This window comes from Fundulus heteroclitus, chromosome 20 (genome assembly GCF_011125445.2).
Source record: "Fundulus heteroclitus isolate FHET01 chromosome 20, MU-UCD_Fhet_4.1, whole genome shotgun sequence".
Classification (NCBI taxonomy): Eukaryota; Metazoa; Chordata; class Actinopteri; order Cyprinodontiformes; family Fundulidae; genus Fundulus; species Fundulus heteroclitus.
In genome coordinates, this window is record NC_046380.1 from 14,196,850 (window position 1) to 14,268,938 (window position 72,089).

The window sequence follows — 72,089 nt, forward strand, 5'->3', positions numbered from 1 at the left end:
AGCTTTATTCTACAAAAAGCAAAACACACAGCTGTGGTTTCATTTCATCCTGGGCATTTGGGTTGAAAATCACAATAATAAGCCACAGTATATACAGTGATAGCAGATTAATTAAATAGCTTGGAGTTTGAAAACCCTTCATTCTCATTTTTTGGGGTGTGGGAAAAAAGGTAAATTCAATGTCCTTCTGACATTTGGACGAGTCTTTTCCATAATTAGGCTCAAGAATGCTGTGGCTTATAAATCTTGTGGACCAGAAGCTGTAAAGCATGGAATGCTTCAAAAATGAAATAAAATAATAAAAATGAAATTAAAATAAAATGTTTATAAAATTACAAACCTGCTTTTTTTTTTTTTAAGAATCCGTAATCAAACCAGACAATCTGTGAGGATCAGAGCTGATTAAACGGAGTTCTTCTTAAAAACGGTGCAGTGCGCCTTTAACGAAGAGCGACGCTGGAGCTCCAACCTGACACCAACTTCAGCCCCGTCCCCATGTGCCCGGACCCCGGGCAGCTAGGGCAGCGCTAATCACCACACTTCTACAGCCGCTAGCTGGGGGCCCCTAAACCTCATGTTAGGCAAAAAAATAACTAAAAACACCGACAAGCCCGAGGAAGAACAGCCATATCCACCAGCTCCTCTTCCAACTCCTCCTGACATGGCCTAACGTTAGCTAGAGGAGTCGGTCCAGCTACCGCTCCGGGTGTTAGCTTAGAAGCCCTGAATAAACCAGCCGCCAGCAGTAATAAAATAAGTTTAAACGCAGAAGGAAGGGATGGATGTCGGTGACCCGCCGGTGTAGTTTGTAGCCCGGCCGCCTCTCACCTTCTGTCACCTCCAGCACTTTGATCTGCTCCTCGGCGGCGGCGCGCACTTCTTGCACCGGAGACAGGATGGCGGTGAGCGTCTCGATCAGAGCCTCCTTCAGTCCTTGCTGCACGGGTCCGAGAGCCGAGGCGGCCCGAGCGTCACCCGCCGCGCTCATGCCTGCTTTGTCTGCGCTCGCTGCCGGCTACGGAGGGTTCAGATACCCGGGGAGGAGCGGAGCCGCGGAGCGCGCCAATGCATGGAAAAATCGGAGGCGGGGCTATGTCGAAGGAAGCGTACTTCTTCTTCTTCTGCTGCTGCTTTTTGGAATTTTTGGCGGGTGGCATCAAACGCTAAGACGAACTGTCGCCACCTACTGGGCTGGAGTGCGAGTTACAGTATCTGGTTGATCGAAAATGAAGGGGATTGACATTTAGCAACAAAAAAGCTGTTAAACTAATCTAAAGTTAGTTCTAAATCTACACAATCTACAGAATTAGCATGAATATATATATATATATATATATATATATATATATATATATATATATATATATATATATATATATATATATATATATATATATATATATACATACATTTTCAAACGCACTTTATCCCATATGGGGCCGTGAGGGGTGTTGGTACCTATCTCTAGCTGTCAATGGGCGAGAGGCGAGTCACCAGTCTCCAGTCTATTCATTGTTATATATATATATATATATATATATATATATATATATATATATATATTTAAGTAGAGGGAAAGAGATTTATTTGACAGGGACAGTGTACATTCATTAGCATTGCTGCAAATGCACCACCATTATCCAAAAGGCCATTTTTTATTCATTGTCTCTGGACATATCTTACAATTGTATACCTAAAAAAAAAAACAACACCAATAAGAAGTTTACAGTACCACAATACAAATATAGAAAGCAGCAAAACAGATCTAACTTTTAATTCAAATCCTGTTGATAAATACAGTGTACAGGTTTGCTATAATACATACATTCTTGTATCCTGTTTCAATAGACAATTTAATAAATGCTTTATCTTTTCATGTTTAACCAATACCTTGTTCATCTTTGATGTCTCCATCCCATTTTTCCTTAATCTTTGTTTTAATTTTTCTCAACTCACTCTACTGTTTCCAAGTCCATACCACACTCACATTAACCTGTCAGATGGTTACCCATCAAATGGAAAGCTTTATTTAATCCTGTATGTCCTAATTGGAACCTTGTTATAACTGCTTCTTCTTTTCGATTTTCTCTAGTTATTTTCATTTTCCCTTGTATTTGAAACAAGTAGCAACTTTAGACTCCTCCTGCCAAAGCCGCTGCCATTCAGATCTTACTTAATAGTAGATTTTACTGCAGATTTGCTGATTGCAATTATTGTCGTTCTATTTTGTTTTAGACCGTTTAGCTAGACTATCTGCACATGATCCTTCCCCTCTATTTCCTTAAAATCAGGCACCCACCTACATTTCTTACACCTGGTCTGGCATTCTGTTAGCTGTGACATCATCCAGGGAAGACAGATCACCCGCTATATAACGTAGAACAGATTCCTAGATCAATGTGTGCTTCTGTGCTTGTTTGTCTCTCTTGTTGTGTCTCTGCTCTGTCTTCTCTAACCCCCAGTCGGTTGAGGCAGATGACCGTTCATACTGAGCCTGGTTCTGCTGGAGGTTTTTCCTTCCCGTTAAAGGGGAGTTTTTCTTTCCACTGTTGCTTCATGCTTGCTCAGTATGAGGGATTGCTGCAAAGCCATGGACAATGCAGGAGGAGTGAATGCTGCTTGTCAAGGCTTGATGCAATCAACTGGGTTTGCTTAGATAGAACGTTTTTTTTTGTCGACCAATCTGTATAATCTGATTGAATTCGACTTTGGAAAGTGCCTTGTCATGACATGTTTCATGAATTGGCGCTATATAAATAAAACTGAACTGAATTACACCAACTCAAGGGAAGGCAAAGTTATTTGTATAACACTTTTCAATATAAAGACAACACAAAGTGCTTTACATGATTAAAACGTAGGAAAATAAAAGCAGAATGAAAGCTAGACGGCTTCCCCCCGGATGAGAGAACCAAAACATGCAATGAAGCTGAACGTATTCTCTTCCTGTATTTTATTCTACCCACTTAACACCTTCAGCATTTCCACTGTATACATAGCTACAGCTAAATGAGCAGACATTCTTTGCTTCATTGTTATGTTAAGCTCAGGAATGACTTAAACAAATCCTGTTTACCTAAATCTGAATCCTTAGAGCCCTCTGTAAACATAACAAGAAAGTATCTATATGCATTTATTCCGTTGTTTGTAAAATATGACCCTGTTCCTGTCACATTTATTAACCTGCACTTCTTTATGAACATCTAGAATCTAGATCTGCACTAATTGGTGTAGGTATAGATTAGGAAACAGCAAAAAGAGGTTATTGAATAGGGCATTGCAGAATTATATCTTCTTATGTTTTCCGATTTCCCCCTAGCACATTTATTTCCTTCCTAAACAAAGCAATCTACTTTAGCCTTTCCACTTTCTTAACTCCATTGCAGAATGGAGAGGGAACTCTCCCGTTTCCACCTGGAAACTCTAACTTTGGAGAGCTCTGTAAGATGTTTTGTGCTTCTTGGATACAGCGCCCTCTAGCGGAGAGGCTGACGGAGACTGGGTGAAATGCGGAGCTTTAGCGGCATCATGTGGATTCTTCGTTAATAAAATGCTGGCAAAGTATAACTTACCCGCATGCAGATGCTTTTGCCAAAAACATAAGAATATGTTGGTCGTCAAGGTTTTAGTGCATTTAACTGCATAAAAGGCTATATATTTTTTTTAAATAAAGTATTACATGGGGTTTTGATATATCTTTTTTTCACTGTCAATGCTTAACTAAGAAAGGTATTGGCTTAGCAAAGGATGACCAATCCGGGATTTGGTAGTGGCAAATAGCTGTAAATCTGGGAAGCTGTTATGTTGTATAGCATTTAAATCAAATTATTATTATTTTATTTATTTGGCCATTTGTGTCCTTGTGGGCTAAAATCAGTTGGCTGAATCAGCAGCAATGGACTCTACTGAACACAGTGATAAATCCGTTTATGATGATATGCGCTGCCACAGAAACCATAGCTGATTGGCCCTATGGAGTAATTTGCTTTTTCTTTTTTTACCTCTACAGTTTTACTTTGGGAACAATTATTTAAAATTAAGGTGTTGGACTTTTAGCTTCAGACGTACTGAGATGGGATCAGTTTTCATCTGCAAGATCAGGGATCTGCATCATACAGTTCCTGAAAAAAATTTCAGGTGACTCTACGGTCGTCTCCATCGCTCTTCTTACCAATTTACGCTCGGCCATCCCAAGAGATACTGTACTTCCATAAAGGATTACCATATATCATATTCCGAATAGAAAGAGTTGCCAGATCTGCTCTGCTTCAAAGTGTAAAGAAAAGTGTTTTCCCCAGTAAGGTAGATCGTGTTGGACCCACCTGCTCTGAGAACTTTTGGCTGAAACTCTTGACTGTAGTCGTTTGATTAACAGGAGGCCGTGATGTCCAGTGTTTCCCATTTTTGCTCTGACAGTTTACAAACAGCAACAGCGTACGGCTCACAGACGAGCCTCGTTGGATATTGGCTGAGAATGATCGGATTCGCCTAATGACTTTTTTAAGGCAAACATCTGTCCCCCTTCTAATATTGCCTTAATTTTACTAATTGAACCTAAAGTCAACTCTCACACCAGCCAAAGTACAGATGTTTTGTGTTAACTTTAAGCTGAATATAGCATAACGAGTCTTTACATTACAGTAGGCGATATATTGTTCAGACTCACTGGATGAATCTGATCTCTAAGCTTCAATCACTTTGTGGCCAGAAGAGGCCTGAACTGAATTGTTACAGTGGCTTAAACTCTCACATTTAGACTTGGACTGCTTCATCGTTGCCTTTTATAGAGCAGCAACTCACCAGCTTCCACACCGTCATCGTGGAGGTAGCAATGGAAAGAGTTACCACTGAAGGATGAGCTACCAGCTTCACCCGCTTTTTATATCCTTGATCTTGAGTCCATGGGGTCCATTCTCCTTCGCCGTCTAGATAAACAGAACTTCTTGCCATGGTCTGGGTGCTACTAGCAATGAGTCTGTTGTAGCGTAATACATTCATTTCACCAACCAGTTTACCATTTGCGTCAAACATACTGAGGTAGGGCTGTAATTAGAGCTAATATAAGCAGAAAGAAATATCTGTGAACAGAGAAAACACTTCACAGGATAAATCTGAATTTTTGTTGCTAAGCTAAAATTAAACTCATTTACTGTTGCTGCTTGTGAGGCATTATGCATAAACTTTCTAGGGTTCTTTGTATTTCTAATTGTAAAATACTGAAGTTTATTGTGAATTTACAGCAGATATTTCTAAAGGTGGCCAGAATTTAGAAAGGACACAAGAAAAAAAAAAGGAAGAATGAGAGTGTGTGGAAGAAGGAAACAGAGGTAGGACACAGGGAAGGAAGGATGGAAATGTGGATGGAAGGATGGGGGAAAAGCATAGAAGAAAGGAAAGAAAGAAGAAAGGAAGAAGAAATAAAGGACAAGGCAGAAGGGAGGTACAGCACAAGGATGGAAGGACACAAGAAGGGAGAAAGGATGCACAATCAGGAGTACAAGCACTGCAAAAAGGGAACTAAAAGTAAGTAAAATTTTCTTGAAATTTTAGAATTTTTCCTTTATTTGAGCAGCTAAATAAGACTATTCGCCAATGGGATGAGTATATTTACCCCTAAAATAAGATAATTAGATATCCTGCACTTGAAATAAGATGATGGAGATACATTTTTCTTACATTTTCCTATTCCATTGGCAAATAGTCTTATTTACCTGCTCAAATCAAGGAAAAATACAAAACTTTCAAGAACATTTTACTTATTTTGAGTTCCCTTTTTGCAGTGAGGAAAGAAGAAAGGACAAAACCTTTAGACAATGGGTCAGAGAATAAAGTCTGGAAATAGAAATAAACTTCCACCCTTCTATTTTCTTTCCCCAATCTTATCCAGATCTGGAAAATACTGAAGGTCCCCTCCAGACTTTTCCACGGCCCATAGAAACTCTGGACATAAAGGAATAAAAGCAGGACTGGGCCACAGACGTTAGCCTGATGGTTCAACAAGGCGTTTCTGATCAAAACAAGCCAAAAGCTAATAATAAAGCAGCATAATGTTCTGCGGGGACCAAGCAGAGCCTCGAATGCAACACTGACAGCTCGACTATGAGCTCCTCTACAGATCAGCAGCAGTTCACGGCCAGCTTTCATGCCCACAGCAATTCTTTACGATCTCTGCTAAGTGAGCTTGTTTTGGGCAGAATACGACTAAAACCCGACTGATGGCTTGTTGAAAAGTTTCGTCTCTGTTCATCACATTCAGGTAGCTAAAACCTCTGCAGTATAACATCGGCCTCAGAAGAAAGCGTAATAAAATCTTAATTTCATTCAGCTTTCCAGGACGGATTATACTGAAAAGTGAGACACATTGCAAAAAGCATCATCGATCGTTGTTTTTGCAACAAGGTTGATTAATTTTTCTCTTTTTACTTTGTCTTTACATCTGAGGTTTATTTTTCTAAGTGACGGGGTAATCATGATTTTATTTTGTCTTGTTTATTTAGATTTAGTGATATAGCGTGTTTATTTTAAGGATGGTTTGAAAATCAGTGGGATTCGCTTTCTGTTTCCTGTGTTTGAACACCAAAATGAACATGTAAAGGTCGTCGGTCACTATTGTGCAACTGTATAAGTGAGATACTACTCATAATAAGTAGTTTATACCCGAAACATTTACTATATTGTGCAGCAGCCATAACGGTATCAGGAGTTTGGGTCGCTGAGTTCAGTGGACGTTCTTTCTGTACTCCTGACTGGGGACGCAGAAAAACCCAACCTGAATGTAAAAATACAGGGCTCCTACAGTTTTTTTTATAATAAAATGTGATTTTTTCAGTAATTTCACCTGCAAAAAACCACAAACTGTAAGAAGATGGATGAAAGGCTGGCTAGATGGACAGACAGATAGATGGATGTAGTGACAGCTGGATGAATAAATTAAAGATTAGTTGGGTGAGAGGAAGGCACCTTTGGACTAAAACGTGTGATACAAAGATTTTTTTTCCCCATACTCACGTTCTTCTTTCATATTTAGCCATGCGTAGAAAAAAAAAAAACTAAATCAGATCTCAAAACGGTCCAGACTGAGTAGGAACCCTGCAACTAGAACGCAGCATCACCTCCAAAAAGTTCTGCTTTGCTGCAGCACTGTTGACTTAGACTGTTTGTGTGAGGGAACCGATACGTCTGTGAAGGTAATATGTACCGAACCAAACACTAAAATAACGGTTTTTGAGGCAAAGCACAATTAGTTTTATGTAAAAAAAACAAAACAAAAAAAAAAAAAACAAATCAAAATACTTTTCCCACTTGATATGTCCCTTTCCTTCAAAAGAGTTAGAGCTAAGAACAATAATTACCCACCTGGGCACCAGCTCACAAGGTGTACCGCATATATATATATATATATATATATATATATATATATATATATATATATATATATATATATATATATATATATATATATATATATATATATATATATAGTTATTAAATTGTGTTAGGATTCAATATCGTCACTATACAGCATTAAGGTGGCATGTCTGATTTCTCTTCCCCCACTTATTGAAATTCCTATTATATAAACCAGAGAGGAGTCCCAGCAAAACAAAAATAATCAACGAACGAAACACAAATGTGAAAAAACAATGTAAATAACCAACAGACGAACGGCCTCCTCCCCGACCGCACGCTCCTCCCCCTTCGCTTCTCAGCTGGCGATGGCCGCGGGGGGGCTTTGGGGGGGGTTCAGGACGGTCGGGTGAGCTGGTCCAGACGTGGCGACACCGACCCGGTCCAGATGTACAGCGCAGGGAAACGTAACTTACATGTTTAGCTCATTTTTCGCACGTACAGTCGTGATCAAGGCACAGGGATCTTCTACAAGTTAGTTTCTTTTCTTCCATAAAGTTGTACAAAATAATACATTTTACAGTCTGTACAGGAGAATAATAGTCCAGCAGGAAACGAAAAGACAGACGCGCTTAAAGCCGGGGCGGGGAGGAGGGAGGTGAGGGAACGAGACGAGAGGAAAGGAAGGTGGGAACTGATGAGGAGCTGGAGCATGTTGGCGTGTATCAGTGTGTGTGTGTGTGTGTGTGTGTGCTCCCAGTTATAAAATGTTGCAGCCAGTCTCTACCTTCATGCTTCCCTCTTGCTGTTTATCCTCAGTAAGTCAAACCTCTTCTTTATTTTTCACACGTTGAATAGTTGTCATATAGCAGCAGGGGTAAATTAGGACAAGGGTGCAGAGTAAGATGGTTGTGTGTGAGTGTGTGTGTGTCATGGTGGTGGTGGTGGGGGGGGTCATATGGTGCAGCTCTCACACACTGTGAACACCAACAAACAACATGGGGTAAAAACTAACAAAAACTTAAAACTTGAATTGTGTTATTACAGGAATATATAATATTTATATGTATTTATATATATATATATACATATTTATATACACACATATATAAATATCTATATATATAGCTTGGATTTTCTTTTTGCACAGCATTAAGTTCACTTGTAAGCATGATTCTTATGCATTGTAAGATATTTTTTTGTTTTGATTGTTTCTTTGTTTTCTGTCCGTTTTCTTCGACTGGGTTCCTGAAGAGCAGATCATGAGAACCGCGTGGCTTCATCTCCGAGTCACGCTCACGTCCCCAGACAGCCATTAATCGATTAAGTCTGTCCGTGCTGGGCACAGGGGGGAAAAAAAAACAAAACAAACAAAAAAAAAAAAGCAAACAGCTGACAGCCCGCTCCTCCGTTTCAGCTCGCCACCATCCCATCCCGTCTCTCCTCTCCGGCACGCGGTGAACAAACCCCTGCATCTCAGGAAAGTTTGAGCGGACCTCCCCCCCCGCTGACTGTTAGCGCAGGAGACCAGGGTGGCCAACGGCTGTGTGGTATTTCAATAGTCTGGATGTCTTATTCTGTAGTGCATGTGTACCTGTGAGCGGGTGGTCGTGTAAATGAGAGAGAGGAAAAAAAAACACAAAAAAAAAACGTCCAAACTGAGGGAGTGCAGTCCAGGACGAAAAGTTTTCTCACTTTTCCGGGGGGGTATGGAGTCGTATTACCAGAAGGATCCGGTGGAGGGGCGGTCAGACAGGATTGGTTGTCGGGTGAAAACCGCGGAGAGGAGACCGGCTAACTGGTCACGGTGAGGAGGGCGCCTGCTGGGTAAGTGGGGGGGGGGGGGGGGATCACAAGAGCTCGTACTGCCGTAGGTGCATCCTCTGTATGATGTCCCGACAGTCACTGAAGACGCGGCGGATGTTTTCTGTGTCGACGGCGCAGGTGAAGTGTGGGTAGCAGTAATGGCGACCGTCCCCGCTGGCTGTGCTGATCCTCTGAAAACACACAAAGGAGAAGGCGGGTCAGCGAGTCGCCCCCCCCATCACCGCACCGCTGTGTTACGCACGCTCAGGTGTGCGATAAAACGCCGGATCGGTCTACTGTCTGGAAAGATAACGCCTGGAGATGTACAAGCTCTGCATTTTGGCTATTTTAACACTTTCAGCAAGCACTGCTTCAAGTTAAACGTGTGGTATTTAATTGATGCATGTAGGAAACGCTGACGCACAAGCTTCAAAACACGCCTTCCACTAAAACCTGAAATGCATTAAAGTTTCAGGCGTTTACTGAACAAAAGTGAAGCAATAAACGCTACAAACAAGAATTAAAGTTGATTTAATCCATCAAAGGTCATTTTCCTATTAGGACTTTAGTTGGATGGAGTTATGACAATTATAGCTATTTATTTATTTTGGTACTCAGGACATAATCTAAGTTTATACTTCTTCTTTAAAAAAAACTAATAATTTTTATTGTCAAGTTTTACCTTATTTTGTTTTTGCAAAGTACTTCAAACAGATACAAATCCATCGATTTAATTTTATTTAGTTTTGTACTTAAGAGAAAATGCAAATACATTTATTTTGTATTGCTTAAATTATTTAAAAATTCTTTTATGTTTTTTATTTTGTATCGCTCAAGAAAAGTGACAATGAAGAAATCAGTTTTATTTCATCTTTTACTAAAAGAAATATACAGTTAGTGTTTTTGTTTCATTTTATACTAGTCAAGAAGGTAATTATTGTTGCAAAGTTTTTTTTTTTTAATCTTGTTTTATTCTACGTTATAAAATGACAACATAAGAAAAAATATGCCAACATCTATCTAAGATCTTTAACAGAAGGGACAGTTCAACTTTAAAACTGGTATAAAAGCCATAATTATACTTAGGTGGGCATTTGTATTATAAATCCAAATTTATATTGGATGATATGTATAAATATTTAGTTAAAAGTTAAGAACCTCTAAATTTGAGCACAAGGGAGGATAAAATGAGATTTTCTATGTACAGTAAACTGGAGCACATACAGCAGCTTTATGTGTCAGAACCAAACTAAAAATATAGAATTTATTCTAGTAAATAAATTAAAAACTGGTTGTGCAAAACCCTAAAACTGTTTTTCATTAACCAGGAAAACAAGCTGTGTACGGACCAAAAACTCATCCCGTATGAAGTACTTTGCTCTGGTCACTCTGGGATCTTCCCCTGGTTCTGGTATTGCTGTTGAAAAGGAAGAACTCTGGTCAGCTTTTTACAGAAGGATTAAAAGCATTGGTTTTATGTCAGAGAAGATGTTTTATATAAAAAAAAGTAAAGCTATTAACATTTAGCGTGTATTATAAACATCGGATCACAGCTGAACATGCACAGACCAACATACAACATGCACTGAAACACATATTTAACAAACCCGTCCTATTGTTCTGACAGATGTTTCATTTGTCAGCTGAAAAAGTTTTTATAAAACAAAGTCTAAAAAAAATCAGTTCAGCTGCTTTCAGCCTAAAAAGCTTGAATCAGACCAGATGACACCAAACCTCCAGATTTGGTAACTTACCATCATCAGGCGTGGTGTAGCGAGCAAACTCTGGGAAATACTCCTCGATTTTAGACTTTCCTGCCAAAACCTTCTCGGCTAGAAGATCCTGCTTGTTCAGGAAAAGGATTACCGAAATGGTCCGTAGCCACCTGTGGAAAGAAAGGACAAATTCAGGTGTGGGAGTGAGCAAATTTTGTGTTTAGAAGAATAATAATAAGTAATTGCTTCCACAAGAAGTCTTCTTTCTATATAGAAAAAAGCTGTAAAGCAACACATTACAGGGAGATATTTAGCTTAAAAACGTCTCTTCCTGTCTTTTAATACATTCATTAAAGCTAGACAGGAAGAAAAAAAAATGCTGCACCTGTTGTTCCAAATGTTTTTGAACAGATTGAGGGCTTCCTGTAGTCGGTTGGTCTGATTGTCTTCTCTGATCACCATGTTGTAGCTGCTACTCGCCACCACAAAAATGATGGCCGTCACATCTGTAACACACGCACAAGTCATCGCAAAAGTTAAAAAATAAATAAAAAAACAAAACAGAAACAAGAAAAAAAAACGTTCCTCTTCTCAACTATGAATTCCACTGTACGTTTTTGTTACAAATTCAGATATGAGAGCCTGCATAAATTAAACTGTAAATTCAACGAGATCTATCTATCTATCTATATATATTCATGCTAATTATATATAAAGACATATTTATTTTATTTAAAGCAGCAAAGAGAACGTCCAACCATTAAAACACTGGATCCATTTTCGGCGTTCGTCCCTCTGACCTCCAACGTCGAACATACTGTAACACACAGGAAGTTAAAGTTTAATTTAATGCAACAAAAAACTAAATGAATAAAAGGCATAACAACAACAAACTTTTATACTGGAAAAAAAAACCACACAGGCAAATAATAAGGGTACATTTTATTCTTAACTTAAACGTTACTCAAGTACTTTTATTTTGTGACAATAACTTTAACTTACTGAAAATTAACTTTGTCAATTTGAAACTTTGTTTCAAAGATCCCAGATGTCAGAACTCTGCATCTCAAGAGGTCCTGAAAGAAAGGGGGAAAACGAGGAAGTGGGAATGAGTGTAGAGCAAACAGGAGACGCAATAAAACGTCGTCGTCATTCTGGATACACGGACATATGGGAAAAAAACCTTCCACAACAACGCGTCTCTGCTTTGAAGCAAAACAGGACCTGAGGCTGAGCAGCTCGATTCAATGGAAGAATTTAAATGAGTAAAGCCTCACTGTATGGTTTTTCCTCCTTTAAATGTTATTTATGTTTTGTTGTGATGCTCTACATCAGGGGTCACCAATCTTTTTGAAACTGAGAGCTACTTCATTGGTACTAAGTCACACGCAGGGCTACCTGTGCTGACATTTGAACTAGAAGAGTCCACGCTCATCTTAACTTTACGTAATATAAATATGTTTTTAATGCTTTTGTCATTTTTAAATCTATGTAAATACAAGTGTGATTAAAAAGGAAACGCAACTGAATAAAACAGCATTTTAAATGGTTGCGATATTTATTTAAACAGGCTTGAAATGATAATAAAAAAGGGGTTAAAAATCCCAAAGTGGACAAAGACAACTTAAGAACAACAACTTCTTATTCATATCAGGGTAAAAAAATGGGGACAATAATTAAAGGTTTCTCCAATCCTCTAGGACTGCAGCTTTTATGTGTGTCCACGGATCAACACGCCTAAATCAAACGGCTGCTGAGTTTGTTTTTCTCTAATTTAGCGGAAACTCCTACTGTAAAATAATTATTTAGCCCTTTGGTAAAAGGTAGCATTTACAGGCGTCCCGGAGATAAAGGAAGAAAACATCTCCTGATCATGAAGGTACACAGCCACTGTAGTGTCCAGTAGAAAGGATGCAGACTGACTGATAAATAGCTGTATCCGTATTCAAAAGAACCACAGTGCACCAGCGGTAGGGCTGAATTAGGCTTTATAAGTTTAATAAAGTGTGTTTTAATTTAATTCATATAGAAATGGTGCTGTAATTCCATAACACATTTATTTAGACTTTCTTTTTCTGTCAGACATTAATGTTTCAGATCAGGTAACAAATTAAACAAACACAGAAACCACTTCCTAAAGATGGTTCTTTAATATAAAATAGCTGTCCAAACCAAGCTGGCACCATGGGAAAAACTACTTTCCCCTTTCATCTGATGGGTGGTTTTGCCACAGTTGCCTTCAAGCATTTGCAATAATCGGCAACAAAAGTCTTTGAACAGCTGTTTTAATCCACCTAAATTTGAGGGATTTATAGCGTGAAAGGCCCGTTTAAGGTCCGGGAACAGCATCCCAAACAGAATTAGGCCCGGACTTTGACTAGACCACTCAAAAAGCTTATTTTCAGCCATTTAGATGTGGACTTGTAGGTGTGCTTTGGTTCACAGTCCTGCTACAAAACCCATATAGACCCACGCCTGAGGTCATAAACTGAAGGCTGGATATTTTCTGCTAGACAACAGAATTCATCGTTCTACCAATTAAAGCAAGTTATCCAAGTCTTCAAGGAGCATAGCTGACCCGAATGGGCAAACGTGACACATGCCTTTTAGGTTGTTTATCGGTCAACATTGATCTTCAGTTTGGAAACTCTCCCATGGACGCTATTGTTGCCTCTTTCTTATCGCTGAATAAGGTGGCAATGACTTTGCTTCTCATCTGTTCTCAAATTTGTTTAGATCAGGGGATGATGTGTTGTCTTTTGACATATTTTAGCCTTTCCCCCCTAACAAATTAATGAATCACTGCATTTTGTGTATTTTCATTTCACCTTTTGTGTTTCATTTGTTTAATATTGAAATTTGTTTAAAGGCCTGAAACATTTAAGTGTGACAAAGAAATTGAACCCAGATATAGGCGGGAATACGCCTTCTCACCACACTGGATAATAAACAAAGCAGCCAACAGTGAGGGGAAGTGAAATTGTTTGCTGGTGGAGCAAGTAACCAGAAAATAAAGCTTTTCAAACTAATTCTCCCTGAAATGACTTTATTTTAATTAGCTAACTTTTAGGGCTGGGCGATAAATCGATTTATTCGAATTTACAATTCTTTAAGATTTTATTTTTGGAAAATCTGGATTTTATTTTGCCAATACACTCATTGGGTTTCCATGAAGAGAACAGCATGTGATACTGAATATATGTTTTGGCAAATGTATTGTCAAAATATTGTTAAGTAGAAACTTTTTTTTTACCATAATACAAGGTACTTCATTTACTTATTTACTTTTTTTTAACTTAGTTTAAAGTTCACAAGTGCAGTGAATCCTGTTCTTAGCTCAATGTGTAATACCACTAGCAGCAAATGTTTTGTTATATTTTCATTGTTTAGAATGGCACGGCTGCCATCTTTTTTTACAAGCTTGTTTCACAGCTTGTTTTTAGTTGCACTTTGAATTCAGGTCAACTCCCTGATGAAATGCTTGACATAAGAGCAAGGTTTTAAAATTATTTCTTTAATTTCTTTTTATGAAACAAAAAGGAGGGGAAAAAAAAATCGATTAATCGGATTTGGTATGATAAAATGGGAGATTTATTTTTTAATCCATATCGCCCAGCCCTACTAACTTTTCCCATCGTTGAGTTCTGTGAACAAGGCGCCTAAATCATGTTTGTGTTAAATCTGTTGATCTCCTGCGGTGGATGTTACCTGATCAGTGGGCGTGTAGTCGTTCTGCCTCACCACGTCGATCCTGTCTAAGAAGCTGCAAACAACAAGAGAAGAAGAAAAACCCTTTTAGCGCCAAGCTTTTTACGCACACACGTCCACACAGAGAGCCAGCTGCGCGTGTTTTTATGGTTACAGTTCCCCCACACGTCCCGTTTAACGCACCAGCAACACCTACAGAGTCTGTGCACAGTCAACGGTGAGAGGATGAGGAAGGGGAGAGCAGGTGTGACTAAAGCGCCACAAGGGGGCGCTGCGTCTGAACTTGCTGTGAGACCAGAGGCAGCCGGTCTGAGTCACCAGGAGCCTCGTCAATGGAGCTGCTGTAGTAGTACAGGAGTACAGCAGGAGGAGTGTGGATCTGTGTGTGTGTGTGTGTGTGTGTGTGTGTGGGTGGGTATGCAGGGCCGCAGTGCACTCAGACTCGCAGACTGCCCACCCGTGGGTACGTTAATTGTTTCGCTGCACTGAGTGACGGAGCTCTGCTGCGTTTCAAGGTGTGCAAGTTGCTCTGGTGCTTTCAGGACGAGCGAGCCGTGGTCAGCTGCTCCGAGGTGTTTGCTCCATCGAGTCAGGGCCTAAAGAGGGAGGTCAGTCCAGATACGCTTAGAGGAAATCTTTAAAACTACTGTGGCAACGACCCCCCCCCCCCTTTAGAAAAATCTGAGTGCTGAGAATCAAATCAACACAAAAAAAAGTTTTCTTCAGGGTGACCAAGCTGCCCGTGTGGGTTTTAGACGGATCATTTACAGGCAAAGCGCCGCAAACAGAATCCTCTGCAGGACAGTGCAGACTGTGTATCTGTCACATATTTAAGGTTAAAAGGAAAGGAGCCTCCTCAGTCTTTATCTTATGTGCTGCTTAGCAAACACGATCTATACAAGAAAAAAAAAAAAGGTCAATGGACTGAGTTAAATTCAGCAACAATCATTTCAGGCACAATGGCGCTGAGATATGCGCACGCTTACGTGTTTAAATTCGCTGTAATTCACACTGAGGTCCCTCCGTAATGCCACATTTCTCCACAATTAAATACTTTTTTGTGCCTTTGTGCACAAAAAAGTTTTTTTGTGCATAATTCAACACATCCTAAAGAGAAAAATTAGACTAATGCTGTTTTTAAGGCTCTTCCTAAAATCCAGGATTGTTAAATTTGATGAAGAGGGTTTAGAGACACATGATAGCAACAAAAATAAATCCTGCAGCAATATAAAGTAGAAAAAATTTCTAATGCAAAATCATTAAAAATATAGCAGACCTCCAAGAAAAACTACAGCTCTATTAATAAGTCTATGATGAGCATTGCCGCACTGTTTAATCAACCTGTAGTAAAATATGTCCTTTGATCATATTGGATTTCAGCACCAAAAGCTGAAAAATCTGACTTTAGTAAAAGTTAGAGGCCAAAAACTTTGATGCAAAAATGGAGGTTAAGACATAATTCCTTTTTTTTTGTTGGTGATATAGTTGTCATTGTGCTACACGCTTCAACAGCTGAACTAAAATGAAACTCTCCAAATTATGTTTGTGTAAATTAAAGTCATTTTAAAACTAAATTAGAAACAGAAAAAAGGAAAGAAAAAAAGGTTATTAGCAGGTTGGAAAGAGAACTGGAATTCAGTATCAGACATTAAATCTCTCTATAATAGAGAGACACTATCCCAATCAGGTAAGAGTTTGTTTAAAATGTCTGTGCTGCTTTCTAAATTACAGAAATATATATGTTCTGTTTCACACTTAAAAGCAAGGTAGATGCACCCAGGAGGTATCAATTATATTATATAATATTTTTTGGAAATGGCTTCTGCAGTACAACGTAGCTCATTAGAAACAAAACACCTACAAGACCTACTGCACTGCAAAAACTAAACTAAAAGTAAGTCGAATTTTCTTAAACTGAGTGTATTTGTCCTTGATTTGAGCACGCAAATAAGATAATTTGTCAATGGAATACGATTTTCGCACTTAAAATAGGAACAACTCATCTCCATCATCTTATTTCAAGTGCAGGATGTCTAATTATCTTATTTTAGGGATCAAAATACTCATTCCACTGGCAGATAATCTTATTTACCTGCTCAAATCAAGGACCAATGCACTAAGTTCAAGAAAATGTGACTTATTTTTAGTTCTGTTTTTGCAGTGATACGGAAGTAAGGATGGAATATTTCATTTCTCTGTATAAAACGAAGCGCCGACACAGGCAGGTGTTCTGATTTCCCTCCATGTTTCACTCTCGACCTGCTCGATTTGTCCCCGCGCAGAACGGCAGGAAGGCTGTTTGTAGCCGGAGGACAGGTATGCGAGCTCCCTTCAGAGAGAAGCAGGAATGTGGCAGTCAGGGGTGAAATGTGACATTAGGGCTGCAGGTAACCCACCGAGCAGAGCGGAGCGGGACGGGGCGGGGCGGGGGTGGGAATGCGGAAGCCGAAAAACACTGGGCGGGTTACTGGACCAACGATGAGACGGTGAGTTCAGGAAGGGGGACGCAGGGGTGAGACAGAGGAGGGCAAGCAGAGAACAAATGTGCTACAACAAGCTTAGATTGAAGCCAGAGGGACTTTCGCTCAGTCTTCTCTGACTACGACACCTCTCCGGGAGTCTTTGTCGACTCTGTGTGCCGTTTCTAAACACATGCTGACCACAGCTTCCTAGGAGCCCTCTGGGTCTGACACAGACTCCTGGATCGGCGTAAAAAACAAAACAAAAAAACAAACGTATTGAGAAAAACAGAGCAAGAAATCTGGTTGCCTTCGACTGAAGCATGCCGTGACTTGGATGACTGAGAACCTGCGCAGGCAGAACAAGTGTGCGCTGCAGACAGGAGCTGCGTATCAGGCGGGGCGTTCAGGTACCATCGGCTCGCTGCGGAAACAAGAGGCTCAGCTGTTCCCACAGACCTGAAGCGGAGAGAGAGGCGTTTGGAGCCGGGGCCGCCTCACATCCACTGCCTAATCCTCTGCAATCATCCAACTCTGCCTTTTCCCCCCCCGAACAGTCCCCCCACAGAGCTCCCAGCTACATAAATAAGCTGGATGTGACAGAACCTGAACGCTGCAGCTCTAATCGGGACGGAGTTAACATGGCCGCCCGAGCCAAACTCCGTGTTTGTACGCGGCTCCGGTCTGAGGCGTCGGCACGCCCCAGCACAAACACGCCGCTCGCTTTTTTAGCAGCTCTCCCTATTAATAGGAGAAGTGCCAATAATAACCGCGTCTAGTAAGTCGAGCTGAGTAAAAGCGGCTGCCCCGGTAACAGAGAGGTCTGCGGTGTTATGTATAACCTGCCAGGGTTATTCTGGGGGAGCAGACAGGCCGACTTAAACTGTGGAAATACACACAGGGCGCTCGTCTGGAGAGAGAAAATAGCACAGTGTTTACACCAAGAGATAAAGTGGATTTTTTTTTTTTTTGGTCATTTTTGTTGTTGGTTTGAAGGCGAAACAGCTGTAAAGGGGCGATTTCATAGAAAGCTAAATTTAAATGGAGTGTTCGCCTATTTTTAAATGTTCCAAGTGTCCCTTTTTCTCTATCGGAGATCCGTTTGGCTGCAATAAGACTTCAGGCAAAAGTTTGAATGATTACAAGAGAAAAATATTTCATTTGCCTCTTTGCGTTTCTCTCCCGTTTTCGTTATCTTATATAAGAAACGAGCAGGAACGGAGTGCTGGGAAAACGTGTCCAGCGCTGTTACTGCCGCCACTGTATCCACTTCGCATTTCCAAGTTCTGTTGAATTTTTTTTTTACTTCCACATTTGACCCAAACCGCACAGAAATGGTTACGTGCTGAAGAGCACCCCGGCAGCAGCTGCATTGTGCCGTCTCAACAAAGCTGGTAACTCTCCCACAAAGCATTTAACTGATTAAAAGCGGAAGAATTAGGACCCAGGGTTACTTAGATTACAACCTTATCCTGACCATCAGGTCTAGATGGGATTTAGGTGCTTCACACAAAAACTGTAAGGAAGAAAAACCCTTAATATAATAAAATAATATATACAAAATATTTTAAAATCAAAATAAGAAATTTTGCAAAGCCCAGTTACCAGTTGGAGAAAAGTGTAATATTTTTTGATGTCATTATGTCTAAAGGATGATATTAGAAGAAAATAATAAAAAGCATTTAGGAAAAAAAAAAAAAACGTTTTAAATACATTTACAAATATATTTTATTGGAATGTTATAAAGCATTAAAATAGTTTCTCAGAGCGTAGGATTCGGTGTGAGACGGACGCAGAACATCTGGAAAACGTTGCCCTGGATGCGAGCTGCAGCGCGGTTCGGCTGTGTGAGGAACAGGCGGACAGACCGAGTCCCTAAAAAGCTCCTCGTCCACATCTGCCCTGAACCGCTTACAGCGTCTGGCTTTTTAAAAGCTTAAATATCAGCAGCATTTCCATCAGAAAAACAAAAGCTTTAAGTTTTGTTTTACTTTTATCACCAAGACGGAGCTAATTGATCTTATTTTTTTTGTCGCATTTATCTCAGTTAAATTGTTCTGTAACTGTTTGATGTTTCCCGACATAATCATTGTGTGCCTAGATGATCCGTTTTGCACTAAAAACTAAGATGAAATGGTTTTAAAAACAACAAAAGTCAGTATGTTCACATCTTTTTTTACCCCGCAAAAAGCATAAAACGGGACTTTTTTGTCCAGAACATATCACATGGACAATTGCATCTAAAAGCTCACGTGTAAAGAAAACTAATTTATTTAGGAGTAAAACGGAAAACGTCTTTCTGTGTCAAGCAAAAATGCAACAATGGTTCTAAATCGAAACAAAAATTAAACTGGGTCGTTTCATTTCTAAGCCGTTAAACGTAATGTCATTAAAATGTTTCCTTTTTAGTAATGCTCGGAACATTAATGGTATAGTTGTTAAACAAAGTAAGGGATTTATATTGTTAAAAACTCAAATCAAAGTCCAGATTCCAGGAAACTAAAAGATAACAGCAACATTTTTCAACTCTGGTTGCTTATATATATATATATATATATATATATATATATATATATATATATATATATATAATAAAAGCTAAAAGAAGGTCTCCAGAGCTTTAAATCCAGTCAGAAAATGGTGTTGAGGGGAGAGAAAAAGCTGCACGGCCCGCTGCAGGCAGAGATTCCAGGGGCTTCACGGCCTCTTTGTACATTAACGCCTCGACCTGCGAGGCCACGCTACCAAAGGCTTCACCAGCCGAGCCTTATTCTCTCACACACACCATATCCTGTGAGAGGGAGAGCGGGAGAAAGACGAGGAAAGAAAGGAGAGAGAGAGAGAGAGAGAGAGAGGGAAGGCTGTGTCTGACATTACAGCGCTGCTCCAAAAATAGCTCCCTGGCGCCCTGGCCTCCAGCTTGGTCGTCATGGTGACAGAACCACAGGCGCTAAAAATAGCAAAACGGCTCCAAATCCTGAGAGAGAGGGAGAGGGGGGGGGAGAGACTGAAAGAAAGACAAGAAGAAGAAGAAGGGAAAGGCCGAGCTACAGGAGAGAGAAAGAGAGAGAGGAGAAGAAGAACGAACGAACGAGGAGAAAAGAAAAGCAAGAAGCGGCGGCAGGAGAGAGGGGAGGAAATACGGCGAGAGACAAAAGAGATACAGAGAGAGCCATGCCTGGAATGGAGTGGGTTAGAGAGAGAGAGAGAGAGAGAGCAGAGAAAAAGGAGAATGAGACGCATAAGGGAGAAAATACAACAACAAAAAGATTTGACGTTTAACTGAAAATTAAGGAAAGACGGCCAGGAGGAACTGAGAGCGAAAAGAAACCAAGAAAAATAACGTAAATAAGATATGAAGCGTGAAGACAAATCCAAATGTCCAAAAAAAGAGCTCAAACATTGTAAGTAAAAGTTTAGAAAACAGCATCAAAAAGCAGCTAAAACTAGGAAAAACCAAGAATGCTGAAATCTGTGGACAAACAAGAATAATGTTAAGAAGCTAAGTGAGCGGTAGGGCTAAGTGTTAAAAATAAAAGCTAAAGTGGATGGACGGAAAGCCAAAGAAAAACTACCGAAGCAGCAATTCCAGCTAAACTACGGCAGAAAAGCTTCGCCTCGGACGTCTAAACATTTAGCCCTACGTGTGCCGCAGGCTGCTGATTAGTAATAATAGTAATAGTAATAGTAATTAGTCCTGCTTTGCTTCAAAACGTCTGTCTGCATCCATCAGGATAAACAATATCCACACATCTTTAATAAAAACAACAAATGTTGAGGTTTAAGGCTGGTTGTTTTTAACTATACTGTTATAAACAGGATCAAAAACTAAATAAAAGATGACTATTTTTTTGTTGTCAACTTTTCTGTAAATTTCATAGCTAGAAAGTTTTTTTTTAGTCAAAATAATAATAAAAAAAAATCATAAAAAAAAGAATTCATGAAACTTTAAGGCTTAAGAGAACTGGTTTCAACCCATGATCAATCACCATGATTTTTCTAAACGACCTCTCAAAATAAGTAACTATATTCATGCTTAAAAAAATTTCTCCCTTTGTTGTTTTACAGACTCGTTATTTTAGTGGGATTAGACTTAGACAACTTTATTTGTCATTTTGTATGCACAGAATGCGTACAGAACGAAATTTCGTTGCATACAGCTTGTAAATTGCAGTAAAAATTAAATTACAGTATAAGGTGCAGCAGTGATTTAAAAGTAAAACAATTTAAATGTAGACAATGCATTGTGTGTGGTCGTTCAAAACAAACTGGTGCATATCTGTAGGATGGAAACCAAGTTGATTTTTTTATTTTTTTTACAAATAGAAATCAGTAATGCTTATTTTATGTGTGTGTTCAGGAGCGTGCCCTGATGCAGCGTCGTATGAAACAGCTTTCATCCGCGCCGTCGTACCTCTGGCTGTGTGTTTAGGGTTATGCTCCAGCTGGAAGGCGAACCTATGGAGCCGTCTCGGTTCTTTTGGAGTCAAACAGCTTTCCTGCCATGATTCACCTATACTCAGCTGTAGGAGTTTAACCTTCACATCGCGTCACATCGGAGCAGCTTCCCCTTCCCTGCTGAAGAGAAACATCCCCACAGCACGGCGCTGCCACGGCCATATTTGGCCAGGGGCGCGGTGTGTTCAGGGCGTTATTTTTCCGTTACACTCTGCGTTTTGAACGTAGGTGGACGGCCACGTCTCGGTGGGTTTGGCTGTGCCAGACTGTTTAACTGAACAAAGTTCTGTTAGCTGCTCAAAGCTTAGGATTTTTGTTTTAGAACATAACTTCTGCATTAAACTAGGGCTGGGCGATAAATCGATTTAATCGATTAATTCGAATTTACAATTCTTTAAGATTTCATTTTTGGAAAATCTGGATTTCATTTTGCCAATACACTCATTGGGTTTCCATGAAGAGAACAGCATGTGATGCTGAATATATGTTTAGGCAAATGTATTGTCAAAATATTGTTAAGTGGAAACTTTTTTTACCATAATACGAGGTACTTCATTTACTTATTTACTTTTTTTTAAACTTAGTTTGAAGTTCACAAGTGCAGTGAAGCCTGTTCTCAGCTCAATGTGTAATACCACTAGCAGCAAATGTTTTGTTATATTTTCATTGTTTATAATGGCACTGCTGCCATCTTGTTTTACAAGCATGTTTCACAGCTTGTTTTTAGTTGCACTTTGAATTCAGGTCAACTCCCTGACGAAATACTTGACATAAAAAGCAAGGTTTTAAAATAATTTCTTTAATTTCTTTTTATGAAACAAAAAGGAGGAAAAAAAAAATCGATTAATCGGATTTGGTATGATAAAATCGGAGATTTATTTTTTTAATCCATATCACCCAGCCCTGCATTAAACTTCTCCACAACTTTATCTTTGATCCTTGATCTGTGGAGGCCGTTCGTTCTAAAGCGCTCTGAGGCATTCACAGATCAGCTACATTTATATTATATTACCGACGCGCAGACTCCACTTATTAAGACTTTGGAAGGCAATCGGCTGCACTGCATTTTATTTAAGGGGATCAGAGTAAAGCTTACAAATGAACGTCACACTTCTTTCTTAGATTTTTTAATTTTTTTGGCAAAAATATTTAAAAACTATGCATCATTTCTTTCCACTTTATGATTAAGGGTCAACTTTAATTTGTCTATAACCGACAATATAAAATCACTATAAAACGCATATAGAGGAAAAAGGGGTGTGAATACTTCGGCAAATCGCTGCTTTTGTTACTTGACTTAAAAAAGGTTCCTCTGAGCCAAAACTGCACCACCTCAAAACCCATCTGGTAAATATAGTAAAGTTCTCCAAGTAAAGTATAAAATAGCTAAATCCTTGTGCAGCTTCTTCTGCCGCTTCCAAATATATCTTCGTCTGCGGCTGGTCAGCAGTATCTCATGATGCGCCTGCTTTTCAAAAGCTCCTCCAGGGCCCATGTGCTAGCGTTTATTTCCTTTGTTTGCGTCTCACTCAAGCCACAAATGCCCCCCCCCCCCCCTTTCCTCACTCTCCCTGCATTTGAAAAACACAGCTCAGAATTTGGCTATAAAAGAGCTCGACAGAAACGGACGAGAAAGATTGATGACATCGCGCAAAAGAGACGCGCAGTCAGGTTTGACTGGAAACAGAGGCGGCACGTCTGGCACCGTCTCAAGTTAACTAAATCCGCCAGCCAGCGGATCGCGCTCACGAGGTGAAACATCATTATGACTGCAGGTTTTGTTCTTAAAAGCTAAGAAAAACCTCATTTTCACTTTTTGATGAGGAATACTCCTTTTTATAAACGCCACAAGCACCATTTTCTAAAAGAATTACTGATACAAAGGTTACTATACAGCCTCACTTGTAGTCTCTGAATTTAATTGTAATTTTCACACAAAGAAAGGAATATTGAAGACATGAACTTTACTGAGCGAATGCACAAAGCCCGTTTAGGGCCATGCGTGCGCCGTAGATGAATGAGAACGTCTACCAACCAACCGGGCCTTGTTTCTCAGATAAAACAAACACATGCCTCAGTCTTGTCACGCTCTTTGGACCTTGGATGTGAACTGCCTACAGTGACAGCGACTGAACTCAACACATCCTCGTGAAATCAAGGGCAACACCATCCTCGCAACAACACGTGTCCGTATAAAAGAAGCCTTGCTAAAAAAAAAAAAAAAACACAACGAGATCACACAGGAGGATGACTGAGCAAAAAAAAAAAAAAAAAAAGCAGCCAGGGAAGCTTCAGTGACTTCCTCTTCATCACAGACATGAAAAAGCATCACAGCCCATTCAACTTCTTCTTCCTTTTTTTCATTTTTTTTTATTATACTATGAGGTGGGCGATGTAATTCACCTTTATTAAACAAAAAAAAAAAAAAAAAAAAGGGAAGGTGGGGGATGACTTTGTCCGGTGCTGATTCAGGGTTGACATTTCCATTTAATGCTAACAACCTTCATCAATAATGCTGAAGTTGTCTCCCTCCTAACACACTCGCTCATTCTTTCTCCTTCTGCAGCCTGCCTGGGTTAAAAATAGCTCTTCCCTCTCTTTTTCTCCGCTTCTCCGTTTACATAAGCACACGGCGGGGGGAGGGGAGCACTTCCGGTCTGGCCACCCAGCCCAGCATCTGATCCATAAAGAGGAGAGGAGAGGCTTCTGTCTTGAGTTCAATCGTTGCCTCCTTTTGAGTCCTCGGCTTCTCCTAAACTTCCTCTGCCATCACATCTCTGATGGACGGTTTTCCTGACAGTCAGGCTTACTGCACGGATAAAGCAACAGGCACCTGTGGCCAAGCATGCAACATGTCAGTGACACACGAATAAAAACACAACCACACGCATGTCGGAGGTCATGTACTCCCAAGCTCAAGTCAAGTCTCGAGTCTCTGATGACTGAAACAAACCCTCATCAAATCAAAGTCTAGTGTCACATTTTCAAAGGCAGCATTGTTTAATGAGAGAATAAAACGGAGCAACTTTGCTGCCCGCCGTTATCTACTGAAAGTCTATCTTTTTCACTTTATTGGAGTCCTAATAAATACAACTATGCCTTGTCATGCAGTATAAAAAATGCTTTCCTTTTACATAGCTTCTATGTCCCTCTGGCTCCTTTAGCTTTAATTTATACAAACCAAACTGACACATAAACAGCTAACTTTCCGTGTCCCACATTCAGCAAAGGCGTCCGCACCGAGGGAGGTGTTGTTAGTGCCAGCAGGTAACGCTTAGCTTGCCGTGGTAAAAGTCAGAACTTTTCCCATCTTTGGTCCTAATCCCAAAAAGGTATCGTTCCTTTTTGCGGTTTTAACTAAAGATGATCAAAAGTAGTCTAGATTCATCTAGTTTACTGCCGAAAGAAGCTCCACGGCCGGTGCTAACTCTAGCCTTGTTTGCAGCTAGTGCTTAGCCAGTCGCGGTTTTCTCACACGGCCTAATAATGTATCTTCTCTCTGCATATCAAATCCAGATTAGTAAAATTAACAGGACAGCTCAATAACTACTTCCTTTCTTACTTTGAAATAAGAGTCTTAAAGATGGAACAAGCCGTCGAGTTCAAAGCCACACCGCCTGCTGTGTATTTCTGTGATAGTGACGAAATTTCTTAAAAAAACCTTTTGACCAATGTCTCAGTATGACTTGATTGAATAGACTTTTAAAGTGCCTTAAGAGGATGGGTTGTGAATTTACGGCATATAAATAAATAAATAGACAATTGAATCTTCATATCCAGGGCTCATAATAAAAACAAAAAACTTAATTCATCAAAATCACAAGCTGAATACTGAGCTGCATCGTAAATGCTAGCGGCTTTCAGGTGTCTGAAATATTTACACTCTTTAGGTTTGCATCTATGGACTTTACAAGGTTAACTACGACATCAACGTGTCCGAATATAGCTAAAACTAGCCCTGAATCTTCTCAGTGTCGAAGTAAAATCTACTGAAGATCTACATTAGTGTTAGGGCTCCACAACCTAAGGAAATTAATTAATTTATTGCTAAAAACTGTGACGATGAGATCGATTAGATATAGTAAAGTCTGTTCCTCAGTGTTTTAAGTTTTTTCTGGAGTCTTCACCTCACCAGCTTTATTTCTTTACCATTAATTACACAAAGGCCCCCACTACTCTAGGTGAGCTTTGGCATCTCAACCCCTGAAGATATACATCTGGTGTTTACAGCAAAGGGAAATATAGCTTATCCAACTGGTTAAACATGTAACTAATATGTGGCGCAGGAATTTTTAACGCTTGAAATATAATATCCTAGCTAGTATCAAACCCCAAGCAGTATTGTACATGTAGATATTGTGATGACGATTCAACATGCTTTACAGCTCCAATTAGCATCAGATCCAAGTGATTCCTTGGCAATTCACTCAGCATCACTCAAATTACTTTTAACATTGAGGTCCTTTTATGAGCACATGTAAAGCAGAAAGCTGACTGACATCTCAGTTTTATAAATATATAGCAGGAGGGAAAAGACATAAAATGCCAAAAATTTTCACTTCTGTGAACATTTTTGTTTTGGAGAACTTTTTGAAATGAGTGGACATCTCCCTGGTATCAGCCTTGAAAAAAAGTTACCAGCAACATCCATTCTTCCATCCCTCCGCTTCTAAAGTAATAATAAAAACTCAAGGCGGAAGGAAGAAAAATATTTAAAATGGTGTTGATTTTAGAGAGAAGCACAAACTGACTAAATTCAATATTGAAAGGCTAAAGTTTCCCAAAAACAAGATATCTGAATTTGGTCATTAAGCGCTGATTGGTGCAACCCTAGTTTTAGTAACAATTTTCAAATTCAACATTTTCCTTTACGGAGCAAATCATAAAACAAATCTTTTAATACTTAGAAAAATATGTCCTTTAAGGACCACATAAACAATCAGCCACAGTACTTTTTGAATCAGAAAAAAAGTACCAACTAATATTCACCATAGATCTATAAGTGAATAATTTAATTTGAAGTCAAGTTAAAGTGAGTTGCATCATTTAGCAGAAAGGGAGCCATTTCACTGTCAAAAATCTGATATTTATATTGTTTCAATATTACTGAAATAAATGCTAAATTAACTCAAATAAAGAATCGTAAAATCACTATGTCTTACTTAAAGAAGCATGCCAATTTATTGCATAAAAACACACAGACGCTTTAGTGTAAAACAGTGATAAGGCTTTTCAAACTCTGCACACACACTCATATGCTTTAGCATTTCAAAGTTAACGTTCAGGTTATACAACGCTCTCATACTGCGCCGGTCTTTCTGTCAACAACCAGAAACCTTGCAGGAGGAACTCGTCAGCTACATGATAGAAAAATGTAACTCGTTTGCCAGCAAAGAAGTGCAAGCTAACCCAGTACACAGCAGCAAAAATGTTCAAGATCCTCCAGGAACACAAACACACACACACACACACACACACACACACACACACACACACACACACAGAAACATACCGTAATCAAACAATATTTCACCTTTAATTGTTTTCATACAGCTCCATTGTTCACACTAGCTGTCGGCTCTAGATCAGTTCACCCGTGCGCCAATACGTACCCACAGTTCCATTTTCAATATCTTAATAACATGCATTTACGTATTTTTCTTCATAGTTAGGTATTATAATAGATTAAACAAATGTGTAGTGATACAAAATTCCCCAATTTCACATCAAATTCAATCTAATTGTATGGAAATTGCAAGGATATTTATTTTTTCAGATGGCATTTTCATTTAGAATGATTTTTATGCCTGTTTGGGCAACTTGACTCCTATGAAACATGACAGACATCTTTTAAACCAAACTAACACCCGGAGACCTCCTCTGCTGAAAGATATTGTTTACTGGGCTCAAAATAACATCCCTTTAAAACACAGATTATGCGTAAATCACAGAAAATTACGACAAATCCCGCGTTGTCAAAGCGTTTACCTACGAAACGTCTCCCTAAAGGGTACGAATTGAAGCCTGGTTGGTTTGAAACATCCTGCGGCACCCGACTCCATCTCGTATGACCAAAGGTACAAAACTAAAACACACCTAAGCGGAAAAATGCTTTTTGAAACTAAACTATGACAAACTACACGATTTTAGAAAACAAATGTATCAGATAAGATACTGAACTGAGGAGAGTTTGAGCCAAATATATCCATAGTTAAGGCTACTCAAACAGTACAAATCTGTGAAAATTGATAATAATACATCTGAGGGTCGGCTACTTCAGCCGGTTCCAGAGGACGTGGATCAACAAGAACATTTATGATGATTTAGTAAAAATCCAATGAAAAGTATAGCACCACGGTTCTGATCGAATGGGATCAGCCACCAGTCTTTGTTGTTTTGCTACATTCAATTGGGCCATGCCAATTGAATGTAGCATATGGCTAATCTGTGAATTACCGCAGACATACAACGGCAAAGCCATTTGCAGATTTGCCAGAAATAATCTGCCACCGGCAATGTGCAAGGACAGCATGTAGAAAAACAACAGCAACACAACGAAAAGCCAATGCAGTAGAGTTCCAGTTTAAAGGAGGGGAAACGAGAATAAACAGCAACACGCTTCGGTCATGGTAGCTTCAATGCTCCATTCAATGTCACTGCGGAATAAAACGCTGCCTTTAATGTCATTAGGCAACCATTTCCGTTTGGTGTTAGAAAACAGGGTCTAATTACATGTTCATCTAAGTGTTTCTTTTTTTACGTCACATAATCCGATTTTAACTAAGGAAATGCGATTACAGGAAACGTGTAATGGCTGGGTAAAGAAAAAATTCTTTGGTTTCAGTACAAAAATAATGTTTTATATTATACTTTATAGAATTACTGTGTTTCTCTAAGAATTTTTTTGAATTAGAAAGTTTATAAAACGATACTTATCTAACTTTTCCCTCCATGTTAAAAATGACCAAAGGCTGCTCCTTATTCAACTTAGCAGGGAAAGTCAAGAAATTTGGGTAAAAAATCCATTTATGACATTAGAAAGGTTGTTTGCCCTCCCCTTAATTAGTGGCACATTTGTAAGGAAAATGGATGTGTGGGCCAAGTAGCACAGTTGAGTGTACGGGTTGCCCCCCTTGTATAAATTCTCAAATCCTCCCTCTTCTTAGCTTACTCTGCTACTGACTCTTTTTCAGTGTTGTTTATTTGAAATGGATGACAGAACGTCTGAAGAAGTTCAGCAAGCGTAGAGCCCCCAGTCACGTTGTCTCCGCTTCTTTAACCAACGGCTTTTCTTTTTGTTATGTTTTTTTTCTCTGTTAAAATCAGTCCGCAGACTATCACCGTTATTCTTCCTGGTCGTCCATGTTTATTTACTCTGAACTCACGTTTGATCCTGACAGGATTCGCCAGATTTCCCGTCTGACATCTGAACGATCTTAAGTGAAATCTGTTCATGTGTAGCGTGTTGAGCTCGCCGTCTGACGGGACAACACACACTGTATGACCAAACCTGTATTATTATTATTATTATAAGATTTTTTATCGTTATGTGTGGTGTCCCTCAGGCTTTGAAAATCGGCCGACTATTTTTAAACCCTGCCGTGTGAGACCAGCCTCAAGCTGAATCTTTTGTCAGCTATGATCAGTTGACAGGACCGTTAATAACATAAATTTTAGGTTTGGTATAAGTTGGGTATTTAAACTTGGGATTTAAAGTCGATTTGTCCATGGTTACCTCGAAATAGGTTCACTGAGTTGATGTACAACTCGTTTTTCTCAGCATTTTTTCCCTCTTTGCCTTAATGTTGGTGGATAAGGCAAACATGCATCTGGTAACGATGGTTCCTGTGCTGGTCTGTCGTTCCGCTGCTTCTCTGGATGCATTCCCACAGCGGATCGTTGCAAAGTGCAGCCAAAGGGTTTGTTCGTCAAGCTAATAGCAGCTAGCGCTCGCTTATGTTGTTCAGGAGGTTCATAGCTGCGCCGATGCACGTTCAACAGCTTTACTGACTTTTCTAGGTTTCTCTGAAATATCCGTGCGTGTCGTACTGACCGTTATGTTCGTCAACGAGCCCAATTTCAGTGTAACTTTGACAACTTTCGGCGCAACGATCCATTACGCTGGAATGCGCTGGCGAGAACCCTGATGTTACACTAGAAAAACCGCAAAGCAAGACCGCAACAAGCAATGTTTACAAAAACGTTTTACTGAGAGGTGGAAGCTCCGTCAACCAAAAATACAATACTGGACTTTAATCTATGAAAACCCCCCATTGAAGAGAAAGTAGATTTTAGCAAGAGAGTAAAAGACTGCGCGGCGTTGTGGACTGTCTGCGGTCTGTATAGTCAAGCCTACCAATTTCCTACATTTCTTGTGGCAAATTCATACGTTTCCCAACTTCCTGCAAAAATTGACGAAGCAGAGGAATGGATAGTAGCAAGTGGTAGTTGAGCGCCTAGCGCCGCTCAGTCTTCACCGGACAGACACTACAGACCTGTCAGTGTGGCGCAGAGAGCGGCTGTGACGCTGGGCGTCCTCCTGACTGCCTGCTTGGAGCAGCGCAGTGTATCAGCTCGCTGTTACATATTAAACAGTTCGATATGCCGAGAAAAATTTAGCTTTGTGCATACGTGTTCGCTGGACATCAAGTACGCGCGAGTAGGTGGGAGGCTTTAAATAGTAGTCGGCAGAAATCACTTCTGGAGTCATTCCAGACACAAAGTAAACTTGGACCAGACAACGTGACAGTTATGGGGTTACCATCCATGTTTACATATTTATATCTGATGGTGAAAAATCTTGATTTGTTGCTGAGCCAGTATACTTAATTTGTGCTGATCACATGAAGCTACACTTTGTATCTTATTTGGAGAGGACTAGTGTTAGAGAATAATAATAATAATAATAATAAACTTTACATTGGTATATACAGTATATCTCAGATTTCTACAGTTTAGAGTGTATAAAAAAACAAAAAGTAGAATTAAGTAAGAGGAAAATTAGAAGTGATTACAATAAAGTTAGTTTAAAAAACTTTTGAAGGACAGTGAAGTTTAGTCTTTATGGATATCTGTCTTAGATTTAACAAATAGTCAATTTGCAACCCTTACAGTTGCACATTTGTCTCAAGTTGTCTTTTGGTTTACTCGTGTTTACATTCGTACACGTTATACTTTATGGTAGAGAGGAGTTTATTACAGCCTCTTAAAAAGAAAATCACCAATATGATGATAATAACATTAAAGCAAGCAGAGCTCTGGAACCGGAACAGTATCGGTAGATATCCAAATTACGGCAGCGGGACTGGAAGTGAAAAACTGTGGATCGCTTAAACACAAAGAACACAAGTGAAGTGATCCCACTTCACTGGGGTTGAGGTCAGGACTGCAGGCAGGCCACTCCACCCGCTACATTCCCAAATCCTAGCAGTAATCCCTGATAAACCTGCTCTTTGGGGGCGAGCATTGGCATCTTGGATGATGACGTTAGGGTTGGGGTTGCAATCCCATATTTCCCTAATAGTAGAGATGTGGGATTTCAACTGGTTGCAGAAGCTCCGCCCAATATTTCTTGCATTTCAATTTGCCGTACATGTGATCATTCCCTAGGTATTCTGTAATGAATGGAGATTTAGCATTTGCAGCATTTCAATCTTAAAGGTATAGTGGACAATCTTCTTTCAGATACGAGTTCCGGTGGAATCACCTTATCTATTGGTTGTCCCACACGCCAATGTTTATGACTGGCTCACCTTACCCAAGTGTGCGTGCACCTTCCTTCTTAGTTTCCTCTAGCTAGCTGCACATGCACACTTCTAGCGTTTATGTATCAAGTGAACTTTGGTTTCAGCCGTTCATTGTAGCTCTGCTGCTCTCACCGTATACTTTAAAAATGGCTGACAGTCAAGAAGCAAACTGTTCTAAAAAGTTTATGAGAAGAAGAGAAAGAAATAAGACCAGAGTGGATTTGGGGGATTCCTTCACACGATGGCGGAAGAGCAGGTAGGACGGTCGGTCTTGCTTGTGTGCAGTTATTCAAAAAAGGGACTTGGGTGTTTCTTACCTACATTTCTGGAACAAATCATCCACTATATCTTTAACTGGTTCAGATCAGTATCAGAGACATCTACAATAAACTTAAGGTGTTAGCCGACACTTTCTAAAATAAAAGAAGCTCAGTTTGAGGAACATGTATAATCTCGTTTCCTAAATGCATTTTGTATCACCTCATAAATCACCGAAACATCCCAATTTATATCCAAATGTATGGAAATCCTCAAAAAAATACACAATAAGCGAAGGAGATATATTTCAGCTGAGACCAGTGGTGTTGTATCCTTGAAGGTGCAGATTTGTGCTTCAATAATAGCAAAGCTTTGCACAAGGAGGGAGAAAAAAAAAATGGAAAATAGGACTTACTACTGGGCACAGTCGATGAGCTGATATTCGTTGGATCTTTCCCAGCATGCTCGCACACCTTCATCATTCCAGAGCGTCTTGGTGTGGTCGTAAAACTCCTGAAAGGACAAAAGAGGAGGTCTGAATCAGCATCAAAACCGACCAAGAAGAGACTTTTGCCTTGGCAACACAAATGTGCAGTATGTGAGTAAATGTAGGTTCTCAGCAGGCAGCGCAACTGAACCAGGAGAGGCGACAACCTGAAATTACATATCATAAAATTCAGAAGAACGTTACTCAGCAGCTACAACCCAAAAGAAAATGATGATATTGCAATAATTTGACCGAAAAACTAAGAAGTACCAACAGAAGACACTAGTTGTTGCTTTATATAGATACACGACAATTTTGGGTTTAAGTAGGAAAAACCACATTAATCTATGAGGGTAATGGCCAACAGTAAACCCCAGCTGAGAAAATAAGTGCACGGCGTACAATAAAACGCCGTTTCACAGAGCCGGGTTTATGTCGTTTATGAGTCCCATGCTTATAACTGTATTTCTCATCCGCTCCTTTATAGGTGAAGGAGTTTATGGACAGATGGCGGGAGCGAGATATACTCCCTGGCTAAGTTTGGAGTTTAAGGTCGGCGCGGAGAGGAGCAGCAGATGAGCGGGCTCTGGCAGCAGCAGGAAAGAGAACGGTTCACCGGGTTCATGAAGAAACGGGGGAGCTTTGTACTGACAAAAAGGCTTGGCTGTCACTACAGAGGCCTATCTGCACAATCTGCTGTTGGTCAGTCGAGCAAAAACAAGCCATTATGAGCCATACAGTTAATCAGCATACTCCGCTTAGCAACCCAGAATAAACTATTTCAATTTGGGTGGTGAGATGCTAAGTTTAAAACAATACATTTGACAACCAAATAAAGAGTTTAAATGGAAGTGTGTCAAGTTTTATTCGTTTCCCCTAAACATTATAGGTGTGTGATAAAAATGGCAATAAGCAGTAGAAGCAGTGAAGGGGGAAAAAAAAAAATAGAAAACAGATCTGCACTTTGACAAGTGACCTTCCCGATCAGCTCAACATTTAAATAATGTTAAACTTTCCGTGTTTTGATCAGTTCAGGCAGCAAATTGTGGACCTCGCCAAGTTCGGCTCATCCTTTAGGTGCCAAAAGTCTCTACACCACGGAAATGTCCGACTGTCACATTGCTCGGGACGGAGAAAGGTTGCGTGTCCCAGAGGTGTACGGGCTTTGGAGTAAAACGTGGGATTCAACGTTAGAACAAAACGAGAAAGGCCACTCATTAAAACGTCAGATTACAGTTTGGAAATGCACTCGGGCTTTAGCTTCTGGGGAAGCGTCCTGTAAGCTAATGAAACTGAATGGAAAAAAGGTGGAAATTTGCAAGCCTGAGCACGTCATCGCAGCTGTGGTGGTTCTAGTGTCATGCGTGAGTGTTTTGACTGGAACCACATAAAGTTAATTTAGGCAATTTTATGCAATATTAAAGGAAATGCGATTAAACTTCTGTATTTGCTGCAGTTATAAAAGACATCTCTTAAAAGTACGTCTCTGATTCTGGCTTTTCGCAAATAGAAACCATTTCTGTAACCCTACCTGACACAAAGCAGGGATGGCTCACTTTGGTTTATTGTTGGACTGTACAGTGCATGTAAATATCTGGCGTCAGCTGCAGATATCAATGTGAAATTTATACACAGCTGCGGCATGAGTAATCTGTTTTGGTCCCATTCATGGTTCGGTGTTGAGGCTCGTAAAATGCGCCGTCTTAAGATCCAGACACGGTGTTTACATGGACCGCGGCTCAGCCATGGGTGGCATCTGACGTTATTAGAGGATCTTATCTTCTGTCTGGCTTTTTTTTTTTTGTTTCTTCTGTCACCAAAGTTAAAATAGAGGCACAGATTACAGTCACTGACAGAAATCTACCTCACACTGGAAACATGTTGATAGTGGGTTGTAAGGGGAAAAAAATCCTTTTGTGATGGTCTGAACGTCATTGTGATTATTACTTCTTTACCGAGTTACGTCCAGCTGTTCAAACAGTGGCAGACAAAGCAGCAATTTTTTTTTTAAATAATTCCTAATGGGAATGACATTTTACTTTGTATGCCTTTTTTTACTATGCATCCTCACTGCTACTCAGCGCATAGTGTTCACCTTAATATGAAATTTTACATCCACATTCATCTGCCCGTGTAAAGACGCATGTATGCATACGGTATGTTTTCAGCTGTGTCTGTTGTTCATGTTTTATTCTTTATTTCTGTACTCCCCTAGTAATGAGAAAACCAGGGAAAATGTTTTTCTTCTTGCAGGGAAATGGAAGGAGTTTAATGCTTTTGAGCACGAAGAAAAAAGGTAAACAAGAGTGCTAACTGTTGCTAAAAAGGTAGGCAGTTGCTTGGACTGTTCCTCCTTAAAGGTTAGTGATTTATTAAAGACAATGAAGAGGTAGGGGTGAATGGACAAATCAGATTAGGAAAATTTTAAATGACTGGAGAGTGTGTAAAGTGTAAGCTTAAATTTCAATAATCAAATTAATCAAATATTTGTGCTTTTTTAAGGGTTTTTTTGTTCATTAGACTGTAGAGTGTAATTTGCATATGTTTACACAGTATTTTTTAAAGTAATTTATTTTATTCAATACAGCAAGCTAAAAATATTTTTTCTATAATATTCTGTGAAACATTTACATATCCTAAGTGATAAAAGATGAAAACATATTTTGTTTAAAATCAGAAAAAAAAGACTAAAAATCACCACAAGATCAACTATTTCTGAACAAACTCCTTATGATGCCACAACGTCATTTTGGAAGAAAGGTGTTCAAACATTTTACTCATGTCTCTATATTTGTGTCACATTTATGGTGGTATAGTTTTATGGGTGTGCTTTTTATCATAAACGAACTGCTTAAAAATGAGAATATTTATTACAGGCTTTACATGCACTTAAATAAATGTATATGACAAGGCAAAGCAGAGAAAGTCTGACATCATTGGGCTAAACATAAATGATATGATGCAACTAAATGCTCTTTTTCCCCATCCCAGTTGATTTATTTTTTTTTAAATCAGTGACCAATATAGCCAGAGTTCTTTTAAACAGCAGGCACATGGCTTCCGTTCATGGAGTCTGCTGAAGATCAACTTTCCCCCCCCCCCAGAGACCACAGTGTCCAAGCCAGCGTTCAGACAGGTGGACTGTTTAACCTTCATCATAACGCTGCCGTTTAAGAAGAGCCCACAAGCTCTCAATAGGGTTTAGTTCAGGTGAAGTAGGGCGCTGTGGTTTTATTTTTTCCATCCTTAACACTCGCTGGTGTTGTTAGTGTCAGTGTTTCTAAAAGATGCAGACTTTTCCTTGCCACTGATGGAAGAAAATATCTTCTGATCGAAGACGGTAGGTTTGGAAAGTGGATTTTGGGTCCATGATCAACAGGAAGAGGTCGGTCCAGCCCACCTTTAATAAAGCCAGCCCAACCAGTAGCCGCCGTCCACCCCTTCATGGCATCACAATTTCAGTAGAGCTCTGTGTCCAGTACTGATCCGGCCACGGGCCCATCCATCTGGCCGTCAAGAGTCAAGCTTATCTCACCAGTCCAATCGCCATCTTGACAGTCTTGTTTTGAGGTTACACCCTTCCTTTCCGTTGGCCACGTCCCTGTTCGCTCAATGCCTCGTACTTCCGGACTCTGCAGGTATGTTACGGTTTTGGAATACGACCACACGGGAGGAGAACGGCCTCCTGGTAGCTTCCCGTTGGATTTGTCTCACATCGTTGGAGGTTAATTTAAATTTAAATTTCTCAACACATATCTGGAGATGCTGTTGACTATTTGCAATAAAACGTTTGATGGTTCTGTGATCACACCCCAATATGTAGGCAATTTCAAGACAGCTACGACCGTCTGAAAGACGCGTCGAGTTATTTAATTTTCGGGGTCAGTAAAACTTCCACTTTTTCCATCCTATTTGCTTGAGGAATAGAAAGTACCTAAAAATCACAGGGCAGTGGTGGCCAAGAGGTTAGAGCAGGGTGCTTGTGTCTTGGGTAGGCTGTAAGTTAACTGGTTTGAATCCCACAGGCTATCAGTTTGGATCCCTGAGCAAGACCCTTAACCCCAGTTAAAGTTGCAATGATAAATAAAGATGATATTAAATCAAGATGATTATGTTTATAGAACTTGGAGTTGGAAAATATCAATTCAAATTATGGAAATCTTTTAGTCAAAATGCTCTCTTGCCAAATAATGTGGTAGACATGACAATGTGCGTGCTTAAGAACTGAGTGGCTTTAAAGTGTTATAAAATTACCAACAAGGTGGCCCATATTACAGTGATTGTTTCCCATTCCTTCACATACCATGTTGCGGATGCTGCAGTTCCATTAAACAGCAAAAGATATTTTGTCCCAACATGTTTTTTTTTTTTTTTTTTTTTTTACAGGATATCCATATTTTTCTAAGCATACGATCCACACAGGAAGCTTTGGCCTTCACTAAACTCGCATAATGGTCCTGTTGGCAATATGTTTTTATTGTAAAATTAGGAACAGTTTGCTGAAGTGCTAGGATAATCCTAGCATGTTTAATGGCTGTTTTGATATGACTTGTTCATCATTTAGTGAGGTTCTAAAAGTTCATAGAATTGGAGCTTTGCTTTGACCATAATACACTTTGATGAACGGTGTTTCCGCTGCTCTCTGTGCAGCGCTCCAAGTCAGAAGGTGTCTGGGAGAACAGCAGGTCCCCTAACACAAAGGAAACGCCAGCAGTGAATGAAGTCTCGCTTTTACTGTGAACATCTTCGTAACGGATGAAAACACTTAGTTTGAAGAAAATCCCAGATTCATAAACTGAACAAAATAATGTACAGCTTTACGATTCGTGCAGGTAGAAAAAGTGCAATAAACATATAATAAAAAAATTGTCAGAGACTCCGATACATGATCAGGACCCCGGTCCAATGGTTGAGAACAGATTGAGACATCTTTACTTTTTACATCCTCTTTAAAAGAAAACGTTCCTGTTCTTCTGGACACACTTTGCTCCGATTATCTTTTTTCAAGAAACGCTGTTTTTAAAATGCTCCTCTGTCGTTCTTATAACACACTGATTGTTTGTAGACTTTGCTGCTGAACAAAATGTAGAACGTCACCCAGGTTTGACTGAACATGCTCATGCAATCCCTGTCCGTGCCGTCTCCTTTTGTAACAACTTCCACAAGTCTTTTAAAACTCAAGCTGCGTTGTTTTGTATGAGGCGGGCAAAGATCTAGAGCCAGGATGAAGAATCTGAACAAAAATAACGACAAGACCGCAGGCATCCTCAGACAAGAGTTAATGAACGCATTGGCACGGGACTTTGAAAAAGCACCTAAACCATCAAGGTTATTGATGTAACGTAAAGTTTCCAAGGAAACTTAAGGGAGGACTACAAATATTCAAAACAGCCAGAGTGCTGAAGGCCTCCCTCTCTTCCTCCCCTGCTGAAGGCAGAGCCAACCAGTTCGACTGGTTTCCAGTACGCCCTAAGGCCAGGCAACGGGGAGCGGGAAGAGGAGTAGACAGATGAGAAGCCGTTTTCTGATTCACTCTCTGCCCTCAACAACCACAAAGCCACGGTTTTTTCCCTCATTAACCCCACCGACGGTGGCGTTAGTATGGCGACCATATACCTGCTGTGGTCGCCATACTATCTGCTGGTCTTCCTTCCAACCATCACCCTGCAGGTCCGCCGGCAGAACCTGCTGACCGAACGGCAGAAGGGAAGAGACGAAGAAAATTTGCCATGACGCAACAGAGGCAACATCAGGAAACTTCCTTGTGCTTCCAAATTATTCTGCGGCCCAAACGGCGAGAAGGTCTGCCTGGCATGGCAGCAGGAGCTCAGCGCTCCCCAGCCGGAGCCCCTTTAGAGTTCTTGTGTTTCTGTTACCGCCCGTCCCTCGGGACGTGATTTAAGTTTATTAGAGATAATCAACGGCTCGGCTCTCTCAGGTGAGAGGCTCGTTGGGCTGAAAGCCTCCCATGTGGAAGCGCACCGGCTAATTACCGAAGCACAACCGAAGCACGACCAGCATAAACACCTGCGAGAACTCAGCGCGTAGACGTGATGCTGTACATTTTGTGTCTGCGGGTCGATGAGACGGCGTTTGGCAGTCTTTGACTGTCAAACGGCGCTCAGACTGATGACTTGCAAGTCTTCCTTCATGCTGGTTCTAACTACAAAGTCAAATTTGGTCAGGCTGTCCCAGGTCCAAGAGCAACGTGCGTGTAAGGAGATCCCACCAAACATGCGGCCTAAGGTTTGGCGGGAGCTATGGTAGTAAAAAATTTACTGCAAAATACGGTGTTCCCGACTGGACCCAAAGACTGGTGGAGTTGTTCTGCAAGGATCTGGGGTCTTGAATATCCTAAACCTGTATTAGTGACCAGATCACAGCTTAAGGAAAATAAGTGAATAATGTTACAGTAACATTATAAAATCAAATTGTCTTCATAAATCAACTTTTATTAGAAAAAGTAATTTAATTTTGGTATTTTACCCCCCTTGGCAAGATGCTAACTTTTCACCGGTACGCCCTTATCCACGGATCAGTGTTTTTGACGAGGTATTCCTACATTCACATCATCTACATGGATCTAACACTCCACAATTCCCAGTCAGCTCGTCTTCTGCTCTTTTTTTCCGCCCCATCATGTGTCGCACATCAGCAGCACAATTTCAACAGTAACGTGCTAACTTTTTCAGGTTCTAGTTTCAGTTGTTCCGCCCCTTCTCTTTAGCCTCTGATGGCTGCCACGGTTGTCACGAAAGGTTGTGAGGGTAAAAAAAACAAAACAAAAAAAAAAAACAAGCAAAAACATGTCTATTTAAAAAGGTTTGGTTCGGCTAATTTACAAATATCCTTTCATTAAACACATTATGTAATTCAACAGGCTTCTAAATGATCAAGAAAATGCTAAACGTGCATTTGGTTACGGACAGAACAAGTGCTGCCAGTTTATTCTTTCAGACGCACAGCCATGCTGCCTCAGGTCCATCTCCTCAACTGTAGCTACAGATAAAGAGAAAATAATACCACTAAGCAGCTTCTATGGCTTTATAAAAATTATATTGATACCTAGGGTAGGGTTGGCTTGGACAGCTACTTTCCTTTCTAAAAGGCCGGCGTCGGAGAGCGGACCTATTCAGAAAGTTTAACCGTGCAACTTACTGAAGGAAAATCAAAGTCCTTCCGGTTCACTAGGCTCAGGACGTAATTGACCCGCGACTGGTTTGCAGGACACGCCAACTGGCACGGAGGCGTGAGCGTGTTCATGGCGGCCACGATGGTCTGGGTGGAGAGAGCAGATAAAAAGGCAGTAGGTGAGGGCTGCTACACACACACACACACGTTACAGATGATCCGTGTGAATCTCCCGCTGCAAAGAATCGTTTCTTACCTCTATAGCTTCTTTTATGTTGTTTTTGATGTCTTGAATTTTCTGTTTTTTCTCCCTGTGAAGAACAAGGAACGCATTTGTGCTTTTAGTTAGGAGTCACACGTAAAGAACTCAGCCTCTTCAGAAGGTTTAGCAGTTAATTACAAGAATTGCTCACTTTTATTACATGGTAATAAAACTTGATCACATCAAAAAAGTGCCAAATACGGAAATTAAAGTGCTACACAATCTCTCTCCCCCCCCCCCCCCCCCCCCGCCCCCCCAAAAAAAGAAGCAGCTTGAAGGGAAAAATTGTCCCAATCCATGTGTAAAATTATGTTTTGTTTCTTTTGAATTAGTGCCGGTGGGAGTGGGTGTGAATGTGCTGCATGATATAAAGTTCTCCTGGATCCCTCCACCAGCCTGGAGGTAAATAAACCTGCCATCAGTGTTATGGCCGCCCCAGATGCACAGACACACTCATTTCGCTGAACAAAAGCAACCCCTGAATTTTGCGTTTGCTCGCACAAAATGAGAACAGCAGAACTTGGCCCTAATTTTGACAACCACATTTATTAAAAACACAAAAACAGGCCGAGCGCAGGGGGATATTACAGAAAAAACATTACCACATCTTCAAAGGGAGTTTTTAAACTATTTTTTTAAAATTATAAGCGCCACATGGAACTTAGGAGCCAGATCTATGTTTTGCTACACAAAAAGTGCAACAACAATGGTCCAATTTCTGAATTCAGCCTGAAATGTCGTCCATGTAGAAATCTTCAAAACAGTATCCTAGAACAAGGGAATGAGTGTAGATCCATTGTTGTTAAAGGTGTTCAATCTAAAGGGTTATTAAAGGGTTTTTAAATTACTCTATATTGTTAGAATTAGGTAAAAAGGCAGGTAGCAATGAATAAAGCCACTTAATAATCTGTTTCTGGCTGTTTTCTCCAGGCTAGACCGCTTCAAAGCAAGAAATTACAGTCAAAATAGTTTTCGTGAAACTTATTCTGATCTAGAGCTGGGCAATATATCAAGATTCAAAAAGTATCGAGATTTTATTAATAAGAGACATAAGATGAGACTATATTGTTTGTATCGAGATGGTCTATGTTGCGTTAGAATTATACTTTTGTGTTTTCCAGTAAGTTACTTTTTAGCAGTCTCTCATATTTATCTACAGCTGTTTGTGCCTGTGAGACATTTGAGATAAAGCGTAGATTCAGAGATGCCTTATGAAAAGAAAAACATATTGAAATAAATATTGTTTATCTGCTATTCAGCCTAAAAATATATCAGGATATTATTTTTCCATATCGCCCAGCCTTACTCTGATCTGATCTCCCCACACAGAGAAAAAATCTGATTCTTCTGGGGGTTTTTTCCTCCACCCCATTAATAAACACATAAAAGACAACACCCAACAATAACCATTGTACATTTTAAGAGTTTCAATAAACACTTAAAGTAAATCTTTAGTTTACTGGGTAAACCTTTAGTGTGTTGGGATCCCCGATGATGCCGCATACTTTTCAAGAATCACGCTGGCCCGCTTCTGCTTCAGTTTAGAGACTAAACTAGTTTAAGGAAGACTGTGGGCACGTTTTCTGTATCCAGGGTCAAGTAGATATTTGAAAGAAAATTTATATTTGGATCAACATAAATAAGTCTGACTTAACAAAAATGGATGAATTAAAAATACTCTAAACTAATAACAGCGTTTTTGGATTTTGTAAAACATAAAAAAACTTGGAAATAAATCAGGTAAAATAATGCAGAGTTTGCCATACTTAAATTTGCAACATCTATTGATAAAGTTTTAAAAACAACTATTTTAAATGTTTCTTCATTTTCTGTATCTTACATCTTATGGTTATAATTTCAGACAAAACAAGCAAATCCACTTGGACCTTCTCACAAAATATGTCTTTTAGAGGTACAATTAAAATGAAGAAGGATTAAAAAAGTAAATAGAAAATTTTGCTTCACCTTTTAGCAACAACTTATGTCTAGGTTTCCCAATTACAACTAAACGACATTACTTCAAAATGGGTTTCTTTAATGTTTAAAAGAAGTTACTGTTCTTCAAATTCAAACTCTACTCAGATTTTTGCAATTGAATTACCTTTTTATTGTCTTTACATTACATGATGAGAGTTCCAGTGTAACTTTATCAAACTTTTTAAGTTTATTTGCTATAAAAAAGGTCTTCAATAAGGCAGTGAGTCTATTCAGTCTGTTTATGTTGCTTTTTTTTAAATCATCAGAGCGTTCTTGTTTGCTAAAAGTCTGGGACCGCTGCACATGACATCAGTTAGGTTTAGCCGTGCGTGTGAATTACGTGTTTTAATTGTCTTTTTAAATCATGCCACACAGTAAAGGAAAAGGTTCCCTGTTAATACTGCCATCACTGCAACACAAGATGTGTTATTTTACGTTGAGTCTTACGTGCTTCCTGATAATTCTGTCCAACTTCATTCCAGACCACTAAAACAGTCTGTAGAGTTTTTAACGTTTGTTTATATATATATTCTTAAATAAATTACTTTTGCTTGTCTGTTTCTGTTATTCCCTTGATTGTAAGTTATTGCTTGCAAATACTAAATACATCCTCTTTGACAAAGACACTTTTCTTACACACAAAAACCTTCGTAATACATAAAAACTAACCCCTAATGTTTTGCATCCTCCCCCCCTCCCAAAAAAAACTCTTTCGAGGAAACAGATCAAGCATCAAAAGCACAAAATATACAGACATAAATCAAAATATGGCTATATATATTTGGTTTCCATTGCATCAATTAGGGAGCGAGGTCTAGGAAATTCACACGACAAGGGTGGCTGCCAGCACCCAGAGGGGAAACCCATCTATGAAAACATAGTGCGCGCTAAATAAACGTTTTATCCATAAAGTTAACGCTGATCACATCAGCCTTCCTGAAAACCCTTAAAAAAAATGCTTTCATTCCAACTTTTTGTAAATAAAATAAAAAAAAAAAGTGTCCAGAAAACCCAAGAAACTACAGCTCAAAACGAGGCAACAGATTGTTTTTACGAACCTTATATTCTGGTTTTATTTCGTTTTAAGCTCTATAATATACTTTTGTTACCCTCTCTGCTGTGAATGGCCATCAATTATTATCATTAACAGCATCACACGGTGTGAGAGAGACAGCACAGTCCCTGTAAAACAGTTTAATTATCTTAAACCAAGGACTAACTCGTTACAGAGTTTAAAACATTTTAAGCTGTTTTCAGCATGCTAAAATACTATTAGCATGGACAACACATCTTTTGTTACTAAAACAGCCTCGGTGTGTGCTCCCTGGGGTTAGTAGACCTTAGATTTCCAACAGGCTGCCAATGTTTCCAAACGCAGCACGTCGCCTGACAGACAGATAGTGAAAATTCAAAAAGGGTAACGCGGCGCAACTTTGCTGTCATACATTCAGCCTTCCTGTTACCTGCTAAAAGCGTCGCTCACTCGCAGCCAAAAATAATTACAGACATGTCTCTACAGGTGTTACACAATACAGTTTCCTTTTAACTTTTCCCCGGAGTTCATTAAATAAATTCCTCCCTGACACGGAAAGGAGCAAACATTCAGTACTGGTTCCACACCAAAGAATTGGCTCTTACCATGACCTATTGGCATGCAGTTATGGTGCGTTCACTGATCAGAAAAAGGGTGGAGTTTTTGAGCTTCCCCCCCGGCTCGTCAGCAGTCACAATCGCTCAAGATACAAAACGAATCAGTCTCTCTGTGCATTTACAGCTTGTGATGATACATAGGGCTGGACGGTAATTTAATAACAATACATATCGATCGATAGACGTATATCAATGATAGAAAAAAAAGGTCAATAAAAAGTTCAATAGAATAACAGATTCCTTCCTTTTGCATTCTAGCCATGTTAGTTAATACTACAGTCATTACATCCTCCCAACCAATCACATATGCAGACACCAAGCCCCGCCCCCTTCAAAGAGTTCAGAGAGCATGCGTTCTTTTTTTAAAAACTTGCAGTTTTGGTAAAAAAAAGTAACAAACAAAAACACACAAACACTGAGTTTGAATTCAGTGTGTGTGTGTTCTGTCTCTAAAAATAAGGCTGCACTTAAAATATATGTTTTGAATTTTTGGATAATTATCGATAAATGTGATTTTTATTTTATCGATATCCTTTTTTTCTATATACCGTCCAGCCCTAATGATACAAACTGTTAATAAAACACGAGTAGTCAAAGCTCTACACTCATGTAGGAGCAACATATGTTGAGGACTGGTGCTCTTATTAGAAGTGGATACTATTGCATCAACAGTGATTTGTCTAGAAAATAAAAGAGCGGTCAGAAGTGTTCTGGGTCAAACAGAGCCAAAACACATGGAAATCTGGTTGATTTTCACATAAACTTAATTACATTAAAAACCAACACATCTGAGAGGCAAATGATCATACTTTCAGGCTAATTATTGTATTTTTTTTTTAACTTGACTAGTTGACATTTTATCCTTAAAATTAAGAACCTTAAATAATATCTTACATCCTGCAACTAAAACAGTTTTTAAATGCTTGTATTCTGTGTGAAGAACGTTTCTGCTCATTTGTTTTTACTGTTTCTAGATTGAAAATTAACCCACGCCAACAACCTTGTCAAAACCTTTGACTCAATGATCTCCAAAGGTCCCGAGCGGGGCAAAAGCGGAGAGAAAAAGGAGCAACACTTACTCTGCATGGAAGCCGTTGACGTGCAATATTCGCATCTGCTTGACTATTGTACTTTTCCCAGATTCTCCGGCCCCTGAGAGTGAAGGCAAAACAGAGTTAGAAAGGATGAAGAAAAGAAAGAAAGAAAAAAAAAGCACAGAACTTTGCAACAAAAAGACAACAACTAACAAACCCACCATGCAACGACAAAAAGGGCTCTGGTGATTAAAAACTGATGCTTAAGATTTTGCTTTCTAATCACCTGAACTTCAGGGTTTTGTTTCTCTAAGCTGACCCTAAACGTCTGCCCCCCCCCCTCGTCTACGCAGCTGTACTGCATGATGGGCGCAAGCAGGGACGAAAAACTCGACACAAACACAAGAAGAACTGAAGCTACATCACTTCTAAAGAAAGCACAGTGAGCCCGTATTATTAAAAGAAGAAGTTCTTCCTGCTTCTTCCTGGGACCTCCGATAAAGGAAATCCTCCCAGTCCAGCTAATTTATCAAAGGAACCACGGACAAAAACAAAAATCTAAACTACTACAAAGACACGAGTTAAACATATCAACTTTTTTTTTCTTTGAAACCGCCTCATGGCTCCTGAAGTAGGCGTTAGGACCCACTCTGGTCCTACCTTGGAGAAACCCTACTCCAGCGTCGGCTCAGACTCTAACCTCAACCACATTCAACCCCACTTTAAAGCTCCTCTGCAGATTCGTCAGTGAAAAGAAAAAAAAAATCTATAACACTCACTGTGATTAAAGTCTAACAGCCAGATTTTTGTTTTGTCTGCTATTCACTAGTTAACGCAAAAACTCTACCCTCTCAAAAACAAGCTTTAGCGTCGCCTTCCTCTGGTGACATCACACGGGGCCAAAGGCAGCCGATCAGAACCGTTCTAGTACCAACATTTTTTTTGTCTCTGTCCCTTTTTTAGCTCTTTAACAGCTTCCATTTGATCTGAACCTTCATTCAGTGCCAGCTGATCAAGGGGGGGGGGCCTGCAAGACAACCCGGAGGAAAGGAAAAACCTTCAACCCTGAGTTCCGGCTGTGTTCGTTACATGGAGGCTCGGCGTGCGACTACAAGGCCAGAGAGACTCGCACCAGCGTGCGCAGACAGCCTCAGCATCTCACCCAGGACGCCGACCGTGGATCTGGCGTTAGCCCCGTAGCCCTGTGCGTCTCCTAGACAGCCGAGAAGATCTCCGAAGTGGCATTTAGAGGTGTGATGTGTGTGTGTGTGCGCAAATCTGGGATCAGTCACAGATTAAAACGAGCCCGACAGGCGTTCAAGGGAAGCTACTAATCCTAATGGTAATCCTAATTTCCACTCCGAGGTTTAACAGGATACTAGTCTTCAACATGCACGAAGCATCACGAGGCCCAAAAGTCAAAAGCCATAAAGAGCAAAGCTCTCTATGGCTTCCCTTTTTCTCTACCCCCCCCCCCCCCCCCCCCCCCCATTTTGGGAGCACTTCATCTGACGAAAGCGAACCAGAGCAGGAGTCGGAGGCGACCAGGACCCTGACTGTAAACACCAACACGGCAGATCACGAGCGGCGTTCTGGGAGAAGGGAGCGCGTAAGAAAGCTGCGTGCTGCCTGAGCGTGCTGCCTCCACACAGATGGCGGTGTCTGGTCTGATGTCTCTCACATGCTCAGCAATCAGGCTCCATAATGACCCCCAGAATGCAGGCCAGACTCATTTCTCTCCCCCCCCCCCCTTTCTCTCCCTGCAACAGCTCCGTGTCAAAACACTAAACTGGTGGCGTTACAAGCTCGTGTCAAATGCATCTTTTATCCTTTTATTTGACGCCTTGCAGAATTGATCCTGGAGCGACATTCGTTAAAGCACACACAAAAAAACTGTCAATTATTGATAGATTTAAAGAAAAAAATAGAAGAATAAGAATTACCTACCTAACAGAAGAAGTCGGTGAGTGGCCCGGTATATCTGTTTGTCTTTTTGCAGCTGCCTGTCGATCTTTTTGTTCGCCTCTCTCTGAGACTTCTCCTCATTTCGCTGGTCTTCAGTCTTATTATTCCCAAGACAGCCCATCTCCCACCCACCCCCCCACCCCGCCCCCCAAAAAATGTATTAAAAAAAAGTTAAACAAAAAAAACACCACAAATGTAAAAAAAAAAAATCCAGTGACAGGCTCAAATAATAAAAAAAAAGGGGAGGGCGGATGGCTTAGATGGGCCTTTGAATCCTAAATTCCTGAACTGGACGCCTGGCTCAGAACTGGTGACATCTATGTATGCACCCCACCTCCAGGATGAAGCAGGCGTCAGGTAAGTGGGCTTTCACCAGGCGTTTCCTGTGGACGTGGGCACTCAGAGGTGAACCATCAGCACGGGAGCAAACGATCCCGCCCTGCCAAGCGCTTGATTCCCGTGTTTTTCACTGTAAATCCGCAATGAAGTCATCAACGCTGGTCGTGGAGTGGAATTTCCAGCTTTCTGGCTGCTCATGAATGAACCCCGGCGCCCCTGGTTCCTTGGAGGCGTAGGAACACCGGACTTTGCTTCTCTCTCTCTCTTTGTCTCTCTCTGCTAGTTATTTTTATAATATGAATCTTTTTAAATGTTCCACGGCGAGTATCCTCTCAGGAGCCCATCTTCGGCTTGATAACTCCCACTGCCATTCAATCCATTTCAACCAGACTGCTGTTTTCTTCAACCTCCCCTATTTATTTATTTATTTATCTAATCTATCTATTTATTTCTCTCCTCCTTTTACAGAATATATATATATATTCGCGGCTTTCTCAATCGAACCGATCGGAAATCCAGTTCCAGGCGAACCGAATCCACGCCAGAGGTGGACTAGAGATGGAGAGGAAATAAATAACGAGGATAAAATAGACGTCCTCCTAAAACGACGGCATGTGATTCATCAGGCTTCATCCAAAAAAAAAAAAAAGCCTCACATTTTAGTTGATTCGGGAAGGTTCTCGGTAACCTTATTGATGATATGTGTCGAGAATTCAATCCTCTCTTTGGTCAATAGATGCTGGTGTCTGCTTCTTTTTTTTTTTTTTTTTTTACAAAAAGGGTTTGACAGGAACAAAAAAAAAAAAAATAGAAAAAAGGGGGGTGGAAAAAAGGCCCCTAGTCCGTCCGTTTTTTTTTTTTATTTCTGTCAGTAGAGTTAATTTGTGTTACTGCTCACATCGGAAACCTTCTCCGGTCGAGCACAGGCGGCTCTCGGCAGCAGGCTGTCCGTCTCCGCGTCCGAATGTCCGGCCGATATTCGTGGAAATCCTCCGCTGTGTCCCCCCGTTTTGGCGCAAGCAGCCGCAGCAGCAGCACGGTCCGCTGTCAACTCTCTCGGCTTTTTGTATTCCCTTTGAATCCGTACGGCAGATTATGGTTACATGTGCATGATACATGAACATACCGCGGTGTTTTTTTTTTTCTCGTGTTTTTTTTTTTTTTTTTTTTTGTCACTCACTTCATCCAAACGGAGAGAGACAGTTGCTGTCGGCGCCGACGGTCCGCGGCCGCTCCGCTCCTGAACCGGTCTGGTAGGTGAGAGTCGCTCCGTTCGCGGCGTTTCTCTGAATTATTTTTGCCCCCGTTTTTTCTCTCACAGAATCGTACATTGAGATAGATAGCGCTGAAGAGGTGGGGTGGGGCAAACGGCTCTCACGGAACCCTGGGAATGAACAACCGCTGTCAAGTTTACCATGGCGACCGACTTCATTTCCGGTTCAACGGTTCAGAATAAAAGCACAACCAAACCCCCGAAATGCGTCGTTTTTAAAGGACCAGGTTATAAAATATGACTGCAAAGTGAAAAGAATATAGTTTTTTTGGTGTCTTTTTTTTTTTTTTGGCATGTCTGTCCTGGTCTACACTCCTTACTGGTTAGTGGCGGTAATGCACCACATTGTTTTTTGCCAGCCGCCATTAAAATTAAGAAGAAGAAGAAGAAGAAGAAGAAGACTAGGACAGGCCAAGACTGGAGTCTTAAAGGATTATTGGGAAATGAAGGAAATATAAAGTATATTTATAGATTAAGAAAAGCATTATTTATTTATCTTCAGAATACAAAATAAAAAAATAGAATTTAATAGATGTGAAGTAATGTTGCTACACACTCATGTACAGTAGGTGGCTGTATGCACTTTAAAGTTGCTTGCAATCCTGCCATAATAGAAAAGAAGAAGAAGAACATTCAAGTGATTGTTTCCTGGAGGCAACAGACATTGCAAGTACACAATGAAATGTGACTAGTGATACTTTAGGCAAGGCAAATTTATTTGTATAGCACATTTCAGTACAAGGAGAGCGCATAGTGCTTTTACGTGATTAAAACATGGGGAAATAAAAGCAAGTTGGGATAAAATGTAGAAAAACTGAAACAAAAATAAACGGGAAAATGGAAACTAAAAGCAAACATTAAAACAGTTGGACTACAATCTTATTCGTCCATGAACAGGTTAACTAGAACGGTCAAAGGCAATCCTAAACAAATGTGTTTTTAATCTTGATTTAAAGGAACTCAGGCTCTCAGCACTTTTACAGTTTTCTGGAAGTTTGTTCCAGATAAGTGGAATATATATAGAAACTAAATGCTGCTTCTCCATGTTTGGTTCTGGTTCTGGGTATGCAGAGTAGACTGGACCCAGAAGACCTTAGTGAGGGTTGATACACTGATAACAAGTCTGTGATGTGTTTAGGTGCTAAGCCATTCAGTGATTTATAGACAAACAGTAGTATTTTAAAGTATATTCTCTGGGTAGGGAGGGAGGCAGAGAAAGGACTTTAGAACTGTTATATTTATAACGTTACCTTTACTGCTTCGTCTGTCCATTTGACAGAAAACAAACTCTAAAATTGCCTAAGGAACAGAGGTGGGTAGAGTAGCTAGACATTTTACTTAAGTAAAAGTAGCACTACTTCAACAATTTTTACTCAAGTCAAGGTAAAAAGTGCCCAACCAAGAAATTCCTTAAGTGACAGTAAGACAGTATTTGGTAAGAAGGCTACTCAAGTACTGAATGAATATTTCTAACAACTGTTTTTATATTTAAAAATGATGTAAATGGTCAGGCAAAAATATTAAATGATGTAGAAATTCTGGTATTTTAACAATTAACATAAAACCTTTACAAACAACAAATTCAGGCAGAAGAACCCCATTTCTAAACAATGTTTTTCAACATAAAACGTGTGAAACCAAGCTGTTAATGTATATACAGTAAGCTAGGACAGTGCAAAGTACTTCCAATAACAATATCTACTGTTTACTGTGATTACTTGACCTGTAAATGGCTCAGTGAGGTCAGCAGATGGAAAATACTATTAAAACAACAAAACTTGTGTATAAACAAAAAGTCTCACCTTAATAGAAACTGTAGCTGTGTGTCTATCTGGTGCATTTTTGGTTTAAACAACTTTGTTCTTTATTCAGTAAAGTTACAGTGTAGAGAGTAGCCAGACATATTACTTAAGTAAGAGTAGCAATACTTCTTCATAATATTTACTCAAGTAAAACTAAGAAGTACAGTGTAGTAAAACTACTCCCAGAAGTATATTTTGTTCAAAAATGTTCTCACGTAAATGTAACTGGCTACTTCCCACCTCTGCTGAGGAATATCTATCGACATCCATCCATTCAGGAAAGAGGGAACCGCAACATCCCTCTCTCCAGCGACATATTCCGGCTCATTCTGGGGGATAATCTTTGATGTGTCGATAAGTAAAACTCAATCTCGGTCCCCTTTTTTATAAATTGGTACCCTGATCCAAGTCTGCCACTCCAACTGCACTGTCCCAGTTTTCCGTGCAACACTGAAGAATTGTGTCAACCATGACAGCCCCACAATGTCCAGAGCCTCCAGAAATTCACGCTGAATCCCCTCCACACCTCTCAACACCTCATATACCAACACTGGTTTAAATGTTTCATTCTTAATTAATTAACTTCAATTCTCTCCATACAAACAGAGGTGGGTAGAGTAGCCAGACATCATATATATATATATATATATATATATATATATATATATATATATATATATATATATATATATATATATATAGCATTTAAGGTGTTTAGAAATTCAGAAATGTCATATATATATATATATATATATATATATATATATATATATATATATATATATACATGACATTTCTGAATTTCTAACACCTTAAATGCTAGTTTTTTTCAAGAGAGAGAGAGAGACAGACAGAGAGAGAGAAAGAGAGAGAGAGAGAAATCAGCAGCAGCCTTGTTTCTACTCAGTTTTTATTTTTTGCACAGTCACTAAAAAGTCATCACAAAGTTGGTGCTTTTTGCATGTCGACTGGCATATGGTAATTTGTAATACTTTAAAATATCTTCACTAAGTTAAAAACAATTACTTTTGAGGATTTCAATGGCAGTATATTAAAAGTATTTGTGCATTGTGAATGATAGAATAAAATCGACAATTACAAATTTCTTATCGCGTTTCTCTCTGTGACTTCAAATTCACACATACTTAATTCAATAATACCTCCATACAAAACAAATAAAAACTAGCTACACAATATTACATGTAAAACATGTAAAATGTTACATCAGACAGAATTAAAAACACTGACAATTTAAAGAAATAATATCTAAGAACATAAGTCCAGTTTTAAAATCGATCAGGGAGATCAAGCTCTTAAGCGGCAAGACATTTTGCAGAGTATTCCATGTTGTATTATATTCTTAATCTTAACAGTATTCTATTTTTGCCTAGGGGCTTTGTGCTTTTAATTTGAAGGGCAAATCAGAGTGATGCTGATTTCCCCCTTGACGCCGCTTGACTCTGGTCTTTAAAGCAGGGTCGGTCTTTGGTCGGATCACATGATTGCCCTGAGCGTCAAGAAGCAGAGGTACAGAAGGGGAGAGGCGCCCTCTTTGAGGCAAAAATGATTATCAACCTACCCAGCCTCCATGAATAACTCTGAAAGATTATTGATTAGGTTATAAGAAGTACTCCAGACACACTAATAGCTGTAACTTTTAAATAACTGCCGCATATGGAAGCAATGTTCAAAAGCAATGTTTTGAATTAGAAAATTTACTCAAGACATCATGCTACTCAAGACATCATGCTACTAATATGAAAGTATAATATATAACAGTTAACAATCCTGGAAAACCTGGAAAACTATTAATTAAAAAAAGTTTTTAAGGCAATGCCTTACCCCACTCTGACTGTATCCAATACTAACCAAACTTAATTACTCTGATGTTACGTAGCCCATGATAGGTGAACACACCATTACCACGAGTGACACATGGTGATGATAGCATCATGCTGTGGGGATACGTCTCTTCACCAGAGACAGTGAAACCTGCCAGAGATTATGGGAAAATGTATGGAAATACAAAGGAATCCTGGAAGAAAACCTGTGAGAAGGTGCAAAGGGTTGACAATGGGGTGGAGGTTCACCTTCCAGCAGGACAACAACTCCAAACATACAACCAGAGCTGGAGTCTGGATTAAGACAGATTCAATACTTAGAATTGTTCAATCAAAGCCTACACCTAAGTCCAATTGATATTTTGCTCTGCGACACTGCTGTTTCCACTCACTCATGGCTGAGCCTGGGCCGTTTTGCATAGAAGAACGGACAAAGATTTCAGGCTCTACATGTGCAAAGCTAGTGGAGACATACCTTGAAAGGCTTGCAGGTGTAACTGCCTTGAAGAAGCGGACTCAAGGAAGCTCAATAAAAATGCACACCTCACTTTTCTATTAAAAATATTGAAACTATACAGTGTCTGTCAGGGTTCTTGATGTATTGTGTTTGTGTCAAGTTTCTATCCAACAGAGCTGCAGGTTTTCCCCGGAGGGTGGATCTGACCAGCTCATCTTCTGAAGCTGAAGAGGGGCTAGCTTCCTGTCATTCAATGCCTGAGTCTCAACCTATGAGTTACCTCTAGCCCTTCGTGAAATTCTCTAGTTGTTTTCCTTGTGTTTCCTGGCTTATGCTAACCCAGCCCTCTCAACCTTCTTCCAAAGTTTCCTCCCAAGGTCTCCCCTGGATGTGATTTCTCTGTGACGGTTCTTCCAAAACCTTCAGCATCACCTATCTGCACTCCAACCCTTTACCATCACCAACTCGATATTGGAATACTGCTCGCCACATGGATCTACACTCCTGGACTCTGCTCACTCCTCCCTGGCACCAAACAACCAACCTCATACCAGTAAGATCAACTCTTTAATTTGTGCACATTCACTCCGCTCATCTCTTACCCTTTCCCTCACAATTCCACCATAACGTGATCAAGAAACCCCCAAAGATCCCAAACCTGTTATCCACGTTCCCCAGTATTGCAATAAGACTGTTCAACTTTTATTCTTGTCTCCTGATAGTTTTCCTGCATGTGGGTCAGAAGCTTGCCACAAACCACGACAGAATACTCGGGCCAGTCTGACATAGGGGAAACTCTCAGGAGCACACTCACAGAACAAAACAGTTTAATCACCACACACAAAGCTGTTCTCAGATTCCTAAGTGAATAATAAAATGCAACCAATCAGTGCCTTGATCAACTCACCTCAGTTCTACAGTTGCTCCAATAGTCTCTCCCCAGTACTTCCGCTTCCTCCGGTGTTCTTTGACGTCAGTTCACCTAATCCAGAGTTTTTCACCAGAGAGGTTGATCAATACGAAGGAGTTTTCCTGCAATGCACATTGGCCATTCAAATGGATAACAGTCTGAGGGAAGGAAATAAAAAGAGACTATAGACAAGTTATGCATCCACTGTGGCACTCCTGGATGACTTTGCACCCTCCTGTCTCCTGCCCCATGTGGACAAAAGGGAGGGTTCATTAGTAACTTCTGGGTAACTGATGGACCAATCTACTAAAGGTGAAACCCCCCGACTAAGATAAAAAAAATCTTTATTGTTATTGTGCCACCCTACAACATGTAATTGTACAACGAAATGGGTCCACTGATCCCTGTAAGCCCATGTTCCTGGACCTTTTTCACTATAACCATGGTGTTTGAGCTCCATTGGATGTCTGCATCCATGTACAGACCCAGGAACTTAAAGCTGACCATCCTCTCCACACATATCCCACGTATGGTGATAGGCTGCGCGCCAGACTTCCTACTGCTGAAGACTTACACTCCCTGCAACTGTAATTTTCATTAACTATTAATTTAAACATCTGTTCTTACATAGATTTTGTTTGTGAACCAATCATCCTTGATTCATCTTTAGTCCCCCAGCATGATGTTGAAATGATCCCTCTTCCCCATGAAGGTCAACGCTTTAAATGGCAAATCTCTCCCACAAGCACTTCACCAGACAATTCCACTTGAGTTAGTCATATCAGAACACTACTGTGAACTTACCTCCTTCATCACATTTCCCATGTCTCATTCCAGTTCTCGATAATTGCTGGTTAAAACAACACAATCCATATTTAAACTGGTCAGACTTTAGAACTTAATCTTGGTCCACCTATCTCTCCTCCTGCATGTAGTCTGCCGTTCCTCTGGTTTTTGTTAATGAGGCTCACTCCTGATTTCATGCACATTCCAGATTAATATCAGGATCTAAAATAAGTAATCAGTAAATATAAAGCACTTTCCTTACCACCTCATGGACAATATGACTATGCCTGTCAAGACCAAAAAGAGAATCAATATACCAATATACTAATAAATCTTTAGCTGCTTGCAACATCCCCCATTCATCTTCAACCCTGGGGGCTGGATTGTTCTTTGTCTCGAAAAGATGGATTTCTTCAGCCCTACATCAGTTACAGAGGATAAAACCAGATCACAATAAATGAATATCAACTTTCCCTTTCTCAACTCTTTTTGAGCACGTTCATGGTGCAACCATCATACCAAAACCTGTCCTCTGCAGTGGTTACCGTCTTGTCCATGCACACCAGGGAGATAAATGGAAAACCGGACTTAGAACACATCTTTGTTACTTCAAATGTCTGGTTATACCATTTGGTTTCACAAACACTCGTGTTTATGAAACATTTCCTTAACCTCTTCACTTTCATCGGTCATTCTCATTTTCTCTAAAACCCTCAAAGATCACCAAAAATAAATAAAATTTAAAGGCATGACCAACATCCTAACCTACATTGACTGTTTTTCCGAAGCTTGCCACTTAATTCCTCAGAAGAAGCTACCCACATCCTTCCAAGCTGCTCATCTACTCATCAAACATGTCTTCTGTCTGCATGGCATCGCTCAAGATATCCTGTCTGATCATGGTCCACAGTTCATCTCCTGTGTCTAAAAAACATTTTTGCACTGCCCTTGATGCCAAAGCTATTCTCACTTCCATTTTCCAGCCACAGTCTAATGGTCAAACTAAACTTATGAATCAGGAAAAACAAGCAGCCCTCAGATGTGTCACCTCCTCCAACCCAGCCAAAGGGAGTATCTACTTCCCCTGGATCGAATATGCTCACAACTCACATATCTCCTCTGTTAAAGGTCTTTCTCATTTTGCAGTTTCACTTGGTTATCAACCTCCCTTTTCCGTTCTAGCAAAAAAGACATCCACATTGGGTCCATTACCACCACAGCTCTCCATCGCACACCTTAGTAGATCGGCAGGATTGCTGACTGAAAAAACCCCACTGTACCCAGCATACATCTGGATAAAGGGTTTAGCTCTCCTCCCAAGATCGTCTTTTGAAATCCTTATCCAAGAAACTCTCCTCCAGATTGAATTAAATCCAATTTAAAATCCTTTATTAATCCCAGAGAGAAAATAAATGTTCTTGTAAATTATACTATACAGGTTCCTTCAAAGAGTTATGCCAATGGTGATGACAGTGCTGCTGTCTTACAGCATTTCTGAAGAAGTCTCTTATCATAGACACTCTGTTGTCATTTGACTGTCTGGTGAAGAGCATGCTCAGGGTTTCTGCATTTTATGAAGAATCCTTTTTGCACTATTATCTTCAGAACTTCTACAGGAATCACAGAACAGAGCCATGGGTTTATCCGTCTTTGATACAACCTATGACTGCAGAGTCCTGAGTATTTCTGTATATGACAGCACTCTGCCTTGTGCAGGAAATCTGAGGTATATAGGGTAAAGAGGAATGGTGAGAGTACAGTCCCCTGTGGTGCTCCTGTGGTGCTGACTACCTAGTTAGACGCATAGCCCTTCAGTCTCACACATTTTGGTCAGGTTGGCAGGTTTGTTTTTAATCCAGGCAATTGTTAAAGCCTACCTCTGAGTCTTCTAGAGTTTGGAAGTGGAAGATGGAAGCAAAGGGAGTGTCAGCATCTTCAGGTTTGGTTGAAACATGTAAATGCAGATGGGTCCATGGGTCCAAAACATTTGGGTCAAAGGAGGGAGGGATGTCTGTCCGGCTTTGGGTAGGAGACGAGGATGCCAAACTTATTCCTGAACTGAACCGATTGTACTTGTAGATTAATTTATGTTTTTCACAAACACAAAACAACTGTTACAGTGCATGGTGGTGTTTCTGGTTGGGGCATACCCTTATACTCCTTGCTCATGCTAAATCTGATCTCTCTGCCTTCCTCTAAGGTCACCACGTGAGTTCTGCCCTGAATTTTGCTCTCTGTGACGCTTCCTGGATTCAAAGCTCAAAATTCCCGGTGTAATAATTTTAAAGATTCCCACTTCTTTAACCAGCAACCTCAAGGCTCCTCTCTCCTCCAAAACTTCCAGTCAAAACTTTCCACTCTCCGACGCTCCACCATCAACCTCATATTGGGACACTGCTCACCACAGGACTTCCTCCCTGGCCCCAACCAACCTCATACCAGTAAGATAAACTCTGATTCATACTCTTGAGTATTTATCCATTCATTGTCTTCACTCGCCTCTGGACCTTTTAATCACAATAATCTAGATTCCTGTGAACACAGACCACTGGTATTACAGTAAAACAGTAAAACTTTTACTTTTGTGTCAAGGGAGTTTTCCAGCAACTGGGTCACAAGCTTGTGACAAAGTATCTAATTTTCCATCCACTTCACAGCAATGCAATATTTTGTTTTGGCCTATCACATAAAATCCTAATAAAATACACTAAAGTTTGTGGTTGCAACATAAAAAATTTGAAAAAGTTTCATAAATACTGTTGCAACACACTCTAAATACTTGATTGTGACAGGTGCAATCTGATTTAGAAACAGTAAAGCAAGAAATTCTGTTCTACACGGAGGAGCAAAAACCTGAATTATATGTTACTATAATTTTCAGTTGTATTCATTAGAGAAGTCAACTGAATATAATAAATATGTAGAATTAGTAAATGTTTAGACACATGAAGAAATCTTTGTGCATTTCTGTACAGACAAACGTTAATTGGTTTGGATGGGCTTTATTTTTGTTTCAATTACTCTGGGCATATTGTGCACATCCATTGCAGGTTTTTGTAGTGTACATAAACCACATGATGAATCTTTTTTTCTATCTTTATCTTTATTTTATATTTTTTCTGCCTTCAGTGTGAAATATATCCTGTACAATTTGTCTAACAAACAAACAGCATCTTTTAAATGACCTTTAGATTCAATGTCATGATGCTGCCACCACCGTGTTACAGCCAAAGTGTTCTTTTGGCAATGTGAAGTTTGTTTTGCTACCAAACTCTCTGAATTGAGGCACAAACATTTAACGAAGGACCATAGCACATTCCCCCACAAGGTTCTGGGAAGTTTTACCTGAGCTTGGATGTTTTCATGGGAAAAAAGGTGCTATATCCTTCTCAGTTCAGACATGTGTGAAGAATACAAGTCATTGTTGTCACATGTACAACACAACCAGTACTTGCTAGAAATCCCTGCAGTTCTTTTAGTCTTGCTGACTACCAGACAATTTTTTTTTTCAGAACAGGCCTTTCATCCATTTTAGAGGAATAATCGTTTTTTTTGTAGTGTCACTGTTCTCCTATATTGTCTCCCGTTATTGATGCCTGTCTTGACTTCTATGGTGTAAATGTACTGCCATGATATTTTTGGTGTCTTATCCTGACGGGTCCATTTTCATAATGACATAATTTGGATCTTTTGTAACCTCATTGCTAACTATGTCTTTAACTAAAGGATGCAAATATCAGTAAAATGTTATTGACTCGTCAAAACTACATCAGAGAAGTCTACTTCAGAATATCTGAACTATCCTTTTAAAATTACTAAATGGACAGTTCTAACAGGGTGTATACCAAAATAAGGAGACGCCACCCTCTAATCTAGGAGATCAGATAACAAGAATGTCATGAACATTCATCTATGTCCATCGGTCTAACTAATTTTCTTTTTTAAGGTGAGTTGCATCCTTTAGTGTCGTAATGGGATTCCTTGAAAGACATTTAAAACGCCTCAACATTCTTCATTGCAAGAATGTCCATTCCCTTATCCTTTCCTAGCTGATAGTGAATGGGTTATTCAAATGGCTCCTGCCCTTTAAATCTGACATGCACACACGTAAACACAGATTCCATCACGGATCATACACAGCAGACAAACTGGTACACACACACACACACACACACACACACACACACACACACACACACACACACACACACACACACACACACACATACATGTCTTTAATACATTGTGTGGACTCCGTCCTCATAGTTCATTGTGTGGACCACTACTTCCACTGCATATAGAACAGTGCAAAACACATTGCCACCTGTAGAAAAAAATGTAGATTCAGAATGTGACCTTAGATAACCAAAAGCTCAAAATAAAATAAATCTTTTTCTTGTGGACTTGTGTGGACCAGTTGTTGTTGCCAGGTAGATTTGGGTGTGTTTTTTCTCACCAACAGCCAAGCTTTATTTCATCAAAAAAGCCATTCAAAGCTTCTAATAATTAATTTTTTTTCCCCTTAACCCCCGGCATCATATCTTCTCACATATACTGTCCTTTATAGATATAGTAGTGCCAATTTAACTACATTATACAGGCTTTGTGAACTAAGATAAACATTTTAAATACTAAAGAACACAATGTGGAGACCGAATGCAAACTATTTTATTTGTTTATGGAACAAAAATACATATTTTTGCTGCTGTCCAAACACTAGGCAAAGGACCATTGCCAAATATGCACTGCTTACAACTTCTTTTGTAGTTTTAACCAAACAATGTAAGATTGACCATATCTAATGTAGAATGTTTTTTCGGCTTTTGAACAGTAATAGTATTGTAAACTTGTTTTTTATGTCTTTCCAAGTTTGGCTTCTCAGTGCAGGCTCAACTTTAAATACTTCAAGACATGGTTCTTTACCAGGAACTCTCTAAGGTTACATATTGGCAAAGCTGTTGCCATACTGCTGCCTTTTCGGCCTTACTCCAAAGCCGTCGATGAGATGTAGGTTCAATAGCTGGTCTATTCACATCCTGATCTTTGCCTGCAACACAAATAAAGAATATACTTCAAACCATTTTAGCATTTTTTGCATTGTAGGTAATATTTACATTACATCAATGTATTAACAAAGGTTTGTCATCTAAATTCTTAACCATTATACCAAACCTCAATCTCGACACAATGATTTTATCAGTTTAAACATTAAGGTAGCAATAGATTAATTTACAGCCAAAATGACCTTTTTACCATACATTGGTGTGAAAACGTGATTGCATTCTACCTGATCTCTTATTTGTTTGCATGTTTGTCATACATTAAATTACATTATTAGTTAAATTACATTTCAGTGTACCTAACATGGCAAGTCAATACAACCAATCAACGACAATAGTCAAACTAACCAATAATATCTCACACAAACTCCTTCCACACAACAAGAACCTCCCACTTGGGCATACCAGAGACCCCAACTCTCTAGAAAAGGTTCATATGCAAGTTTAATTGCATATGAACCGCAGCAGTCTGCCGAGCTCAGTGGAGCCATGTACTGCTGGAACCATGAATGGAAAATGGGTAATAGGTTGTTCTAAACTTGGGCTTCTGGGGGCAAAATGCCCAGTTCTTCTCACTCTGCTGTCTTTAAGCACATAACAAAATTTTTAGTGCATAGAGAGACAAAAACTGGGCCATTGAGCATCATTATATTTTTATGTCCAACTGCTTCTGATATATCAAATTCATGAAATTTCTATTATAGGTTTTTTTAAAGGACCAGTCCAGTCAACAAGGGAAAAATCAGTGGATCATTAACTATACCTTAAACTAATACGCCCGTGGTGATTAAATGAATTTAGCGTTAATCAATAAGAAAATAAAAGCATAAATTGTCGTCTTGATCACTGTGTAGGGGGGCGGCCATTATTGCCCATATTTGGGGAAAAATGTCCACCTGACATCACATCCTGTGATGTCTCTGTGCGGTGAGGCACTGCGCTTTACAAGCTAATTCAATAGTAACTGTTGTACTAGGGCTGAACGATATAGAAAAAAAGTTTATCGATAAAAAATGCATATTGATCGATATCGATAATTATTGAAAATATTTAATATCATATTTTATGTGCAGCTCTGCCTGGATATTTTATGATATTGCTAAATGATTTCATTTTAATAAAGAACACAGACACAGAATTTCAATTAAATCTTTTTTAACCAACTTTAACCATAACAGATATTTTTTAAGAAAAATAACTTACGAGACCTGAGTTATGTTATTAAATACTGACAAAGAATAAACTAAAGTGACCAGTAAAATTACCAAAATAAATACACCAATACCATTTTATCACAAAGAAGGGAGCTCAGTTTAGCTGCTATACCTGCTTTGTTTTGGAAGAAGCTCCGTAAGATTTCTCCGAAGATAACGCGGAGCGGGGCGGGGCTAAAACAGCTCGCGCTGCTGCGGGTGTGAGCAGCTTACGTAATGAAACAAGTTGGTTGCGTTACCAGACTTTGTTTTTACCGGTTCCTTGCAAGTTTTACAAATCACTGTGGATTATTTCTGTCAGACTGGTGAACTAGTAAAACCCCGTTTTGGGACAATTTCCTCTGCCGCTACTTGGAAAAAAAAGCATTTGATATTTTGCCACTGGACTGTCAGTATATCAGAAGGAACATATCTCTGAAGTCTCACTGATATCACAAAAAAAAAAAAATTAGAACACCAGCTAAAGGCTGATGACTCCAATTCAGTTCTCATATGACTGGACTTATTAAAAAAAAAACTCATTTCGGTTTCATACTTTAATATTACAAAAAGGGAAATCCAATAAAAAAAATGCATTAAGGATTATCAAAACAAAGAATCCAATAGTTTAAATAAAAAAGCTTACCAGTTTTTCCTGCCTGCTTAGACTGCTTTGATGGTTCTCCTTGGTTCTCACTTGGAGATCTTAGGGTCACTGTATCAAGTTCTAGAACAAAAGAACATGCCTGTCACCTTAACACCCCTATGTTTAAAAGACATTAAAGAAATAAACCTGTGTAGCAAATTTGTTCTGTAGGAATTTAAAAAACTTTGAAATTGTGTGAAATGAGAGAGGAGCATTAGTTAGAACTTGTATATGTCCATAATATAAAAGTTCTAACTAATGCTCCTTTCTCATTTCACACGTCCCACTTTTAAAGACCTGTTGCAACAGTGTCCAGAGATTAATGTAATGATCAATGTCTGAAAAGTGCATCATGTTTCATTTCTAGTAGAGAAATTTGGTGATCGCAAAAACTACTACTTTGAAAAAAATAAAAAAAAATCACAAATCACAGTTCACGTTAGGTTTTACTGAGGACACCAGAGTAAAACCTACAATTACACTGAACACTCTCAAGAGCCCCTGCTGCTTTTTTTGGGGGGGGGGGGTGTTTTGTACCTTGGGCACAGAGCTTGTTTACTGAGGCATCTACCACCCAAATAAGTATCTGGCAACACCAATGACCAAATTGAGTCACAAAGAATTCATTGGATGGTACTTTACAGCCCTGGAAAGAAAGTGTATGTTGCCTACAGTTAAGCACAGTTGTGGTAGTGTCATGTTTTGGGCTGTATGGGTGCTGCTGGCTGTAGAGAACCAAAGTTATTTGAGGGAACATGTACTGTGACATTTCTGAAGTAGAGGATGATTTCCTCACTGTGGAAACTGAACTGCAGAGCAGTATTCAAACATAACTACGCTTTACACACTCACAAGATGACCACTGCCTTGCTAGAAGAGACTGAGGGTAACGGGATGTCATCACAGAAGAGTGAAAAAGGATTCCAGTGGAAACATGTGAAGCTCTAATGAAATCCATGCAAAAGCATTGGTAAAAAAATAATAGTCACACTAAATATTGACACTTTGGGAACAGTTTGGACATTTTCACTTAAGGGTGTGCTCAGAGATGGTTGCCAGCATTTTAGACAATAATGGCTGTGTTCAGAGGTATCATAAGAGGTAGGTGAGAGTATGTCAAAAATGCAAAATGTTGCAAGCTGTGACAAACAGCACAGAGAAAAGAGTTAAGCAAGAATAAAATTTTGTTTGGCAACACTAATGTAAAGTTCTATGTTCTATAGTTCATATACTCTTTAGTGCGGTTTACCATATGGAGGCCATCTTTGGTCCCTTGCTATTTTTAATATATGTTAAAGACCTCCCTAATGTTTCAGATAAACTTTCTAAAATCTTATTTGCAGATGATACAAGTGTGTATTACTCCCATAAAAATCCTGAATTTTTAATAAAGGTAGTTAATGAAGAACTTGACAAGTTATCCTATTGGTTCAAGTCCAACAAATTGTCACTTAACATAAAAAACAAGTTATATATTTTTTGGTTATAAGTTTGATACGTTTAAACCTCCAATTGAAAATTCAAATTGATAATATTTCTATTAATGTTAGATCTGCTCATTTCCTTGGTGTTATTCTAGATGATTCTTTATCCTGGAAACCCCACATTAGTGCCATAAGTACAAAACTAGCCAAAGTGGTTGGTATACTAGGAAAAATCTGTCACCTGATTAACAAAAAAGTTGCAATTATGTTATATTATTCAATGTTATATCCATATATCAATTACTGTAATGTTGGTTGGGCTAGTACCCACCCAACTAAACTGGAATCTGTTTTTCGACTTCAGAAGCGAGCTTTAAGGCTAATATTTTGTGTAAATCGTAGACACCCCTCACAACCACTGTTTGCTCAGGCAAGTATTCTTAGTGTTTATCGAGTGAATCAACTTCAAATTGCTTTATTGGTTTATAGGTCTATAAAAAAGTTACTTCCTCAGCACTTTTGTAATATTTTTACTTTTAATAATGAATTTCACCAGTATCCAACTCGTAGTAGTTGTCTTATCAGGCCTCCTTACTCTTGTACAACTCAAACACAGTTATTATACAGAGGATCAATGATATGGAACAGTCTTCCCACATCACTGACAGATCTTTCTAAAGAAGAATTTAAACGGAGAGGAAAGTTGCTGCTACTTAGTTGTCTGAATTTTCCATATAGATTTGTGGTCTAAATTAAATGTTTAACTGTTTTATATATTGAAATGTTGTTGTTTGTTGTTGTTGTTTTTTTCTCTTTTTCTTCTTGAAATATATTTGTTATTATGGAGACTGCCACTCATTAAGCCCCTTGAGGGTTTTTTGGCAGTTGTCCATCACATTTTCTTCTCTTTTAGTGAAACAGGATTCTGTTTTTTATATTTTGTTGTGAAAATAAATTAAAAAAATAATAATAACAATATAGAAAAAGTAAACATACCCTTTCCTTCCCTCATCCTTCCTTTGTTTTGCTGATCATTATCTGCAGAGAAAACCATTGCATAAATATAAAAACAGAAATAAACTCTTTCATATAAATATCATATTTATATCATATCATATATTTTTAATATAAATAAAACACATTTTTGCAGCAGCTTTCAAAAGCCAAAATGTACAAAGTCTATGGTTGAGTAAATGTTGATTATGTTTAACAAAACATGCACAGCACTTAAGGTTATTCACAGCAGGTATTAAAAAATACATTTACACCCTTAAAAACAATATAGTATATACATGTTTGTAGCACTTCAAGCTGCCAAAGCTGTAAATGAAGCCTCAACTCCCGGTGCACTCAGCACAGTTAGCATCTGATTAGCCTAATTCAGAAAGCAAGTGGAGCTCTACACAAATTCAACATAGCACACCACTACAGTATTTTAAGCTTTTCTACTGCATTGTTTTTATTGCAGAGTAGTAATTAGAACAACAGACACTGCAGGGCTGTGGGTGTAAAAATCACATCATATGAACTGCTTTACAAAGCAACCCTCCCTGTCTTATTAGCAGAAAGCAACAACAGGTTTGATATGTAAATAAAACAAATCATACCTTCTATGATGTTTCCCAAGATTTTGGAAAATGCTGTTATCTCCGATTACAAGACTTGTTTCTTGACCTGGCTCCTGTTTCTGCGTGCTCCTGCTGCAAGTGACTTTTGATACATTTCTTGAGATGCGTTTAAGACCTGTACGAATGTTTAGTTCTATTGGCAAATGTGCTTGTTGGAAGAAAATTTATTTAAAAAAAAACAACTAGTTTTACTAACATATTATCTTGTTGAACTAGAATTTTAGACATGTTTTTTACATGATGCAGAATCATTTGAAGACATTGCATAGATCCATTTTGTATTAGTTTAACAGATTCCCATTTCCCATGAATTCAACTAGGCTTGTTGAAAGGTCAGCAGTGCAGGTGTTCAACTGAAGGCTCCCCTCCCCCTCCCTTACACTTTTCTGTGGTCTGCTAAAATCTAAATCGAAATGGAAGACATTATAAGTCACAGTAACTTGATTTTAAAGATGTAATAACTACACATAGTTTATTTCTTTGGGTATGTAACTTTTAGGAGTGGCTTGTTAAATAATATTGTGTGTAAACATTGATATAAATGCATGCACATCATATTACATGTGTAAGATTACTTAATTGAAATAAACTACAGATGCAAAAAATTGGTTGTAAAAAAAAAGAAGAAAAACGTCTGATAATCTTAATCCAAAGAGAGTTTGTTTTAGCTCATCTCTTGGACCTCAGCCTCCGCTACATTTCAGTGTGATTTCCCCCACTACACAAAAATAATTAAGTCCATTCAGAACTAAGACATTTTAAACTCTGTATTTTATTTCTGCCTGTTCTTAAAATAAATGTTTTATCTGGTTTTAGGCATCTACTAGGTAATAATATATTCCTAACATTGCTGCACAACATTATTGTACTTTAAGTGAGCAATGGATATACATATTAGGTTTATTAGGGGAACTACTCCTCAAGAACAGCTAATAGGCTCCAAAGATAATCAACCCAGACTCAAATACATCCTACAGCCCGCAAAATCATCCATCTTCAAAGCTGCTGTGCTTCATTGAGATAAAAGAAATGGTACTGTGTTTAACCTTGCTGCTTGGGCTATGAAAGTCCGATTGGGACATACTTGGTGTTGTTGCGAAGAGCCTGATCAGACAGTTAAAATGAAACCACCAGTATCTCCTTAACCAGTTGCTTAGTGCCAAAACCTAGCCCTAAATGGCCGATTCAGGCTTCTGAGGCCTTCTATTAAGGCATAAGCTGGAAACCTTGGGGCACCTGCAGTACTGTGAAAGGGGGATGGGCGACCAGCATGATGAGCTCTAGATAGACCACAGCGACATGCAGAGGAGGTTGAATAAGGGTTCCCTCAATATCAGAGTGAGACTGCCTTTGGGCCTCTGACCCCATTAAGACCAGGCGGACGCCCAAGCAATGACCCACCCAGGCTCCACTGTGACACCAACCTGTGTGGAATGACACTACACCACTTTTTAGTTAAATGTTGAGTTTTGCAGCCAGATTCTGTAAGTCTACGTGGCTGAAGGAGGCCAATCTAATTGCTGACCTTTCGTGACCTTTGGGGTTTTCCTCCTTTTTGAGGCAGTTCCCAGCAAAGGATTTTGACCCAACTCATGGAGTGGCATCTCCAGGAGTTGTTGAACATAACCCCATTAGCGGCTAACGGCTAGCATGTTGCCAGCCAGAAGTAGCTGTAGGAAGTTTCTTGAGAGCTGATATTTTACATGTCTGTAGGGGCTTTGCAGGGGAAGCTGCATACCGATTTTGGCCTTGCTCAGACATGGTGTCTTTGAATTATGAGGTGTCAAAGGTTCAATTATTTGCCCTTTCTTGCCTCTGTCATGCCCAGCTAAAACGACCCAGAGATACCAAAGCTACAGAATCCACTTAGTCTCTCACCCACAACAACATTTCTGAAAATCAACCTTCTATGACAAACTCAGCCAAGTCTGTCAACCCTTACAGATCCAAGTAGGGTTAAAGGAGCACCAGAAGATATATTGCTGCAAAAAAGACACCTGCGAAAATTCCACTTAATGTAGACTTACCAAAACTGTCACACATGATTTAGGTTGCAAGAGGAAGGCACTCTATGAATATGGGGTCTCTATCTGCACAATGGGCTGGGGGAGAACTGTTTAAAAGTTAACTGAAAACACACTCCAAGGAGAACAGGTCCAAAAAGGGAGAGTGTTTGGAGGGCCGTCTCAGAGTTGGAGCATTCTTTTGAGCCAAACTTAACACTGTTGGAAAGAATCCAATAAGACGATCGAAAAAAGACCACCAACGTTCTGAAAGGCCACTCCTACCTTCCACCATAAGCCTTAATTGGTCCCAAAGGTCGTTTTCTTTAGGGCACTGCAATAACTTTGAATGGAGTTGTGAAGAAAAATCCCCCATTTTGCAAAACAGTTGTTTTTCCTTCCATTTGCACATAGGTTAGTTTGTTGCACTCATGCATGGCACCTTTGAAAGGGGAACACCTGACAAGAAAACTGACCCATGCATGAACTTTTAACTCCACCCTACAGCTCGCAAAATGGTCAGTGTTCAGTGCTGCTGTGCTTCATTGACATACAAGAAATGGTAGTGTGTTTGATCTTGCTGCTTGGGCTATGAAAGTCCGATTGGGACATACTTGGTGTTGTTGCGAAGGGCCTGATCAGACAGTTAAAATGAGACCACCAGTATCTCCTTAACCAGTTGCTAAGTGCCAGAACCCAACCCTGAATGGCCGATTCAGGCTTCTAAGGCCTTCTATTAAGGCATATACTGGAAAATTTGGGGCGCCTGCAGTACTGTTAAAGTGGGATAAAAAAACTTAAAAAAGTTCTGTTATCCACCAAAAGGTCAAAATCATCCTTTTTTGGATGGGCAACCAGCCTGATGAGCTCTAGATAGACCACAGCGACATGCAGAGGAGGTTGAATAAGTGTTCCCTCAATGTCAGAGTGAGACTGCCTTTGGGCCTCTAACCCCATTAGGACATGGCGGACACCAGAACAATGACCCACCCAGGCTCCACTGTGACACCAACCTGTGTGGAATGACACTACACCACTTTTTAGTTAAATGTTGAGTTTTGCAGCCAGATTCTGTGAGTCTACGTGGCTGAAGGAGGCCAATCTAATTGCTGACCTTTCGTGACCTTTGGGGTTTTCCTCCTTTTTTAAGCCGTTCCCAGCAGAGGAGTTCGACCCAACTCATGGAGTAGCATCTCCAGGAGTTGTTGAACATAACCCCATTAGCGGCTAACGGCTAGCATGTTGCCAGCCAGAAGTAGCTGTAGGAAGTTCCTTGTGAGCTGGTATTTTACATGCCTGTAGGGGCTTTGCAGGGGAAGCTGCATACCGATTTTGGCCTTGCTCAGACATGGTGTCTTTGAATTATGAGGTGTCAAAGGTTCAATTATTTGCCCTTTCTTTCTCTGTCATACCCAGCTAAAACGACCCAGAGATACCAAAGCCACAGAATCCACTTAGTCTTTCACCCACAACAACATTTCTAAAAATCAGCCCTCTATGACAAACTCAACCAATTCTGTCGACCCTTGCAGATCCAAATAGGGTTAAAGGAGCACCAGAAGATGTATTGCTGCAAAAAGAGACACCTGCGAAAATTCTAGTTAACATAGACTTACCAAAACCTTCACACATGATTTAGGTTGCAAGAGGAAGGTGCTCTATGAATATGGGCTCTCTATCTGCTCCATGGGCTGGGAGAAAGCTGTTTTAAAGGTTAACTGAAAACACACTCTAAGGGGAACAGGTCCAAAAAGGGAGTGTGTTTGGAGGGCCCTCTCAGCGTTGGAGCATTCTTTTGAGCCGAGCTTAACAATGTTGGAAAGAACCCAATACAACGATCGAAAAAAGACCACCAATATCCTGAAAGGCCACTCCTACCTTCCACCATAAGCCTTGATTTGTCCCAAAGGGCGTTTTCTTTAGGGCACTGCAATAACTTTGAATGGATTTGTGAAGAAAAATCCACCATTTTGTAAAACAGTTGTATTTGCTTCCTTCTGCACATAGGTTAGTTTGTTGCACTCATGCATGGCACCTTTGAAAGGGGAACACCTGACAAGAAAACTGACCCATGCATGAACTTTTAACTCCACCCTACAGCTCGCAAAATGGTCAGTGTTCAGTGCTGCTGTGCTTCATTGACATACAAGAAATGGTAGTGTGTTTGATCTTGCTGCTTGGGCTATGAAAGTCCGATTGGGACATACTTGGTGTTGTTGCGAAGGGCCTGATCAGACAGTTAAAATGAGACCACCAGTATCTCCTTAACCAGTTGCTAAGTGCCAGAACCCAACGCTGAATGGCCGATTCAGGCTTCTGAGGCCTTCTATTAAGGCATAAGCTGGAAACCTTGGGGCACCTGCAGTACTGTGAAAGGGGGATAAAAAAAACTTTAAAAAGTTCTGTTTTCCACCAAAAGGTCAAAATCTCCCTTTTTCTGGGGATGGGCAATCGGCCTGAGGGGCTCCAGATAGACTGAAGAATGCAATAGAGTTGAAGGTTAGAAAAATATTCCTCACAAATGTAGTAGTTGACCTTGTTTTGCCCATTTTCATCACATTTTATAAATATCAGATGTTGGTGACAAATATCTGGGATATATTTTTTTGCAACCACAAACTATTTTTTTTCAAAACTCATTACAATATTGTCTTGTGGGGATATAAATTAAATTATAAATGTTGTCATTTTTTAATCAAGTTTTAATGATTATCTCCAACCCAAAGATAAATAATTTTGTGAGAAATAAATTAAAATATCTTCTAAGTTGATTATTTCAATAACACAAATTGAAAATAAACATGTAAAAAAACTTACATATGTGCAAAGGACCCTCTGAATATAACAGTCATTTTTAATCAATAATTGTCTTTACAAAAATGTTGTTTATTTTCAACAGAAATTGTTTCTTTTTGTTGTGGGAAATATTTTTTCAAAAGTTTCAAGTCATAATTACCAGGAAGTCAATTAAATATTTTTTAATACTGACACTAGATGCCAAGCTTTTAAAATACTACTATAAATAGACCACTGCCTTTAAAATGTGTAATTATGATTATTATTTATTATTAATAATCATTATTTTTATTAATATTATTCATTTATTTATTTATTTATTTTAAAAAGAAATCCATTTGCAAAAAAATCTGTTAACTCCATATAGATCTAATCTCAACAAGTAAAACAAGTAAAACATTAGATACAAAGCATCCTCTCTTCTTAATATAGAATGGACTTGGCTTTGAATCCTTTTCTGAGTGGCATCCTAAGTATGGTGTCACATGATCAGAACTGCCCAATCAGAAAATTCCCCACACAAGCCAATCAGAAAATTCCCAACACAAGCCAATCAGAAAATCCCACTTATTTCGTTGCAGTGCAAGAGAGTTTCCATTAGAGGGTGATCTAGAGCAGAGTCATTCACACACTTTTCAGTGACTCCTATCTCACTGGGGTCCACCTGTAAAAAATTTACAGGGTAATTTTTAGGGTCAAAGGAGCCTATTGCATGATTATTTTTGTGTGGACCAGCAAAATGTCCACACAACCGAGAATCTCCACACAATGTTGGTCTTCCGTCAGGGATTGAGCCACACAAGTATAGAGAGACAAGTGCACACACACACACACACACACACACACACACACACACACACACACACACGCGCAGAAACTCCCTCCATAAATGCGTCAAAAGGCTCAGGGCAAAACACTTAAAGGTCATCAGTGACAACTAAATGCTGCTATGCTTCTCTAATGAACCTCAATAGACAACAGAGCGTGAAACTATTGACTGGAAGCAGAGAAGCAGGTTACAGGATGAATTCCAGGCTTTAAAATGGTCATCTCACCTCAGCTGTTATTTCAATGTCAAGTGTTCCTGCTAAAATCAGGAAATAAATTTTTTTCAGTCTGGTAAATTTGGTTAAGACAGAATGCACCACACTTTTGTGACATACTGTAATTCCCGACTGTCAAATTTGGTGGCTGAATAAAATGAGAGAATACACCATTTGATTATCTCTGGCACACTGGCAATGCTGGAGCTCCATTATTGCCGGTGTTCATCAGATGCAGGAATATGTCACATAACTTGCATGAACTTCTCTTCTTACATGTTCTTCACTGTGTCTTGACCGGTGTTAAGAGCGGTCTGACTAGGAGATGCCAAAACTTTATTTTTTCCCCTCAGCTATTTGTAAGTGGACTTGCTGCTCTGCTTTGGATCATTGTCCTGCTTCATAACACAAGTGTGCTTGAGCTTAAGGCCACAAACTGATGGCCAGACATTCTCCTTCAGGATTATAGACAGCAGAATTTGTTGTTAATTACAGCAAGTCCTCCAGGTCCTAAAGAAGAATCGCAGACAAAGACCATGACAGTTTGACTGTGTTATTTTGTTACTGTGTTATTGTATTATTGCACACTGTAAGTAAGCACATCATGAGCATTGTACAATCCAGAGTGACATTACTCATGTACACGTACATGTCCTGTGTACATACCTGGAAAATAAGGCTGATTCTGACTGTCAAAATAATGGTTTATTTTTATTTATTTATTTGGAAATGTTGGTTTAGTTTTATGCCAGATGTAGTGTCACGCACACCTTCCAAAAAGGTTACTTTTTGTCTCATCAGTCTATAGTAGGGCTAGACAATTAAATGTATTTGCAATAAAATCGCAATTTAAAAAAAACACAATTTCCAAATCACAGAGGTTTGCAATTTTTGGCTATGTAACAATTCATGGATAAGACACGTCCTTTAGGTGTTGGTAATATGTTTGAAGTGGGTTTGCCTCCACATGGAAAGGAAGAGAGTTGCAGCAGTGGGATAGTGTAATTTTATTACTTGTTTTCGAGTTTACATAATCAAGACTTTCAGAAATCTCACCATAGCATTAAGTACTGGTCAAATTGTTTAATACATAGACTTGTTTATTGGTTGCACTTTATGTTCAACAAAGAGTGATGTCCAACTCAACAAGTTATTTTTTTGAATTAATAAACTCTGATAAATAAAAAACAGCTACATTTCTTGTTTTAAACAGTCCTTGGTTGCAAACATCTTTATCTACAGGCCATTTTTGTTATTTTTGGTTAATACAAAAATTAAAAATTAAATGGCAATCGCAATTGTGGTTGAAATAAATTGCAATTCAGATTTTTGACAAAATCGCACAGCCTTAGTCTGTAGTAAATTTCACCAAAAGTATTGGGGATCCTTAAGATTTTTTGTTAAATGTAAGATAGGCCTTTGGGTTCTTTTTGGTCAGCAGTGGTTTTTGTCTTGGAGCTCTCACGTAAAGAACATTGAACCTTTAGATTAATACACCTTAATAAAGAAATCACACACACAAAACAGAATCTTGATTAGCTTCTCCGGGTTCCAGATGTGTTCGGTGTTTCTCTGATAGTTCCCTAAACTGTAAGAGATAACTGAGACAAAAACCTAAAAGACAGCTGCTCAGATTTATCCACACTTGTCCTTCTCCACTTGTCTTCCTCTTATCTTTTTATTTTGATAAAATATTCTATTTTTAATGCCATAACTCACACTAGATAAGAACATTACATTGGCTCTGTGAGATCAAGTATTATTAAACTTCCTAATATTTTAACTATTACTTCACTGCTTTAGAAAATTATAACAATGATGCTACAGACCCTTTAATGTCTGAAACATTGCTGAACACTCCGACCTGTTAAGGGGCTCACTCAACAAGGTATAGCAGTTTAATAGCCATTTTAAGATTAAATATATTGGGGTTTTTTTAATTTCATGATTTAATGCAAGCCACAGACAGTAAAGCTAAATTAGAAAATGTGTACATTTCAAACAACCTCCTTAAACTTCACTTCCATTTTAAAACTTGTATACTTTAATAGCACAAGATAAACTTAAACATGAATTAGTTATAAATGACGTAAATATACAAACAAAGAAATGGCTCTCAGATGTTCACTTGTAACCTGTTGTAGCTGCTTTTGTCCTCTAGATGGTGGCATCCCTCAAAATCTGTCCATTTACCAGCAACTTTAAGGCCATGGAGAACCACATGTAGTTCTTTTTTTGAGTGTAAATTAAATGGAAACCAGGTTATTTTATTTTAAATATGATAGATGATGTAGTACATTGCTATATAAATTAAATATGTGAGAAATAATGGGACTGAGTTTTAACTGGGTATCTTAATGATTGGGTTACTAAGATAGATGTCATTTGATGCTGAGCAATGGAATCAGCCACTTCCATTAATCCTTAAACAATATCCTTCCTATTTTGGGTCAGTTTTACGGCTCTTAGCTATCTTTTATTGTACCACAATAATAATGTTATTTGGCTGTGAAGCAATTTCTTTTTTCTGCAGCAGATGGAATTAACAGAGAAGTTTTAGCCAAAACAACTTAGGCTCCTAGCTTAATTTCAGGTTGAATTTCAAACTTTGCAAAAATACATATATGTAACCAAAGAACTGGAAACAAGTGTAATTGCGACGCACATAACAAATCACAATTTTGACTTTTCTAAAGAAAAAGAAAAACTGAAGCTCAAGTTTACAGGCCTTGCATTTGCGTGAATGTTTTATGCATTAATGTTGAGCAGCTTAACAAACGCAAACGTCGATAAAGTAAATACATAAACTTCCAAAACTCTTCCAAAAATCCTGCAAGACTACTGTTCCTTGTAAAATCACAAAAAAACCTGGCCTCAGCTCTAAC

The 72,089-nt window shown here is 39.4% G+C and overlaps 2 protein-coding genes and 2 long non-coding RNA genes across 8 annotated transcripts in view; all 4 read right to left on the reverse strand.

Annotated features, from left to right (window-relative positions):
* ipo9 (importin 9) overlaps positions 1 to 1,107 on the reverse strand; it is a 20,931-nt gene extending 19,824 nt beyond the window's left edge. Inside the window, exon 1 of the mRNA XM_012876613.3 lies at positions 829 to 1,107. Within this exon, the coding sequence (XP_012732067.2) occupies positions 829 to 988 (160 nt within the window). The 5' untranslated portion in view covers positions 989 to 1,107. The remainder of the gene's footprint in view (positions 1 to 828) is intronic.
* A 6,764-nt stretch (positions 1,108 to 7,871) lies between these two features.
* LOC105935986 (guanine nucleotide-binding protein G(s) subunit alpha) lies at positions 7,872 to 46,144 on the reverse strand. Of its 2 annotated transcripts, XM_012876618.3 has the most exons (12): positions 45,986 to 46,144; positions 44,084 to 44,156; positions 39,372 to 39,426; positions 39,143 to 39,262; positions 31,913 to 32,010; positions 14,577 to 14,631; positions 11,871 to 11,944; positions 11,627 to 11,685; positions 11,254 to 11,374; positions 10,908 to 11,038; positions 10,503 to 10,570; positions 7,872 to 9,344 (listed from the first exon to the last, which is right to left on the reverse strand). In XM_012876618.3, the coding sequence occupies exons 1-12, from the start codon at positions 46,122 to 46,124 to the stop codon at positions 9,198 to 9,200; spliced, it is 1,140 nt and encodes a 379-aa protein (XP_012732072.2). In that variant the 5' UTR covers positions 46,125 to 46,144; the 3' UTR covers positions 7,872 to 9,197. The 2 variants fall into 2 exon arrangements, with proteins under 2 accessions (XP_012732072.2, XP_036007578.1); XM_036151685.1 differs by lacking the exons at positions 31,913 to 32,010; positions 39,143 to 39,262; positions 39,372 to 39,426; positions 44,084 to 44,156; positions 45,986 to 46,144 and adding an exon at positions 17,495 to 17,586.
* Positions 46,145 to 46,611: 467 nt separating this feature from the next.
* LOC118567202 lies at positions 46,612 to 47,822 on the reverse strand. The gene is made up of 2 exons (XR_004933542.1): positions 47,523 to 47,822; positions 46,612 to 47,415 (listed from the first exon to the last, which is right to left on the reverse strand). It is a non-coding gene; the product is annotated as an uncharacterized LOC118567202 (long non-coding RNA).
* A 10,241-nt stretch (positions 47,823 to 58,063) lies between these two features.
* LOC118556653 lies at positions 58,064 to 63,377 on the reverse strand. 4 transcript variants are annotated; one of them, XR_004927272.1, is made up of 4 exons: positions 63,342 to 63,377; positions 62,731 to 62,772; positions 60,311 to 60,391; positions 58,064 to 58,458 (listed from the first exon to the last, which is right to left on the reverse strand). It is a non-coding gene; the product is annotated as an uncharacterized LOC118556653 (long non-coding RNA). The 4 variants fall into 4 exon arrangements; XR_004927274.1 differs by having other exon boundaries at positions 60,311 to 60,379; positions 63,342 to 63,365; XR_004927273.1 differs by lacking the exon at positions 63,342 to 63,377 and having other exon boundaries at positions 60,311 to 60,379; positions 62,731 to 62,975.
* Between the last annotated feature and the right edge of the window lie 8,712 nt (positions 63,378 to 72,089).

Bases quoted from the DNA above. Each gene is read 5' to 3' on its own strand.
- LOC105935986 (XM_012876618.3), bottom strand. From the start codon at position 46,124: ATGGGCTGTCTTGGGAATAATAAGACTGAAGACCAGCGAAATGAGGAG. The intron at 32,011-39,142 runs GTAAGTTGCACG...TTGTCCTTTCAG, and splicing joins AGGACTTTGATTTTCCTTCA to GAGTTTTACGACCACACCAA. The intron at 11,375-11,626 runs GTTGGACGTTCT...CGTGTGTTACAG, and splicing joins ATGGATCCAGTGTTTTAATG to ATGTGACGGCCATCATTTTT.